The 72,089-nt window shown below is 36.1% G+C and overlaps 5 protein-coding genes across 9 annotated transcripts in view; 2 read left to right on the forward strand and 3 right to left on the reverse strand.

The window, feature by feature from the left end:
• Positions 1 to 2,148: 2,148 nt before the first annotated feature.
• LOC112047826 (uncharacterized) lies at positions 2,149 to 5,248 on the forward strand. Its single transcript, XM_024085088.2, has 2 exons — positions 2,149 to 2,376; positions 2,742 to 5,248. The coding sequence occupies exons 1-2, from the start codon at positions 2,244 to 2,246 to the stop codon at positions 3,152 to 3,154; spliced, it is 546 nt and encodes a 181-aa protein (XP_023940856.1). The 5' UTR covers positions 2,149 to 2,243; the 3' UTR covers positions 3,155 to 5,248.
• Positions 5,249 to 5,761: 513 nt separating this feature from the next.
• On the reverse strand, positions 5,762 to 16,998 carry LOC112047815 (gamma-soluble NSF attachment protein). Its single transcript, XM_024085077.2, has 8 exons — positions 16,806 to 16,998; positions 13,833 to 13,900; positions 13,126 to 13,280; positions 12,272 to 12,427; positions 12,103 to 12,173; positions 11,837 to 11,984; positions 10,850 to 11,098; positions 5,762 to 10,148 (listed from the first exon to the last, which is right to left on the reverse strand). The coding sequence occupies exons 1-8, from the start codon at positions 16,856 to 16,858 to the stop codon at positions 10,020 to 10,022; spliced, it is 1,029 nt and encodes a 342-aa protein (XP_023940845.1). The 5' UTR covers positions 16,859 to 16,998; the 3' UTR covers positions 5,762 to 10,019.
• Positions 16,999 to 18,230: 1,232 nt separating this feature from the next.
• On the reverse strand, positions 18,231 to 29,161 carry LOC112047809 (DNA (cytosine-5)-methyltransferase 1). Of its 3 annotated transcripts, none has more exons than XM_024085065.2 (8): positions 28,837 to 29,161; positions 28,255 to 28,360; positions 27,192 to 27,399; positions 25,189 to 25,390; positions 22,023 to 25,107; positions 21,452 to 21,632; positions 20,787 to 20,968; positions 18,231 to 20,465 (listed from the first exon to the last, which is right to left on the reverse strand). In XM_024085065.2, exons 1-8 carry the CDS (start codon positions 28,935 to 28,937, stop codon positions 20,367 to 20,369), a joined length of 4,164 nt encoding a protein of 1,387 aa, XP_023940833.1. In that variant the 5' UTR covers positions 28,938 to 29,161; the 3' UTR covers positions 18,231 to 20,366. The 3 variants fall into 3 exon arrangements, with proteins under 3 accessions (XP_023940833.1, XP_052746460.1, XP_052746461.1); XM_052890500.1 differs by lacking the exon at positions 28,837 to 29,161 and adding an exon at positions 28,442 to 28,755; XM_052890501.1 differs by lacking the exons at positions 27,192 to 27,399; positions 28,837 to 29,161 and adding an exon at positions 28,442 to 28,754.
• A 3,827-nt stretch (positions 29,162 to 32,988) lies between these two features.
• LOC112048416 (zinc finger protein ZFP2) lies at positions 32,989 to 44,485 on the reverse strand. 2 transcript variants are annotated; one of them, XM_024085939.2, is made up of 2 exons: positions 44,339 to 44,485; positions 32,989 to 36,103 (listed from the first exon to the last, which is right to left on the reverse strand). In XM_024085939.2, exons 1-2 carry the CDS (start codon positions 44,394 to 44,396, stop codon positions 35,448 to 35,450), a joined length of 714 nt encoding a protein of 237 aa, XP_023941707.1. In that variant the 5' UTR covers positions 44,397 to 44,485; the 3' UTR covers positions 32,989 to 35,447. The 2 variants fall into 2 exon arrangements, 1 of the variants encoding a protein (XP_023941707.1); XR_008252295.1 differs by lacking the exon at positions 44,339 to 44,485 and adding an exon at positions 39,728 to 40,064 and having other exon boundaries at positions 35,963 to 36,103.
• A 13,966-nt stretch (positions 44,486 to 58,451) lies between these two features.
• LOC112047797 (transcriptional repressor CTCF) overlaps positions 58,452 to 72,089 on the forward strand; it is a 25,078-nt gene continuing 11,440 nt past the window's right edge. The window contains exons 1-9 of one of the 2 annotated variants that reach the window (XM_024085043.2): positions 58,452 to 58,610; positions 64,363 to 64,473; positions 64,746 to 64,882; positions 66,870 to 67,007; positions 67,410 to 67,487; positions 67,583 to 67,662; positions 68,133 to 68,302; positions 70,516 to 70,652; positions 71,872 to 72,022. In XM_024085043.2, the coding sequence (XP_023940811.1) occupies positions 64,365 to 64,473; positions 64,746 to 64,882; positions 66,870 to 67,007; positions 67,410 to 67,487; positions 67,583 to 67,662; positions 68,133 to 68,302; positions 70,516 to 70,652; positions 71,872 to 72,022 (1,000 nt within the window). In that variant the 5' untranslated portion in view covers positions 58,452 to 58,610; positions 64,363 to 64,364. The remainder of the gene's footprint in view (positions 58,611 to 64,362; positions 64,474 to 64,745; positions 64,883 to 66,869; positions 67,008 to 67,409; positions 67,488 to 67,582; positions 67,663 to 68,132; positions 68,303 to 70,515; positions 70,653 to 71,871; positions 72,023 to 72,089) is intronic. The other variant, XM_052890534.1, reaches the window with a different exon arrangement.

A 72,089-nucleotide genomic window follows, 5' to 3' on the forward strand; every position in this document is an offset into this window, starting at 1 on the left:
ATTTAACAATCACCCTTAATAATGCCCTTTATGCTTTAAAGATTTTAAAATAATCCGCTAGGCGTAGGAACAAATCGTCATATTATGACCGTTAAATGATGTATTCCCCTAGATTTTTATAAAACCTTTAAAGCTCAGTTACACTCGCGCCTCATCATTGTCTCGTACCTCGCCTCGCATCTCGCGAAAATGACTTACTTTCATGTTCATGCTGGATTTCGATCGAAGTTTTAACCATTTTGCTTATAAGTTTTAAAATAAAGTCATAATTAAACAATGATGAAGTGTTCAGTTATTGGTTGCACTGTTGAAAGCATCATAAAACAACCAGGGAAATTCATTTCATATGTAAGTAATAAAATCTTCAATATTTTTCAATTGTTTTCAGGAAGTGCTCAGAAACAGCTTCGATTTTGATGATTTTTTTTAAAGTCATGTTTTTTTATTTTATTTAAAATCAGAAATGTTTTGGTGCGGTAACGAAATTATTTATATTGTTAAAAATATCTATGCTATTTATATAAAAAAATAATTTTAAAATACTATATATAGGTACTATAGATAGGCGACGGCGTCGCCGGTTGCAGTCAGCGACGTCTCGGCGGCAGCCAACGCCAGTCGGTAGCAGCTGCCGCTTGAGTAAATGAACACTTAATTTAAAAAAGTGTCAACTAGCCAAACAAATGACTACAATCAGAGCGCGGTCAGTAATTTCGCAACAATACCAACGTGCGATGCGCACAAGTTGACATTTGTCCGCGTTGTCGCAACACATCACTACTAAGAATATAAATTGATAAAGTACCGGAAAAAAAACTGTTTCGTATTCGCATTCACCACGTAGTCAGTGAGTTACGCACGATCGCGGAATCTACACGTCGGTTTTAAAACTTTGTTAATTTGGCCTGCTTTTTGACCGAATTGCGCAAACTGATCTATTTAAATTTTTGTCACGCATCTTGGTGCACTAAACATAAGTACCTACCAATCCTATATTTAGATAGATCTAATTAAGCGCATTCCAGCTTAGAACGCACTACTGCTTTCACTCTTGCCTTATTGTAGTCAAGCGCATAGCTATGAAAAAATGCCATTTTTCGTGTAAAATATTCCATTTTTCGTGTAAAATATTCCATTTTTCGTGTAAAATTTAAAGTCAAACGAATACATCAGACCCCTAATGACAGTCAAAACCCATCTTGGTACAAAATTCTCAGCAATACAAATTAATCAAGCCCAAGCACAAGGTAGCTACCGTAAACCGTTAAGGGGTTCCCTTAATTGACCTTGGTCTTCATCATCAGACCCCTAATAACAGACACAACTCATCTAGGTAGAAAGTTCTCAGCAATACAAATTAATCAAGGCCAAACACAAAGTAGTTACTGTAAACTGTTAAGGAGTTCCTTTAATTGTCCTTAGGTCCAGGCGTCTTAGAGTAATCGGTGTACATACATAAAAAAAAATACCGTCCGAATTGAGAACCTCCTGCTTTTTGAAGTCGGTTAAAAATACAACATGGATTGGGACCGCCAAACGTTTTTTATAAAAAAAAATATTTTTCTATTTTCAATGTTAGCATACCTACTGAGTGTAAAAAAAAATCGGTCAAGTGCGAGTTGAACTCGCGTGAACAGGGTTCCGAACGATGTTTTACTATCATGTTTTTTTTTTGGAATCCAACATAAAACCTGTAGGTAATATAAAATATTTGGGTTTACTATTCGTTAAATATTTATATATGTGTCATTGCATACAATACCCAAGAGTAAGTAACGCATATAGCAACAAAAAACTAGGCAATTGTAATTGATTATATTTGTCCCATTCACACGACCTGTCAGAAATGCAATCTCTGAGCGGCTGGACTTTAAACAGTGACATCTGTGTACCACTTTTGGTTAACAAACAGACCAATAAATTTTATAAAGTAGTATAGATGGCGCTAAACCACATCTCGTGATAATAATAACTTCAAAGTGAATTATTAACAATAATTTATTAGATTTAAATTTTGAATAATATTTAAAATATTTAAAATGTTTAATAAAATTACGTCGTTATTGCTGAAAATCTGAAAAAAACTAAAACTTTTTATGTCTGTATCAACTGATATTGACAATGACAAATTTGACGTTTGTGATGACAAATTTATTCGCCGTCTGTACCTTACAAAATCACAATACAAATTACAAAAGTCGGCCATTTAAATTTTAAAAACAGAACCACTTTGCCGAAACACAATGCCGAAAAATATAACAAATGAAGTACGTGACATAATATTAAAAGTCAAAGAATTCATGGACGAAGAGAAGCGAATGCAAGTACCAATAATACCGCTTAGTAAAGTATACGTAAGAGTATCCGCCGCCACAGGTTCGTGTCACAACTTTTTAACATAAACATACAAATTTAATTATTGTTATTACTTACGTGTTGGTAGAGCAACAATTCATCATCATATCAGCCGATGAATGTCCACTGCAGGTTGCTGGATATAGATAGGGCTTTTGTAGTGACTCCCAAACATCACGATCCTGAGCCGCCTGTATCCAGAAAATATCTGCAACTTTCTAGTGCGGGGTCGCCATTCCAGCACCTTGGGACAGCAACATCCATTAGCTCTAATAATGGTTATAATCGGCAAATTATAACCATTACTGTTTATGAATAAAAATACACAAATTCCATTACTGTTTGAGTTGTAGTGTGTTTATTTCCATTACTTTCATTTATTACAGGTGTATCTGAACGAACTGTGCTTAACATAGTAAAAGAAGCCAGGCTTGTGGAACAAGGATTATTAGATCCAGACACACTAAAGAGGGCTCCAAAAAAAAGAGTTCGAACAAAAGGAAAGATTGAAGTAGATGAATATGACTTGCAGGTTATAAGGCGAAAAATTCATGAGTTTTATGCATTCAAAAAAGAAGTACCTACTATAAACAAACTCTTACAAATATTGAAAGATGAAATCAACTTTAAAGGCTCACGTGAGACACTGAGGAAAATTCTCCGTAAAAATGGTTTTCAATTCAGAAAAACAAAGAATAATAAAGAAAAGGAACATGTGGCGGAATCCACCTCATCTGTCCCACAAATGGTTACACCATATATTCACACCATGTTCAATCATAAAAATATTCAGTCGTAAGCAAAAGATTAGTGTTTAATCTTCTGGATCCTTTGTCAATTTATTCTATGATTATATGGATGGTAGCTGTCACATTTATATTTTAAGGACTTTCTAAAATATCAGCAGGGTCTGAAGCTAACTCAAAAAAAGTCTTTTGAAGAATAAAGTCAACTGAGCAAGTTTTACATTTCATTATGTAACAAAAAGAAATTGTAGCAGTCTTGTATGTAAAACTACTAAATTTCAAATGATTGACTTTGAATTGACTCAAATATTATCAGGTGAGTCTAAAACCCTTGATTTGTGGATCCCTTGCATTGAGATAGTTCACATTTTCCCTAAATTTGGGAGAAAACTTTCACATTTAGACTTGTAATGAAAAAGAAAGTTGTTTAATTAGATTATATAGTATTCAAAAAGTCCATTTGGCTTTGAATGTACTGGTATGATGACAGAACAAGTGTGTTTGTTTGTATAAACTAAAGAATGTTCCTTCAGTATTACACCAATGTCTGACAAACAATTGCCTGTACACCTTACCACTATTTAAATCTGAATCTAAACTCATTCACAAATTAGGAAAACTATACTTAATTATAACAGTTAAAAATTAACTATAATATACCTAGATGTAAGTTTCTTTAGTGATTTTAAGGTCTAAACATCTAAAAGCAATAATAATAAATATCTATAAAATTATAATACATATTTGTAAATAATATTAAGGAAGGTAAAATATATCATATTGGCATAGTATAGTTCCACCTAAAAGATAATTAAAATTTATATAAGACTAGCGGACGCCCGCAACTTTGTCCGCCGAACTCCGAAACTCGAACTAAACTTACAACTACCCCTACCCTTTTTTTATTTTTTTCTGTCATAAGAACCTCTTGACAATAACAACCACATCAAAAAAATAGTGAAAGCTTTAACCATTAAGGCTGCACACGTGACGCAAGCTTTAAAAATGGAGTAACTTCTCCTGTTTTCCCAACATTTCCCTTCACTGCTCTGCTGCTATTGACTGTAGCATGATGAAAAGTATACTATAACCTGCCCAGGAGTTTGAAGAATAATTGCACATTTTTGTTATAATCCGTCAAGTAGTTTTTATTTCTATAATGAACATACAGACAGAAAGAAGTTAACTGATTGCATTTTTGGCATCAGTATCGATCACTAATCACCCCCTGATAGTTATTTTGGAAATATATTTCATATACAGAATTGACCTCTCTACAGATTTATTATAAGTAAAGAAGATGGTAAAATGATCAGAGATGCATACAATGATCCTAAATGTATAATTTTGGCTTACCTATGTGCAGTTGATGATTATGTTACGATAATCGTGTATACGGGCTATGTAGGTCTCCAAACATTCCTTGTACCACTTTAATTGTTTACATTCTATTGTGATTGGCACATAGTATACTTCCTCTCCAACACTGGTTAACAATTTTTTTGAGACTGAATTGTCAAGAATAGAGTCTCCATGGCTAAAGGCAACCTATGTACAATTAGTCAAGGTCAATATTATCGGTCATTTATTTTTAATCACAATTAAATAACAGATGAGGGTATATATTTCTAATAACAGATCTCGTACCATTTAGCAATTTCTTTTTTGGGTATGTTATACCTCATTAAGTGACAGGTGAAAGTTGCAAAAATTACTTACACTGTATTTCATAGTTCCCATTTTTAAATTTGCTCATTAGAAATTTGTACCTCAATGTTTTCATAAAAGTTCTCTACTGTTAGACTTATATTTTCAAAGATTTGTGTAACTGTTTTCGTTTATAAGAATTTGACCTTTAAATACATAATATGTTTAAAAACTGTAATACATAGATCTCTATAGATATTATTATTGTATGTAATGTCTTTATAAATAATATTGTATTGTTAAGAGGTGTAAAAAAAAAGTAAGGCAGATACTGCTCATCTTATATCTTGCCCTCATGTTTTTATTGCACCAATTACTTGTAACTTCATCTAATGTATATGATATCTCTTAAAACTCAAGTATTGTATTAGAGCATTTCTATAACAAAATAATAAAACATTATTTTGAGTAAGTGGCCTAAATAAAGGTATTTAGTTTAATGTTTTTTTTTTTAATATAAACCCACAAAAATAGCAATGACCACGGCCAAGTTTGTCATGCCTTTTTATAGTTGGGAAAAAACACAACATTCACCTGAATGAGAATTGGTATCCTTTTAATGAATAGCATTAGTCCCGATTAGTTCCAGTTCCTTTTTTTATTGTAGGAGATCCTCCTGATGATGGACAGCATGTAACCTGTATGATGATATTCGACTTCATTAATGACTATATGATACTCAGCTCCCTATGGATTAAAACCTACATTCACTGACCTCCCGGTACCAATATGACCATTATTTTGTGAAGGGGTTCTTTTTAGGAATGGATCGCTGTTTGCCGCTCTTATTCATCCTACACTTCCTGTGGATAAGGGCATAAATATAGCTTTGACACTCACATATAATGTGGCTTGCTATTGGTACTTTCATCTACAGTACTGTAGATCCAGAGATCTCTACAGCCTATATTATTTTATATTAGATATAGACAGGTAGAAAAAGAAAACAAGTATTATTATTTGATTATTTTATTTCAAAGAAGACAAACGCAACTAATAACAATCAGCTATCTTCTCATTTCTTACAAGTAGTTTTATATATTTCATTCCTCTATGCCTTACATCGTTCCCGAAAAGCTCTTAAATTCAAAATATTTAATAAGTTTAATAGCATGCAAACTTTATGACGTTTTGGTACATCGTGTGTTAAACTGCGCACTACAAGAATTTAGTTATCAGCGGTAAAGTAGGAGCGCGGCAGGATTTCACCCAGCGCGCCCCCTTTCTACTCAGTCTCCTCACGCGTCTTATTTTACGTATGATGTGCGCGAAGCGACGACCGCAGATGATTTCGGAGACGTCATAAAGTTTGCATCCGACTATACACAAGTAATTTCATGAAATCGATGACATTTCTTAAAGATGGAAATAAATGTTGTCTAATTAATTGTAGATTCAGAAGAGTGTCTTGTGCGATAAGAGACGAGAATACTACATTTTTGCATATGTCGGCGATTTAATGATTTAGGCTATATCATAATCATCTCTAGGATCTGCAGTGAATGAATATACAAATTAGAACAGATTAGAAACTCCGCTGTCACGACTGGCTACTTGGCCGACAGTAACAAAATGCTAATATATAAAGCATTGCGAAAGCTAGTTTGGACATACGGCATACAGCTGTGGGAAACAGCCATCAATTCTAACATTGGAATCCTTAACTTGAAACAGTGACGTAGCGTGCCTTGGAGGGGCCAAGTATTTTGGAGCCAAAGTTAAAGAGGGATTATCTAAAAGACGAGCGACCAAATTATCCGAGGCTGTATTTCTCCTAAAAATGGTCGTACTGGAATTTTAATAATAATTGCAGTTTTTTATATTGTGTTTTTTTTTTCGGGAAACACCAGATTAAGTGAGATTGTGGATTACATTTTACTAACTTTTGTTTTCACTTTTGTAAGGCCCCTGTAGTCCGGGGGCTCGGTATAATTGATACGACGATAGCTACGCCCCTGACTTGAAAGTTCATCCCGCGTTATATCAACAATAAGTACATGTACCTCTAATCGACATACAAACTGATCATGAAGAAATAACCCAGGGCAGCCTGAGCTATATGTATAATTATAATTAGAACCTCTTCAAACTTAATCTAATTATTGTATATTATAATACAATCAATAGCAATAGTCAAAATATCTTACACTTATGTAATATTATTATTTATGTAATAATCAAAATATACTCTATAAACAAATAACAAATGCCTATGTAATTTAGAATATGAATATTGCTATTTGTTTTAATTTGGGATATGCATAATTTTGCTTATTCTCAAACACGTTTAAAATAAAAATCATCGTACATTATTAGAAAGACTAGTGCCACAAACTTTTCTGACCCGGTCACATGTCACATATTATTTCATAGGCCTCCATAAGAAATTAACTCCCACTTTATTTATTTATCTAACCTTATACATAGAATAATTGAAAATCAGACATTCACAAGGTCTAATACAAAATTGTGCCTATTTTAGAAAAAGTGACATTTATATTTATGATTTATCTAAACCCGAGCCGATACATAAAATATATGTTTGTAAAACTGATTGTATAATTAATTTTACAAAATTCTAATAGCACAAACACAAAATTTACACAATTAACGCCAAAAGCGTAAACAAACAACTAAAATTGAAGCCAAATGCAAGCTTAAATGTATGGTTAACATATATTTTGATACATTATCAGCATTTCTAATCAATTTCATTGTAACATGTACCTACATAACATTTATATTTAACCGCTAAATTCACCAAATAATAATTTTATTAATAATGTTTGTGAAAAAAGTCCAATACCATAAATTTCCTTGAATTAAATAATAATAATGGAATTTAGGGCTATATAAGCTTCAAAAATGTATGCAGACAGTTTCAAATATCTGTATATGACAAATCGTTAATAATAACCAACAGTTCCCTTTTTGATATAATTATGCTCTTTATATTAAGACAACCTCTAATGATACAATATTACTTTTAAACATCAATTAATTAATTTAAACAAATTATATAACTACATATTAGTTATTAGTTACACATTTAATTGGTGTAATATAAATTTAGAATATTTGATATTGCTAGAGTTGTATATTTCAATCAATTATCTAAAATACGATCAACTTAAAAACCTATTTTGGTTTATCACTTAAGACTATAAATGAAAATAACTTCATTATATACATATAATGTTTAACCTAACATAAATATTGAAATACAACTCTCGATTTCGTTATTGAAAAATAACACAGACGAAATACAACAACTTTAATTAATAATCAATATATATATATATATATATATATATATAAATGACTTGCTGTTCGTTAGTCTCGCTAAAACTCGAGAACGGCTGAACGGATTCATCTTATCTTGGTCTTGAAATGTTCGTGGAAGTATAGGGAAAGAAAATTAGAATAATAGAGGGGAATACCATAAAAACCCTTTTCTATTTCCCATACAAACGTTCAAGGGGTAGGGGTAGAGTAGCGTAGAGCAAAGATAGGGAAGAAGTGCACATAAGTCAAAGCGAACTTTGACTGGGTCCGCTAGTATAATATACTCAGAGGCTCAATTATCCGCCCTCTTTAATATGACGCGAGTATATTACGCACTGTTCGAACAGTGCGTGTTGCCAGTGATTACCTATGGATCCGAGACTTGGTCGCTAACTATGGGCCTCATAAGAAGGCTCAGAGTCACACAGCGGGCGATGGAACGAGCTATGTTAGGAGTATCTCTGCGTGATCGAATCAGAAATGAGAAGATCCGAATCCGGAGAAGAATAAAAGTCACCGACATAGCTCAACGAGTTGCGAAGCTGAAGTTGCAATGGGTGGGGCACATAGTTCGAAGAGCTGATGGACGTTAGGGTCCCAAGGTGATGGAATGGCGACCCCGCACTAGTAAGCGCAGTGTTTGTCGCCCCCCCACCAGGTTGACTGACGACTTCAAGCGAGTCGTAGGGATTCGCTGGATGCAGGCGGCTCAGTATCGTGATGTTTGGAAGTCCCTACAAAAGGCCTATGTCCTGCAGTGGACGTCCATCGGCTGATATGATGATGAGTATATTAAAGTGGGTGGATAATTATGCCTCGGCGGATAATAATTTGATTAACTCTCTCCCAAAAAATTAGTATCGATTTTAAGTTAAAGTATTACTCAAAGAAATGAGATCTTTTCCTAGTAAGAGACCTGATTATAGGTATTGTATTGAATTAGGTAAGTGTATTGGAATTACAGATTACAAGCATGTATGTCATAGATTAACAGTTAAACCTTTAGGAAAAATCAACAAGCTCTATATTAAAAATATAGCTTTATCTACAAACTATCAGCAATTAATGTATCCGGTTGCACAATATGTATGTATGGCGTTTGTTTTCAATGTTATTTGCAACAAATTTGACATTCGTTGTGTACATGTACTTGGATATCTGAGTGTAAAATTCGTAATTATTTAATATGTATAGGTATGGGCAAACATCTTGAACAAAAACCGGCGTAGTGGGGAAAAGTTCGCGCAGGTACATTATAAGACAATGGACAAGGCGGACTGATTGACCAATAGCAGGTGGGCGCGCGCTCTGTATTCCCCCGCGTTCCCTTCGCCCCACCAAAGAGACCGAGAAATCGACTTCTGCGCATTTAAATGGATTGTTCAAGATGTTTGCCGAGAATTATACCTAATGTTTGTTTTTCACCAAAATTAAATTTAATTTTATATTCCATATAACCAGATCCAAGTACATTAGATATCTTTGTTGGCTGCTTAATTATGCAGTTGCAAAAAACATCAAAAAAACGTGAAATACATAATTAATACAGGTACACTGTAAAATCTTGTATGCGTCAAAAATATATTTTCTATCTATAAAAAAATAATTATAATATAATATTGTAGTTATCTATTGACTGTTTTCTTACGCATTGACATCAATCTAAACTATATCAACATAGTGTAGGAAATTATAAAATTAGCAGGTTATATAGCAGAAATTAATAACAACTAAAAACTAAGTACGATAGTTTTGCTAGTAACGATTTTCAGTTATTAGTGGATATTTTTAATATTTCTGGGCTAAATCTATGGGAAATATGAATTAAATTATACAATACCATGAGTAATAACACAAAAACAATAATTATCAATTGATGAACCAACAGACAATAAGCCGATTATGTCATTTGCTAGTGTTAGTTGTTTAGCACAATCCTCCCTCGTCAGCGCCTCCCTCATCTTGAGCTCCATCATCAGCCGGTTTATTCTTATTCTCTTCAGCTGCTTTATCGAAAGATTTCTGTATTCGTAGATTTTCTTCATTTTCCTTCTTCTAGAATGAGATAAAGTAACATGAATGAATGCCATCCCATAGAAAATCCAATAACATCTTTAGACTCAACATAAGGAATATTATATGTAGATGAAGAATTCATAGTTATTATTTTTTCATCGTTACATTATATTATCATCATCATTATCAACCCATATTCGGCTCACTGCTGAGTTTGAGTCTCCTCTCAGAATGAGAGGGGTTAGACCAATAGTCCACCACGCTGGCTCAAAGCAGATTGGCAGATTTCACACAAGCAGAGAATATAGAAAATTTGTAGGTTTACATTACATATATACTATATTATTATTTACAATAAGATTACCTCAAACGTTAAATACTGTTAGATGTGTTACTAAGTCATGAAAAATGAGGCGCTCAAAAGAGGAAATTTCCATATCACAATGTTTGTTGTGGTCAACAAAATATTATTTAAACAAAATATTTCCTAGATATCGTCTACAATGTCGAGTTGTGTGTTCAGGAAGTATATACATAAATAAATAATGTAATTTAAAGACAAAATTGTGCATGTGTGCACTCAGTTTTGTTTACCCAGTAGCCTATTGTTCGGATCACTTTTTGTGGTGATTTTGTATGTACGTAACCGATCTATAGTATAAAATTATCATTGATAATACCTACAATTTAAATGCTAATTATAAACATTGAAAAAATCATGGAAATAAAAGAAATCTCACCGCTATGCTGTTAGCACTGGCTGCAACATATGACAGTGCAGCATTCGGACGTACACCGCCTTTTGGAACCGGCTCCAGAGCTTCAGGCAGAGGAATGGTCGAAGCCAGGCGAGCGTACTCGACGTCCATGCTACGTATGAAAGGCGAAGCAAGCGCCCTCTGGGCTGATTCGCGGTCTTCCTCATCAAAGGCTTGCAGAAGTTGCTCGATGGTTTGCATTTCTGGTACCTCGCAGTTGTTACCCCATTCCTGGAATCATCATTATCAACATCATCATCATCATTATCATTTAATTTTTCTTTCAAAATCAAAATCAAAATTCATTTATTTCAAGTAGGCTCAATATACAAGCACTTTTGACACGTCAGTTGACTATTTGTAAAGATTCTACCACCGGTTCGGAAGGCAGGTTCTGCTGAGAAGATACCGGCAAGAAACTCAACAGTTGCTCTTTTGAAATGAAAAAGTCATACAGTATTACAATTTACAATTTCTTATAGTTTCACTTCCTGTGTGAAGGTGGAAGCTGATCCAATGGCCTCCAAGCACTTCATTTTTAAGGAACTCATCAATAGTGTAGTAACCTCGACTAAGTGAATGTTTTTTAACACATTGCTTAAAGTTGTGCATTGGCAAAGTCCTTTTTTATACTACACAAGTTAGCCCATGACTACGGTCTCACCTGATAAGTGATGATGCAATCTAAGATGGCGGCGGGCTAACTTGTTAGGAGGAGGTTGAAAAAACCACACCCCTTTTGGTGTCTACACGACGTCATACCGGAACGCTAAATCGCTTGGCGGTACGTCTTTGTCAGTAGGGTGGTAACCACACCCGATAGACATCGTGAAACCCTAATACTAATTCATTAACGGCGCTGCAAACTAATAAAGTAACAAACCGAGCTTGAAGAATTCGGGCAATTTGTTATTATAATAAACACTTAATATTTGTTTAGTTGTATTAGTAAACAGGAATTTAATTCACCTTGTAAGCTTTTTCAGCTGCCACAGCATCACCTCTAGCCAGCTGAACGAGCACAATAGCAACAGTCAGTCTTCCCACAGCCATAATGTTACCAGCTTCCTGGTGGAAACCAATTTCACGTCGAAGACTATCTAATGCTTCATCATATCTAAAAAAAATTACAAATAATTATATGGTAGGGGTAGGTTAGTGGTAGGGAAGAAGTGCACATAAATCAAAGCAAAGATTGACTGGATCCACTAGTATTCAATAACAATTGTTCAAACCTTTGAAGTTTCACCAAAATCCTTGATGACTTGCTAATGTACTCTGAGCCTTGGTGCTGACCACTTTCAGTCTAAAATAAAGAAATTTTCAATATTATTATCAGTTCATTTGAAATCTTAAAGGCACATTAAATGATGTATGTTATGAGAAAATTGAATAATTTAGTACCGAAGAAACATCAGCTGCCTGTTGAAAGAGCTTAACTGCCAATTCTGGGGCTTTCTCTTCAATGATCTTCGCCACTTTGTCCAGGACACTAGCACCTGAGTCTCCAGAGCCATGTTGCTGGTACAAGCTGCTCGACTCACAAGCAAGAGAGTACAGCTAAAACAATGTGACTAAATTAATTAAAGAAAATTAAAAAATAACACCATACCACCCATCCACTACCATCTTCATGCTATTTCAGAGATGTCATTTACCAACTCGCCAAGGTTTTAGTGTGTCCCGGTAACCTTGGGAAGATACTCTTAGGAAGTTGGTAAACGAAAAGGCTTAGTTATATATCTAGGGTTGATAGACATGCAGTACTTTCTAGAATGTGTTTCTTGCATTTCTAAGTATTGTTACTTTGTTTACAGGTAATGGTTTTCTCACGCTTATAATAACTATAACAGAACCTCGCTGCTTTACTCACATTCAAAGGGAATATAGGGATAAAAAATAAAGCCTATATTACTTGTTGATAACGTAGCTTTGTATTGGTGAAAGAATTTTTCAAGAAAGTCCTTTTTGAGATAATTTCTAACATGATCATCATCATCATATCAGCCGATGAACATCCAATGCAGAACATAGGCCTTTTGTAGGGACAAACATCACAATCTTAAGCTGCCAAATTTGTTACATACAAATATACAAATCTTTCCTCTTTATAATATATCTTCTAGGTAAGCGCGCTCCAACTTAAGACTGTATTAATGCTTACCGTCAAGCTTAGTTGTAGTCAAGCGCTGGCCTATATTGCATAAAAAAAGTAGTGTACATAAAAAGGGTAGACCATGTGCCTAATTACAAAGTACCTGATCAGGAGGTGTCATCTCTTTCCCAACTATAATAGCATTCTCAAGTGCTTTGGCAGCATGGAAAAACGCGCGATTCTTCTTGTAAAGCTCCGCAGCTTTAAAATAGCAATCCTTTGAAGTTTGCAAGTCACGTGCAATGCGGTAACATTGAGCTACAAAAAACACAAACATGTACAACAAACATACATAATCTTTTTTACATACATAGAAACATGTGCTATGTGAAAATATTCTTAACACACATATTCCACCATTGCACATATATTATTATGTCTACTGGAGGATAAGACTTCGCCCACGTGGAATTTTGTCCGCGTGAATCAAGGATTTTTAACCGACTTCTAAAAATGAGGAGGTTCTACGTTCGGCTGTATGTATGGTTTTTTTTATGTATGTCCAGCGATAATTCCGTCATTTATGGACCGATTTTGAAAACTCTTTTATAACAGTCTACTCTTAAGTAAAAGTCCCATACCCCAGACAGAAAAAAATTTCAAAAAAGGTTGATTGTGTTTTAGTATTCTGTAAATAGACACTTGAAAACCACAGACAGACACTTATTTTATTTTTATGTATGACATAATAAGATATACTATATTTGAATATTATCATAGCTTATTATTTTTTATAAACTGTTTAAGTTTGAATGGCTCAACTGGTAAACATTCTTTACACAGTAAGATTTGAGAAACTGCAAGGATTACCTGCTTGGCCGTATTCATCAGCAGCAGAATCATAGTCAGGCTTCCACTTCAGGAATCCTGTCTTTAAACTGCAACAAACGTTATCAACACATATAAATGAGAACAAATTTAATGTTTCCCACACAAACAAAGAGATAAATATATTTAATTAAGTACTATTTTTTAAGGACATTATAGAATATTTTAAAGAATATAAATAAATTCTGCACTTTAATATTTAAATAAATACTGTAAAGTATTTTAATAAAACCTTGGCAAATGGTTTTTAGTGTAGGTACCTATGTAGCCCTATATGTAGGTACCCATATATTTTTAGATTTAGGGCTCCATTTATGAAATATTAAGGTTTAAAGTTCTAATTTATGTTATATGTGCCAGCTCAACACACACCCGTCGATTAAATTATGGTGGTGTAATGTAATAGTACAAAATGATATAAGTGTGGTAAATTGAAAATTACAGCCAAGGCGATATTGCAGTAAGGAAGCAGAGGCTGTAACTATCAAAGCATGTATATCATACAACATTTTATAACACACCTGTGTTTTATAACACGTATAAGACGTTTTATAACACACTTTGAACACACTAGAATGAATGAATGATCTTTGCCTGGTTTCCATATTATGACATTTTATACGCTTGTCATTTTTGCACAGACAGCATAGTATATTAATATTAATATAATTACTAATAAAGTATATTAATATTTTTGTGTTTCTGATACAGATAAATGGTTGACATTATTGTCAAAATTATTAAAATGAATGAATGAAATGTTTTTATATGATATTTTATCTCACAAAGTTAATCATAAAAACTGTTTGCCAAGATTTAAAAAGGTACTGTTAATTTTTAGATGGATGATAAAGTAATGTAATATTTATTACATTATTTTACATTACGGCACATGTGCGTAATGAGATACATTCGTCGTCATCAACCTATATTCGGCTCACTGCTGAGCTCGAGTCTCCTCTCAGAATGAGAGGGGTAAGGCCAATAGTCCACCACGCTGGCCCAATGCGGATTGGCAAACTTCACACACGCAGAGTATTAAGATAATTCTCTGGTATGCAGGTTTCCTCACGATGTTTTCCTTCACCGATTGAGACACGTGATATTTAAATTCTTAAAATGCACACAACTGAAAAGTTGGAGATGCATGCCCCAGACCGGATTCGAACCCACACCCTCCGGAATCGGAGGCAGAGGTCATATCCACTGGGCTATCACGGCTCATTACACGGCTAGATACATTACAATATTCAAATTGGTGAAATAAGTGAAACTTTACAAGCAAATCAACATCAACATCAAAATCAATGTCCATTGGTTCTTCGAACTATGTGCCCCGCCTCTCAGACCAATTAACTTTGAACTTGTACCACACTCAAACTCCCCAACAAAATTGTCTGTTGTGTTTTGAGGGGGACGAGGTAAACTCACACATCGAAAATATTAAACGCCAATAAATATATCATGTGTACACTACACACAAATATAAATTTGATTCGCAATACACACACACATAATTTTTACTTAGACTAACAATCACATTGCTTACACTCATTACACAGAATATTTGATTACTTGACTGATATTATGCTGTTCCATCAAAAGGATCAATTCTTTTTAGATATTGTTTCTATTACAAAGGACATGTTCCAATTGTGTACGGAGGCTGGGCCTTTATTCCCAGTGTCAACTAAGCAGAACAAATTATGTTTATTTTAGAAGAACAAAAAATAAAAGGCTTGAAACCTAAAATAATTTTGATTTTTGTAACCCACATTTTTATATTAATTAAATAAATTGTATTTTTTTCATTATTTTAACTAAGAATATTTATCATGGTAACATGCTTGTAACTCACACCCTGACAGATTGTCAGTGATCTTCGCATAGTCGTTTTTGTTTTTTTAAGGTGTTTCTAAAGCAATTTATGGATATTTTTTGTTTCATGCTTCTCTGTCTATGATTTAATGTTTCTTTTTAACTTGTGACATATCGCATTTAACAATATTTATTATAAATTTGGTTCCAGTTACTTTCATTGGCTGTTTTGAATACTTTTACTGTACTGTCTTTGTTTAATTTGTAGACAGGAGCGAAACAAAAAAATATTCATTTTGTTAATGCTGGTTCCAAAAAATCTGAAAATTATTTTTTATGGAACAATTCGTGTCTTCAATTTGTAAAAAATACTATCATCCAGCTTGTAAATTATAAATAATAAAGGCCAATTTTGGGACATATTGTCCTTTGATATAATTAGGTTAGAAGTACTTATAAATTAAACATAACTTCATCTTTTAGTGAACTAGAAGTTGTTGAATGTTTTTCATGCCATTCAATTACACGAGGAAAACAATTACAACAATGAAACATTGATTTTATAGAAACAATTTTTATAAACATGTTAGATTGTTGATTCTTGATCTTTGACAGAGGGGTAACATCTCGCAAGGCAGGGCTTTCTATAATTGGTCTGAGATAATGAAATAGCTTGAGGTTTTTTAGTTTCTAATTAAATTACCTACCTCCTACAAAAACAACAAACTTTACCTCTATACAATGTTAGTTTAAACAACAAACAAGCAGTCTGCTTCAAACTTTAAAATCAATACTGGCCATTTTTTCATGAGAAAAATATATAATTCCATAAAATTTAAAATACATGGTACATGCCTGTTGAACTAATTATTATTGTTAACTACATATTATAGAATTTGCTTAAACTTCCATGGTCAAAGATATTGCATGAAAAATAAATCTAAACTGAAGTTGAACATTTTACCAGTGATGCCGTGTTCAACAATCAAATAAAGTTAATTAAAATAATAAAAACTACTAATTAAAATCAAGTACTCTATCGCAAAGCGGTCGCATATTTTTAATGCATTTTATGTTATGACGAAACAGCGCAAGCATCCAAAATTTCAACAATAAAATCAGCTGCTGGATACTTACAATTTCTCTGCGGCCTTGCAATGTTCTTGAGCTTCGTGAAGTTTAGCGGACATCTTAATAAACGGGTTTTGTGCTGTTAGAGATAATGATAGTACACGTAAAGAACATAAGTTCTATGTTTGTTAAAAATCAATACTTCTGTTCTGTCTTCAACATCTACAGCCAATTCCAAATACCCTCTGTCTGTGTCATTTGTCAGTGTCAAATGCAGGGCCCACAGATTAATAAGATACCGGCAGCTTATGTAATAACACAGACGTCGAATAAATCAATAAATCACATAAATTATGAAGGACCACAGACGTCAAATGAAAAAGGCTTTTTTTAAAGTCGTCGAATCAGCGTAAAAATTGATCGTACTCGACTAAAATACTAGTAGTCTGTACGGCTTCTTAGAGTTGGCGGAGTTGGCACTATGAGTTCGGACTACTTCAGTCGAGTACGAACATAGATAGGTGTCAAAGGAACATAGATTTAAGAGTCTATGAGTAGGCAAACTATTTTTGGGCGGATTTTTCCAAAATCGTTTGTACTCGACTAAAATACTAAAGTAGTCCGAACTAGGCAGGGACAACAACAAAGTACCTATATACGTGTTTTTTTTTGCTACAAGCTTGTTTGGCAGAAAGGTGGTTTGGTGTAAAGTTGGTATAAAATCGATACTAAAACCAAAAAAAAAATTAAAATTTTCATCGGTGTGCCTGTCTGCTAGTCTTTTTGTTGAATGCGCATCACGCTAAAACTACTGAATGAATTCAAATAACCTTGACACTTTTTCGTGAAAATAAAAACAGTAGGTGGTGAAATAGGGGTCTGTTTATAAAAAATGGTATGTATACTGCCAGAGAAATCCTAAAGATAATGCGACTTAAGTGTACTAGTGTTTAAAAGTGGTTTTAATGAATCTATTGATAACCAGATATATAACCAGAGCCGTGATACTTATACCATTATTAATGGTCTAAGCCGTGATAGCCCAGTGGATATGACCTCTGCCTCCGATTCCGGAGGGTGTGGGTTCGAATCCGGTCCGGGGCATACACCACCCAACTTTTCAGTTGTGTGCATTTTAAGAAATTAAATATCACGTGTCTCAATCGGTGAAGGAAAACATCTTAATTCTCTGCGTGTGTGAAGTCTGCCAATCCGCATTGGGTGGTGGTGCGTTATTGGCCTTATCCCTCTCATTCTGAGAGGAGACTCGAGCTCAGCAGTGAGCCGAATATGCGTTTATGACGATTGATAATATAAAACAAGGGAGTGAAATGGGGTAAATAACACATTTATAAAAATTGGTGTGTATAACCCGAAATTTTACTCCAATTTCTATTACCGGTTCTATTCGTCAGTCACTTGAAATTTCAGTTTTTTATGGTTCAATATGTAGGTAATTTAACAATCTTAGAATAGAACTCAAATAATAAATCGTATTTAAAATATATTTTCTAAAATAGTAAAAAACTGTTTTCATTATGATTCAGCAATGTATCATATGTATGGTTCAACTTAAAGGATTTTAACAATCTTAGAAGGCACACAACTTTAGTAATAAATCTATTTAAAATGTATTTTCTACAATGGTAAAAAAAAAAAATGCTTTCAGTATGATTCAGTAATGTTTCACAAGGTTCAACGTGTAGGCATTTCAACAATCTTAGAAGACACACAACTTGAGTAATAAATCGTATATAAAATGTATTTTCTAGAATAGTAAAAAAACTGCTTTCAGTACGATTCAGCAATGTTTCACAAGATTATACACGTAGGCATTTCAACAATCTTAGAAGACACACAACTTAATTAATAAATCGTATTTAAAATGTATTTTCTACAATGGTAAAAAAAAATGCTTTCAGTACGATTCAGCAATGTTTCACAAGATTAAACATGTAGGCATTTCAACAATCTTAGAAGACACACAACTTAAGTAATAAATCTATTTAAAATGTATTTTCTACAATGGTAAAAAAATGCTTTCAGTATGATTCAGCAATGTTTTACAAGATTAAACATGTAGGCATTTCAACAATCTTAGAAGACACACAACTTAAGTAATAAATCTATTTAAAATGTATTTTCTACAATGGTAAAAAATGCTTTCAGTATGATTCAGCAATGTTTTACAAGATTAAACATGTAGGCATTTCAACAATCTTAGAAGACACACAACTTAAGTAATAAATCTATTTAAAATGTATTTTCTACAATGGTAAAAAAATGCTTTTAGTATGATTCAGCAATGTTTTACAAGATTAAACATGTAGGCATTTCAACAATCTTAGAAGACACACAACTTAAGTAATAAATCTATTTAAAATGTATTTTCTACAATGGTAAAAAAATGCTTTCAGTATGATTCAGCAATGTTTTACAAGATTAAACATGTAGGCATTTCAACAATCTTAGAAGACACACAACTTAAGTAATAAATCTATTTAAAATGTATTTTCTAGTATGGCAATAAAACTGCTTTCAGTACGATTGAGCAATGTTTCACAAGATTAAACATGTAAGCATTTCAACAATCTTAGAAGACACACAACTTAAGTAATAAATCTATTTAAAATGTATTTTCTACAATGGTAAAAAAATGCTTTCAGTATGATTCAGCAATGTTTTACAAGATTAAACATGTAGGCATTTCAACAATCTTAGAAGACACACAACTTAAGTAATAAATCTATTTAAAATGTATTTTTTAGTATGGCAATAAAACTGCTTTGAGTGTGATTCAGCAATGTTTCACAAGATTAAACATGTAGGCATTTCAACAATCTTAGAAGACACACAACTTAAGTAATAAATCGTATTTAAAATGTATAAACTGCTCTCAGTACGATTCTTTAGGTTCAACATAAAGACATTTCGACAATCTTAAAAAGGCACACAACATAGGTAATTATTGAGTATAAAATGTATTTTCTAGAATGGTCCTGTAATGCACCTATTTAACTTTTACTATTTACTAAACTTGACTAAATTCCTTAGAAAGACATATGACATTTATTTTAAAATAACAATATTTTTAATTGATAACACGTACCTACCTATCTACTTTATTCAATGCGGCGCATTTTAATCTGCTTAAACTTAACCAAAATAATGTATATAAGGCTTTGAATATTTATTTCGAATAAGTATTTTCGATAAAAAAAATCAATGTTCTTAAACATTGATTCTTTTTATCGAAAATACTATCGCACGTTGACACTTTTATAAATATAAATAGAATATAGATAGAAGATACTAAGCAATTTAATAAGCCTCATAAAAAGCAACCTCTGGCTTATTAAGATATTGTTCAGCATCACTAAAATCAACTTTTTCCATGATGTAGGCAACAAAATGATCTATATTTTTTATCTAGGTATATTCTATCGATCTGTAGAGGTCTCATATTGCCACATCACTTTCGTAAAATTTTAAAATGTATGCCGGTCATAGGCCCATAGCAAAAGGAACATTAATAACGAAGGTCAACACAAGGGCTGGGCAGGGCTGGGTCAGTCACTGAGAGGCAGAAATCTTTCTTGATTTACCGACCTAGTGCAAAGATCATCACTAGGGGCGCGGCTGGGTCTCAGTCATTGAGTGGCAGAAAGCTTTCATGATTTCTAGACCCAATGCCACTGCCAGGGGCGGCGGCACGGCGTTTCCAATCTGAAAAAAAAATATATATTTATTTATCATTTAATAGGTACTCCATCCATACATAGCATAGGGTCCCTTCGCTTGATCCTGACTTCTTTCATGCTCATCAATCCTTTCAAATAAGTTCGTCAGTTAAACTTACTCCTGACCTGGCACTTAGTGGGAATGTCCTGTATTTGGTCCAGGAACGTTCGCCTTGACCTTTCCGTTCACACTATCTTTGAAACCTTTTTGTCAGTCTCCTTTCATTCTTCCTTTCTAAGTATCAAATTAAATCATACTTTTCTTGATTTTGGTCACAACTTTACATTTCACTCAACAAAAAGTCACCTGTCTGTGTTTGTCCTGCACGGAGCCGGCGAAGAGGAAGGTGTCGCGGAAGCCTTGCGAGCGCGCGCATTCGCGCACCGATACCACGCGGTGCTGGTCCGGGTGAAGCACGCGGCCTTGCTTGCCCATCGGCTCGGGGTCCGTCACCGTCGTGCTGAAGTAGCCCTCCCATTCCAGGCGCCCTGCACATTTTTTTCAAGTAAAACTTCTTTATGCTTGTCTCGAGGGGAAGCGAAAAATTCATTAAGATACCTACACTGTCTCAACTGGTTCTGTTTTCTGGAACAAAGAACTGATTTCTAAACCGTTAATTTATTTTTTGATGACACGGCAAAATTCACCAAGACTGGTTATTCCCTTACCAGAATTATGAATCACGCAGGTAGAGTCTTTCAGTTGCTGTGATTTGCCGCATATCCCTCTAAACGATTAATATCATCTACGATACAAACCTCGCTGAAAGACAGACACGCTGTCAGAAGGATAGGGTATTTATTGACTGTCTGTAACTTTTAGATATGAATAAATTTATCTTCTGAAACCTGATGTATTTCCGGCATTCATCATAAATGACAAAGCTAATCTGTAGTCTATTAAGAAAATCAGCAACTCGATCGAAGATGCAGGCGCATCAACAAAGAGACGTGCTCGCATAGATCAGTTACCGTAGAGGCCGGCCCAATTGCTGTGTCGGTTGGCTGTGTGCGGCAGGCACCACGGGATAAGAGTGTTCTCCTGCTTATCAGCACGCGAGCACGCGCGGCCCGCTGCGCACGCGCACACGCCGCGCATGGCGCCGCTGCTCGACCGACCGTGCTTCTTGTCGTCGTACCGATATTGCAGCACCTGCATAGTTTCCAATTTAAAGCATACGGGAGACCATAGTAGAAAGTTATTTGGTATTGGTAGTTATTTGGTATGGTAATTTAAAATAACAAACACTGTTCCACTATTCCTGTAGATGGCAGCACGCATCGCCCAATTAGAAATTTTCGTAAGGTTGCACACGGTGCATTGCGGCGGTGCGACGCCGGAGCAGTGTCGCTGCGTCGTCTTACATAGAAATATCTGTGGCGTGCACCGGACTTGCAACTTTGATAAGGTGAAATCTTTGCGTTGCGACGTCGCAACGCATTCACCAACTTACTCCTCAAGTCAAGCGTGCGTAATGAAGTTTTACTTCACAAACTTTCAAGACAATAATGATAAAAGTATGATCTTCCAGTAGGTACACACCTGAGACTTGGTTCCATCCGAGAGCGTGACAGTTATATTGGGAAGGTCCCGCCAGTCGGAACCGGGCGTCATGGGGATTCGAACGATACGCGCCTGTATCAGCGGCGCTGCGTTCTTGCAGATGTGGTCCCGCAGCTTGGCGCCGTCGTTGCCGCTGCGGACCGTGCGTTGGAAGTACGACTTAGGTGGTGAGGCATATTCTATCTCAAGTTCGTTGGCCCCGTTGTCTATCTGGGGCAGGTCGCTCATCGCATCCCTGATCGTGCAAGTACGCCGAGGGGCCGAAAAATCCCACATTAGGCCGTTCCAGAAGAGCTTCCCGTCAATGGTGGTTGTTAGCCGGCTGGCGGCGTGCAGGCTGAACGCGTGTGTCGGCTCCGGGAAGTGCGGCAGTCTGAGGCCGGGCGCCGCCGCAAGCACAAAGACCCGTCGCCGCGTCTGCGGCACCCCGTAGTTGCCCGCCTGCAGCACGCCAAACCTGCACTGGTACCCCATATCCAACAAAGCCCGCATCGTCAGCTTCAACACCATGCCCTTCTTGTACGTGACAAAGTTCCGCACGTTCTCAAGTATGACGTACTTCGGCCGGTAATAATCGCAGAAGGAGAGAAACGACACCACCAGTGAGTTCTTGAAGTTAGAGTACTCCCTCGAGTTGAATCGGTTCATCCCGGAGAAGCCCTGGCAGGGTGGGCCACCGCACAATAATTCGACTTCACCCTGCCGCGGAAGCCGCAGGCCACGCGCAGTGTGCGTATCGCCGGCCAAAACCGCCTCAAGCAACTTGTTGCAGTCCTCGACGAAAACGGTGCAGTTCTCATTGTTCAGAGAGTAGGCGTGTGCGGCAGCCTCCCAGTTCTCGACAGCCCACTTGCACTCGGCTAAACCGGAGCGGTGCAGCCCGTCCGACAGCCCGCCGCAGCCCGCGAACAAGTCCAGAGTCATCAAAGGTCTCACTTTGACATCTTGACTTTCGGCGTCGCTCTGTTCTACAGTTCTGCTCGACTTCCCTTTCCCCTTCCCCTTGCCTTTTCCTCCGTTTTTGCGACCTATGTCCAGCGCGTGTTGAGGTACATTCCGGAATCGACCCGAAACCTCGTCGAAGCTTCGTCTGAAATACACTCTGCTGGGATCCTTCTCCGACCATTCGTGTATCTTGTCCTGCTGTGGAATGTTGTCTACGTAGACCAAGTTGCAGAGTCCCACAACGGCCAAGAAGGGAATTTCTATTATCTTATCGCTCCAGTACACTACATTGAGATCCTCCTGATGCGGGAACTTACTTGTTGTGTTCTCGGGTCTATACAGCATGTTGACCCGCAGATAGATTTTGTGTGGCGGCACGAGCGGTCCGTAGCCCGCCGCGGTCACGGCGTCGATGTAACCTACACAAAAGGGCTTGCGTGTATTGATGTTGGAGCCCCGTAAGTAATTATCGCTCTTCCTGTAATACTCAGGGTACATTTCCTCATCGACCTTTATCTTCTTCATTTTCAAATTCTTATTCCCTTTACTCTTGTTTTGCCTTTTATACTTCTTTTGCCATTTACTCTTGTATTGCATTTTATACTTTTTTTGTCCTATACTCTTGTCTGGACTGATGGAACAATTTTTAAACTTAAACGTCCCTGGTCTTAGAAAAACTCCACATCCTTTCTTATAATCGTTGTCACGCCATTTAACATAGGTCCATTTGGTTCTGATAATTCCATTAACTATTTCCGGCTTCCCTGCAATTTCTCCGAACACCTGGGGAATGGCTTTAATCTGGCGTCTCATCGTACGCTCGCATGATGGGCAAAATCTATATTTCCTATAGACGTTTGGACATTCTGGGTCGTCTGGAAGATCTTCGAAACGTGCAGTAAACATTTCGTAATATTTTTGATAAAAATATGTTTTACCATCATCTTCAATCGATTCTTCATCTACTTCTTTTCCTCCAAATTTAAACCAATTTTTCGGTGTTTCTCGTTTTTCGACATATGCTTTTCTTAAAATAGATGAAATTGGGAGACCGTGATAACATCTATCCCCCAGAAATACTTCCCGCGCATTGCCGACTTCACCTAGTACAGTTTCAGATGCTCTAATGAAAATTTGACCATGAAAATATTCTTTATTATTAAGTCTTACATCTTTCCACATGTAAGTCACTCTGGCAACTAATGAAGGAACATTTGGTTGTGCAGTTTCTACCGTTACAAATTCTCCCACGGTGAATTCTCTACCATCAACTTTAACTCTTTCATAGTAGACTTTTGTAGCATCAACCTGGATGGGTTCCCCTATCCACTTAATATTTTTGTTGCTGAATTTTCTCCGCTTTGGTTCAATAAACTGTATCACGTCGAGTATTCGCTGTCGTTTACGATCTGCTGCAATATGTTTTGAGTAATTTGCAGAAATTTTCTGCTTTACCGTCAAGTTAGGACAGAGTCTTTTAACACAGGCATTCTTAGTGAGGCCGTTGCCACCGAACTTGGGCATCGCCCGACACGTTTTACACCGTCCACAATCTGGTAGTTGACATGCTTCACACACGCCACATCTTTTACTTTTAGAGATACGTTTACCATTTGTCTTATCTAATTGATCAGTAAATAAACTTTCGAAAGTTTTTTGTACAAGAGGAGTAGTAGTCGCTTTAGTCGCCTTTTTATCGACTTTTTTGTATGAAATTTTAGTGCAGGATTCTGTCTTATCAAATTTATTTCCAATTAGTTTAACGAGTTCTCTCATACAGGGCAATGTTATCCAGGGTTCTACGTCTTTTTTTGGCTTCAGACTTGCGACTTGATCACAAACAAACTGAGCATGTTTATGGAGCATTTCTTCGGTAATTTTTTTGTTATCTAAATAGGGAATTGTATGTCCTCTGAGTATTTTCAATAAATCTTTATAGTTTGGGTATAGATAAAAATATTCTTGTATGTAATCTACTACAACTTTAGTGAGCCATATTCTTTCATACATGTTATTCATGAGAGGTGTGTATTCTGGACTCGGCTTAATTAGATTAAATTCGCCAGATTTAGTAGATAAGGTGATGCAGTTCTTGTTTCCATCAAAACTGCGAATACACCTGTTACCCAAAAAATATTAAAATTGATAAGTTTACAGTACATCTTACATTATGATTATGAAATAGAAACAAATATTTTACCATTGTAAGATTGGCCCAACATCTTTAACTGGAAGTGATTCTTCATCAATTTCAGAAGAGTCAGAGCAAATGGACTTAAGATATCCAGACATAAGAATTTGAACATCACTTTGTACTAGCCCTGCATCAATTGGACATAGGTGGCCATGCTCATCATATATTGAAAATCCAGTGATATTTGTTTGTGGTTTCTCCCTTTTATCTATATTTATATAAAAAAAAGTCGTGTTAGTGACACTATTTATAACTCAAGAATGGCAGAACCGAGTTGGCTGGAAATTGGTGGAGAAGTAGCTTAGAACCAGGAATTGGCTTTATGATACTTACGGTAGGGTAGAGGTTGGGTAAGGGTAGGGTAGAGGTAACAGGGTAGAGGTTGCAGGGTAGAGGTGGTAGGGTAGGGAAAGGGTAGAGGTGGTAGGGTAGTGTTAGAGTAGGGTAGGGTAGAACAAAATCTAAAATACTTTTAGTTTGTTTGTTGTTCTATGATCTGACACGCACAGTGTAGGGTTCCGTTGATTAAATGAGCAGTTTAATCCTTTTTATTATGTACAGAAATACCGATAACAATACCCCACACCATTGAATAGACGAGAAAAAGACCACATTTTTTTTTTTTTATTTTCTTTTTTACACTTTATAGACGTAATTAGTAAACCAAATTTCATCTTACTGACAACTTTATTTTTTTAATTAACAACATAATTAGTATATGCAATTTTCGATTTCCTATTACGTTTTTTAAGGTGGTTGACTCTTTGCGTAGCAATTACTACTTAACTGTTATAGTTTCCTTGCATTTTAATTATATATCCTATTCTTGTGATTTTTTTTGCGTATCCATAAACAACCGTTTAGCCGGTAGAGGGTGGGGACAATTGACAAAAATGATCTCTTAAAAGCTTAATATTTTTCAAGCGGATCCCTAAATTGAAAATGTTGGTAGAAGACTCCTCAAATATTTCAAATACCTGGTATCCAACGATACCCACTATAAAATACGCGAATAAAAAAAAATTACATGTAGAGAAGGTACACTAAAAAAAACTTTTGAAGATTTTATTTTACGACTTTGTAGGTGTGCTAACTTACAGATTTCTAGTAGTAATAGTCTCTGCGCTAAACCGCGGTTGGACTCACAGACAAGACGGAAATGGCAAAACTATAAGGGGAACCCTTGTGGACTACGGAACCGAACAAAACAGCGAAAATTTGATTTAACCCGATAATTATGCTTAGGTATTTATTAGCGAATGTAAACAACTTCTGTAGGCACGCAAGATTGTCGAACAATTATGAACCTTACATCCCTAAGAATAAGAGACAGTAAAAGTATTTTATTTTAATTAAATTTAACAAGCTGAAATAAGTTTTTAGAAGAATCTTAAACAAGTAAATAGATTTACTTGCAATCAGCCCTAGCTTAGCACAGGTGTTGATACTAATATTATGAATAGTCTATCCAACAGAATATCCTTATGGCACACCCTGTGCCCTACGACCGCTTCCAACCGTGACAAAACGTACGGCCCACCAGCCTTTACGCCTCTGCTTTTTAAATATCTGATATATTTCTATACTATAATTATGTATACCTTTACCTATTAACCTTTCTATTGAATCATTTTATTTATTGCTGAAATGAAAACCTTATTAAAATCTGTAACATAGTATGAAAGATCTTTGCAAACGTCCAGTAGAAAATACTTCATTCTAATCTATGTAAAATGATAATGATGATATTTCTAGCGACGCCTGCGTCTTTGTCTGCGTCAAACTCAAGCCAGAAAAAAAATTTAATAAAGCATTTTGTGTTTTGGTATAATATAAATAACTATAGGCATTTGAGAAAATACAGACAAACATTTTTTTTTAGTTCAATTCTTATAAATTGTTTGATTTAACTTAATGGATTAGGTCAGGTTGTGTTTAAAAAATTATGAGAATATCAATGAAAGTACTTGTATACAATAAAATGCACATTGTTTGATAGTACTGCTTACCAGAAGCTAAAATAAAATTTTCATTAGTCAATGCTATAGACTCTTCTACTGCATTCTGAGGATGGCCTTGATAGTAAATAATATCTGAATTGTCTAAATATTGAGTACACATTGTACATTCTTTAATGATTTTCTTAGGAAGATTATTATTTTTTTTCACATTTTTCTTTATAGTTGAGTGGGAAACTTTGACAATTTTTGTTTTTTTCTGAAATCAAAATTAATAAGGAAGATCTGGAATTATCAAATATATTAGAACATAAGGTATTTAGCAGGGCCTCTATTTTTCACAAATCCTGTAATAATTATGAATTTTTCAGCAATAAACAGTATTTTTAATATTCATTTTGAAACTTCATCCAAATCAGTTCAGCACTAGCACACAAGATTTGGCCTTTATAATATTAGTGTAAAGTATTTGAACCAAATTTTGTAATGATTTTTTAAAATAATAATGGTTTAAAAAAATTTTTTCAAATCGGTCCAAGTGTTTGAGTAATTGTTGTAACATACACAGAATAAAAAACACCTCCTTCTTTTTTTTGGTTGGTTAATAAGTTAAACTGTCTTTTAAAATTACAATGTATGCCGGCAGCTGGTACCCAAATTAATCCAATTTACAGGTATCAAACTCCAGTTCACTCTTTCCAGTTCCAGAATGTTGGAAGTATACCGTCATCAACTATCCAATTTGTACACTGCCATTATAATGTAAATAAACTTTTATTAATAATGATCAATAATAACAGAGTGTCATCAACCAGCAAGCTAATTCACTATCTTTGACTTACTAGTTGACATAACCGAAATTGATATTCTTTGTACCAAATGTCATCCGGTGCCTACTGGTGGATATCTTAGAGTAGATAGATGACATTTCTCAATTGATTTGATGTTTATTTTAAAAGGTTCATAATAAAGACCAAAATAGAATGAATAGGCTGGTTCATAATAAAGACCAAAATAGAATGAATAGGCTGGTTGACAGCTGGACAGGCTTATTACTAAAATACTTGGATTTTCAGAACTGTAAAAATGTAAAACATGAATAATAATAACTTACATTATTTTTATTTTCACCTTTATACCCTAGGATCCTGCGCCGTTTTACAGGAAACTTGCTGGTAATTTTTAATGGAATACTTTTTCTTTTAAAGACACACTGTGTTCTGAAAAAAATCCCACAATTATTCATCATCAGGCCATCAGAGCCTCACTTCTTTCAGGAAGGAAAAGGAGCTTAGACCCACCATGTTGCTCCAATTTCGTTTGGCATCAGTTAGTTATTATCTATTAAAACAAACTATAGCTGTTGTTTTTGGAAGTCCATGCAAGAGGTATATATCCAGCAGTGGAAGTCTATTCACGTTGATAACGATAACGATAATGATAGCCATTAGGCACTAGCGGACGCCCGTGACTTTATTCCAGTGAAAGTCCCATTAAAATCCATACAGCCGAAACAAGGATTTACCCGAACAAACATACTTACAGACAGTCTAAAGTTTAAAAAAGCTTGTTTGTATTATGTTACAGTTTAAATTAGTTATTTACACTGAAACATGCTTATTTTGAAATCACAGAAAGGCACTTCAATTATACCTATTCAGTAGTTCAGTGAAGTATTGATTATTTATAATCTTACTTGCGAAGTGTTGTTGTTGCCGAATCTACGTCGGTAGTAACTTTCTTCTCCCCAGAACTTCCATTGCTAGAGAAACTATCGTTTTTCAAAATAGCAGACATTTTTGTACATTAACCCAAAGGCCTTTTAGCTTTATGAAAACTATAAATCCACCATATTTATTTACTTGGTGACGAAAAAGAAATATAAATTACAAGGTATTCAACTTTGATATGAGTTAAAGAATAAGTTGGACTGTAGAGACGAGAAAGTTCGAAATTGGAATTTGAAAATTGACAAAAAACGTGACCTCAGTTAATTCGCGCATTTACAGCTTCAGCTTTGCCAAATTTCCCTAAAATCTAAGCTAAATTCCCCGAATTCGGTATAGGCAAAATCCGCACATGATACTAATATTCAAATTGTAAAATTCATGGGACTTTTTTAATGAAATAGAATAAAATAACTATGTTACAAGTTCAAAAACCTCGGACACTCCTAGTCCTTTGTTCACCGATATTTTACAACATAAATAGGCACTTTAATAAAGCAGTAAAAAAAATCACGTAGGCATCTTCTTTACTTTAAATTGAATTTTGAAGTTCAACTCTTATATCCATATTATGCGATTTAAGAGTTGCACTTCAAAATAAGTACTACTAGTAATTTAGGTACCTACCTACTAAATAAGTACCATAGGTCATAGGTACATTTTGATTATTATTTATTGTGATTGTGAGTCTGTCTTTATAACTTACTGTTGGATGCTGTTTTTTTATCCAAATAAATAATAAATGCATTCAGAAACATAAGCTTATTTGACCTAATGGCTATACAAATTAGGTATGCTTATTGCTTACGCGGAATGGTTCAAGAACGCAAGAACGCATTTCCACATTCGACAGGCAAGCCAGGCTTTGCGTACTAAGAGAGCCAGCCTTTTTGTCATAATTTGAGGCAACTTCCCGCGGTAAAATATTTAAGATAAATAGTCCCGAGATCTCCACGAAGATGGGCTAGCACGAAGAACGAACGAAATGTCATAAAATCGAATACCTACAATAATTATGATGATTCAGATAACCCAATCGGGCGTCCGCTAGTATTTAAATAGCAGACAACCGCGGTTTCACCTACGTAGTTCCCGTTTCCGTGGAAATACGGGGACAATATATAAACTTAAAGCACCGAGAGATAGTGTAACTTCATAACAGTGAAATGATAATAAAAAAATAAATATATTTTTTTTCAAATCGGTTATGTAGTTTCAGAGCCTATTCAATGCTAACAAACATCCAATCAAATATTTCCGCTACAAAATATGAATATAGATTTAGTGCAATTATGATAAGCGTTCTAAAGCTATCTATCGTCCTTGTAGCAGTTTACGTCTTTTATTAAAGTAATAAGCCGTAATTGGGATGATAGTTTAAATATTATATTTTAATAAAATGCTCACATGGTTCGAAAAGTAATTATCCAAAAACGCAGTTATTTATAAAAAAATTGCTTTACCATTAGCTTATTCGTAGATTTGTACATTTAAAACAAACAGTCGTCACACCTATTGCGTAAATCATCTGCTATTATTGTCTAAATTCGTAGTTTCATAGAAAAATAAAATGCCTAAAACATAATTAACCGATTAATTCAGAAGCAGATTTTGAAATTCCTAACGTTTTCCCCGCATAAAAGCATTCCCAAACTGGGTTGAAATTCCCTGCAATTAGGGGAATTTTTCACAAGGTGGCAACGTTGAATTCCCGTAAATCCCAGTGCCATAGAGCTTGGGCAATTATTTATTCTAACCTCAGACGAAAGCTAATTTCACTATTATTCTAACAGGCTTTGAGGTCTAGCTTTTTTGAGTCGAAGTTTCGCCAAGCGACAGAACTTCGACAATCTAAATTACTATTTACTCCTCAACTCAGACTAATTAGACCTCTATGCCTGCAGCCGTGCAGCATCTACATGACCGAGGATAAGGTGAAAACGTCGATGATGATTCGCAAAAACGACCCATCTCAAGCAGTGGGTTGCCTTGGGCGTTACTTAAAATAAAACTGTAACAGGTCGAATTCTGTACGAAGATATTTTGAATTTTTTTGTTGGAGAGTACTTTATAATCGATACCGAAGCCAAAAGTATAGGTATTATTTTACTGTTGCTTGGCATGGCTTTTTTTTTACTGTTGCTTAATTAATAGTTATACAACTTAACAGCCACAATGTCCTACAAATTGCGTGGTGCATTATTTCGTTTTTACACTCAGAAATGTTTATTTCCTGATATCTCAGTTAGCTACCAGAATCAAGATTTTTTGTAAATAAAAAAGTTGATCGTCTTATCGAGATGAAGCTACTCACGAAAAATTAACTTGATAGTAGGTAATCAGTTGTAAAAAATGTTCTACGGATCCCTGTATAAAAAAATATGTATACTGTAGGTAATTTAGATAGAAGGGAATGAAATAGATGTTACAAGTTAGCATTGATTTTCACGCGGACGGAGTCGCGGGCGTCCGCTTGTACACAATAAAGATATTCGAACCTATATGTGCCTTCTTAGGTAGGTAGGTACATACCTAATTTTAGATCAAAATAATTGTCTGGCGAAGTTCTTAGTGTCCCGATGTACATTAATAGATTCTCTGGAAGTGGTTTAAATTGGAATTACAGAGAGTTCCTTTATGTGGCACATCGTCTGATTGAAAGTTATATTGCAAGGAGAGTTAGGTATATTAAAATCGTTAAGCATCTTACTGCTTATCAATAGTAATCTAAAATTAAAAAAAGAACCACAAATCACTGAATTGATATCTTAGAGTTCCGTACCCTACGGGTAAGCCGGGCAATGATATTTATATTAAAATATCGTTGGACCCTATTACTATTAGGTATCTACTAATGCCAGCCACTCACCATTCAATAAGTTCACGTGCCTGCAGCGCAAACGGCAGGACATCCGATAAAACTGATCGTGTGTTGAAGTAATGGCCGTTGGTTGCATTTCATGATGTCATAATTATGTGTCATGCAGATCGCGACCAACGACCATTTCTCAGATTACTTTTTGATTTATGTTAGTTTATGTTAGACCTACTTACCTACTGATTTAAGTATACTAATGCAATTTCTATTTTGATTTCTCGAAACTTGACGAGTTCTCAACGCGCGCGTTGCGAAGTTGAAATGGCAATGGACGAGGCTCATAATTCGAAAAGCCGATAGACGTTGGATCTGAAGATGCTGGAATAGCTTGCCTAACTTATGATGTAGGTTTGATTTATTAAAACCGGCACAGCCATTATCGCCACTCGACCAAGCGATGTCAAATAATGTAGGGAAAAATCAGTGTTCGGAGATTAGGTACTATGATGGAAAAAGAAAAATAAATTTTATAATTGGTGAACTTGTGTTAATAAAAACTTATAATAAACCTGTCAGTGTCTGGGCTAAAAGCATTATACTTATTGAGAAAAGGGTGTGGGTTCGAATCCGGTCCGTGGCATGCATCTCCAACTTTTCAGTTGTATTCATTTTAAGAAATTAAATATCACGTGTCTCGAACGGTGAAGGAAACCATCGCGAGGAAACCTGCATACCTGAGAATTTTTTTAATTCTTTGTGTATGTGAAGTCTGGCAATCCGCATTGGGCAGATTATGACACATTGAGTTATTCTTTCTTGCAAAAAACTCTCAGTAGCTGCCGGTTAGTCCACCACGCTGGCCCAATGCGGATTGGAAGACTTCACACACGTAGAGAATTAAGAAAATTCTCAGGTATGCAGGTTTCCTTACGATATTTTTCCTTCACCGTTTGAGACACGTGATATTTAATTTCTTGAAATGCACGTAACTGTAAAGTTGGATGTGCATGCCTCGGACCGGATTCGAACCCGAATAGAAGGTCATGTCTCTCGAAGTCGTCGTCTTGGAAGTTTAGAGTTTGTTATTGCCTCATTGCCAATGAGTCTTCTAGCACGTTTATCATGAATCCAAAGCAGCAAGCTGGTATTTGCGCAACCATCACAAATGCGAGCAATACTCCATACACGATCGAACCTGTGCTTGTTATAAGTATAGAAGCTGTTCTGGTGTGAAGTACTGTTTCACTCTACTATGGATGCCGAGTTCACTTCTTATAAATGGGTTATTAAAAAATAAACTAGCTGCCAATGAAGATGATTTTATTTTACAAATAAAAATCAAAACAATATATTCGCGGGTGAAACATCCAATGCAACAATATTAGCCGTTGCCGGTTAGCTGATATCTTATTTTATAAATTTTCAACATTATAATGATAGAATTATCTACCTAAGAGAGCTATGGTACAAAATGTAGACAATTGAAACCAATTATTGAAAATTCCGCAATTATACTCATCTACTAATTAATTGATTAATACCTAAAAATCAATATAGTTTTATGTTCAGACAAGATTCACACAGGAACTAATATCGAGGATAATTGCTCTAGACATACCTATCTAAATCTTTGCGAAGCTGTCATTACCTCGAGTTAACCTTATTTTAAAAAACTATTATTGACAAATTATAGAAATATTCCCTGCTAAATTAAAAGGTATGTAGTATTACTTATTCAACGTCCTGCGCTTTATATAATCATTTATTTATTTTGCTATCATCCGCGAAAAGTCGACGAACCCATGCGACGACGTCACCCAGGTCTGACAAAATACTCAGGAGGTGTTGACTCTACAACGTGCAATTGCGTTGTAGAGTCAACATCTCCTGAGGATGCTCCGGTTTCAGGGTGAAACGTACGTAGAGAGTATTTTGTCGGACCTGGGTGACTTTGTCGCATGGGTTCGTCGACTTTACGCGGATGATAGCAAAATAAATAAATCATTATATAATCATGATGAACTTCCGCAAAGTAACGTCTGCTTCTATCCAATCTTGCGCTTTGCCGCCTTTTATAAGGCGCGCAAAACGTTTAACAATTTATAGGCTAGGTACCTTCATGAACGCCTGCGCAAACTGGCAAACGACTGGGGAGAGCATCGAAGATTCAGTCATCCGCTCAAGAAGAAAATCCTTTGTTTTACCGCGAAAGTCAGCGTATACCCCACAGCATGCGTCGGTATGCAGCGGCTTTCGATATGCAGGCGAAGGTATAATGGCGCATATCAGGATTCCGCCATAATATTCTCTAGCGTCCTCTTCGATTCCCGACAAAAATCAAAACAGTGTTGCGATACCACGAGTTCGATCAAGTGCATCGTGAGTATTTCGCTACACGCTGATCGATCATAATTCAATGAGACCAGAATTTAAAAGATGCATTTAAAATCCCCAATCTGTATTTAAACACCGCACAAGGTAAATTATAACTTTTCAGTGAAAACAGTTTAACCAACTAATGCTTTGAGTGTCAATGGCATATTACCAAGAAAAATGTTCAAAGATTTAAAATCTACCTAGGTTGTTAAGCGATCTCAACTAGAGGCCGATGCCCGGGGCGAATGCACTGCTCGCTTTCCCCTATGGGCACCACGGGAGCACCCGAAGGTTAATTTCATATCCCACCCCGACAGCTATATTTACCCAGCGGGGAAAATAGAATAATTTGCTCACATAATAGCAGATAACGAACCAACATCCTGGATTGAAAATAATGGTCTGATTGAATTTAACAAATATAGTAAGTATCATATATAATACCTAAACAAATATAATTATGTCCTATATAAATAATACACAAAATTAACACATAATGTTTAACAATGAGGTAAAACAATTTATGAAAACTTAAAAGTTAAAAAGTTAAGCACAACATAAGATACATCGCATAGACAAAGTGTACAAATTACATTTTTATCAATAAATAAATTCGCACTTATGCAAAAACAATCGCACATAGAATATTATGTATTAGTTAAGCAGGACAATGGTCTCTTATAAGGTAGGTACACACTCGTTGCATTCCTTGAAACAAAAACATTAAACAAATCTGAATTAGCAAGATTAATGTAAACAGGATATGATATTATCGTTATTTGCTATGGTAGGTAGGTAATTAGACGAGTATATATAGTAATATACCTAGTGTCTCGCTCGCGCTCTTTAAACGAGACTTATCCTATTAAACAAGAACACAAATATACACCTAAGAATATATATACACGTACACTCATACCTACTATTTATTGTCTCTTCAGGGCTATGTGTACCTTAGTTGTCACAAATAAAAAATCGATTTAAAAAAATAATTTAATATAATTATATAAAATGGCAATAGAATTATTTTCACTAGTTTTACTAGTGTATATTTAATATAAGTATTTCACCATTGTAGTAGCCTCAATAGTTCAACCTTTTAGGGGTTGATTATATTCACGAACTGAAAAACTGAACAGGTACAAAATACTTAATGCTTCGTTACAATAAAATACCTAACACAGTAAGCGAATCATATAATTACAATTAGATAATAATTAAGTAAACAAAAACCTCTTAATAATACATAACTAAATATCTAACTACTTAACTAATAAAAACTAATAAAACACAGTCAATGTCAACTATAACAGTATAACCAAATAACGAAACAAACTGTCAATTAATTTTCATCTGCACCTCATTCTCGATCGTGTCAGTTACGGCTTAAATCTCAGTAGGTGTCGGGCGCCGCGTATGGGTCCGCATGTGTCGGGTGATCATGTCGCGACGACACGCCGCGTACGGACACGCCGGACACCGGTACGGCTTCTCACCTGTGTGCGTGCGCTGGTGCGTTGCCAGGTGGTCCGAGCGGGAGAACACCTGACCGCAAGCAGAGCAAGAGTACGGCTTTACGCCGCTGTGCAAGCGCGCGTGCCGCGTCAGCATGTCGGAGCGAGCGAAACGTCGGCTGCATATCTCGCACTCGTAAGCACGCACCACGTCCGCCGCCTTATCCCTGTGTCGAGAAGCGAAATGTTTGGCCAGACGATCGTAGACGGAGAATGTTTGGCCGCAAGTATTGCAAATGTGCCCGGGCGCCTCCTTGGTAACTTTCTGTGTTTCCGACTTCAAAGACAGATCGAGAGGTGCATCGTCTGGCGTATCCGTCTTGTAAGAGTTCAACGTGAGCCAGTGTGGTGGCGGGTAATGGTTGTTGTTTCGTATTTGCACGGCAAGTTTATCAAGCAGTTGAGAGAGCCTTCTTCGTTTACACATATATTTCGGACTTTGCGGTATAGAGGCGGTTTCCGCCATGCTAGACGCAAAGCTGCTGCTTCCTTCTCCGAGCCCTGGCGGCACGAGAGATGGGTGCCAACCTGTGAACAATACAAAATAAAATTCATCATTATCAACCCATATTCGGCTCACTGTTGAGCTCTGCAGCAGAATGAGAGGGGTTAGGCCAATAGTCCACCTCAACACCACGCTGGCCCAATGTGGATTGGCAGACTTCACACACGCAGAGAATTAAGAAAATTCTCTGGTATGCAGGTTTCCTCACGATGTTTTTTAATCACCGTTTGAGACACGTGATATGACACAACTGAAAAGTTGGAGGTGCATGCCCCGGACCGGATTCGAACCCACACCCTCTTGAGGCATATCCACTAGGCTATCACGTCACAAAAAAATCCAAGCCAAGGGAAATAATGTATCAAATTATTTCCCTTACCTTTAATAAGCTACTTTTCATCCTGAAAAAAAAAACCATGGTTCCCGCGGATTTGTGAAAAAATTAATTCCACGCGGAAGAAGACGCGGGTGTCCGCTAGTAAGTACATATTCTCAAGGCAGGTGTCAATTTTTTTATTTATTTATCCAGTGAGATGACAAAACCACAAACAGCGATAGAATTCATTGCACCTTGAGCGCATCTGTTCGCCGTGGCTAATGGGCGCGACCCTTATCCTTAGAACCCCATTGGTAAAACGAAAATATTTGTTAACCAATAAGACGTCTTCGCGGCAACACAAAAGGGATCCCCTAAAGTTTGCGAAATAGATTTGAATACTGGTTCAAACTTTTTCATTCAAAGGCGTAACTAAGGCTGTTGTATGAAAGTGGGTTGGCTTTTGCGAGGGTAACGTATTCAGTTACTTAGTTGTCTATACATACGTTGTTTCTATAACTAAAGCAACTATAAACCTGTAAGTATACTTATATAAACAAATAAAAGTCACTCATATAAACAAATAATTCTAATAACTAGCAAACTGCTGCGGTAGTTTTCATGGTATTAAATCTAATAGTGGAGGGTCGAGACAAATATTATAGGAGAGAGAAACGTAAGTATATTATAACATTAAAAAATCTTCAATTATTATTATTCACGTTACTATAAAACTGCTAAACCTTAGTTCATTTAGGTACTGTCAGCCCCCACGAATATTCTTGGGGTTTTTATTAAGTTTATATATGAAAATGTTATTGACATCTATATCTTCGAGATGCGTGGGGAAGTGAGTGCTATGTAAACCGATACACCATTGTTTAACTATATGACCCTGACCTATATGATATTTAATAAGTCTCGAGACATCAACTCATATAAAAAACTTTTATCACACATTTTCACCATTTTCAATATCGTAATGTACCTATCATTCATCATTACGCACATGTGTCGTAATGTAATATAAGACCTTTGTCATCCGTCTAAACACGAACGGTACTTTTTAAATCTTGGCAGAGTTTTATTGTCAGAAAAGTGCTTAAAATTTTATGAATAAAATTAACTTTGTGAGATAAAATATAATAAAAAGCCATTGAATTCTTTAATTTTAATAATTTTGATAATAAATGTCAACCATTTATCTGTATCAGAAACACAAAAATATTAATTTACTTTATTACTAATAGTAACAGTTTTTGGTGCATTTGTCTAAAAAATACAAACGCTGGTGTACGCACTTCGTGATCTGTGCAAAAATGGCAAGCGTATCATTTTTATTTAGTTTCATTAGATTTATAGTATTTAGAAGATAACAATTAGGATAGTCTGGTGATAGAAGGGCTGATTCATTTAATAAGCAAAGGATCAACCTGGCTGTCTAGCGCGGAAATGCAGCCAGTATTCTTTCCACGTGGGCATGATTTGTATAGTTATTAGAATAGAACTAGTTAGCTTAAGTTCCATAATATAATAGGATTACCTACTACTTATTAATGGAAACTGAAAGTGGCGCTAAAACACCGGTTTTATCGCGTAGGATGCGAGCCACTGTGTACAATGCACGCCATTGACGATCAATTATTCTCACGTTTATGCGGCACCCACGACTATAACTGATCGTGTATTGACTGCGTGCATGACGGCTCGACTTATGAAACGTCTTCGCTGCCGTTTGCGCTGCAGAAACGTGAGAATAATTGACCGTCAATGGCTGACTCAAGACGCAAGCATGCGAATAGTGTTGCCAGGTGTGAGGATAAAGCTGGACATAGTAAGCTTTTCTAATCCGTGTCCGGCCGAAATAAACATTGTCCGGATTGTCTGGCGTTTGTTAGGCTTTAGATTTCGCAAACGAGTGAACGACTAGTGTGCGTGGGAACATAATTTTACTTAAAAAAATCTTCGTACCTACTAATACTAATGTACACAAAATCCGCAATAATGTAGGTTGTCCGGCTTTTAATTTCAGCGACCTGGTAACCCTACATGCAAGCATGGATAAAAATATCAGTTGAATAATTAAATATAGTTGAAAACCACGTGGTTTTATTTTCATTCTTTAGAAGTTAGCCTTTGACTACAATCTCACCTGATGGTTGCAATCAAAGATGGAAGCGGGCTAACTTGTTAGGAGGAGGATGAAAATCCACACCCCTTTCGGTTTCTACACGATATCGGTACGTCTTTGTCAGTAGGGTGGTAATTAGCCACGGCGGAAGCCTCCAACCAGCCAAATGTTAATGAAAATAACAGGGACAGCTAAATGTGCTTTCTGAGTCAAGTCACACCACTATCTTCCCAACTCTGGACTGAGAATTTAAATTGAAAATTTCTTAGAACTAGGAAACCTCAGATGTCTTATAGTCCGACCTTGGATGGACCCAAGACCTCGTGATCCGAAACCACATAGCTAACTACTGAAAAAAACGAGGCAGATAAAACAAAAATGCGAAGATGCAAGAGGTCTTGCGGTGAGAACAATAACTAATTAACAATAACTAAACAGTGAAGCCTCTATTAAATCTCGCTTTCCTCGCTCTACCTCAGTAGAAACAAGAGTCTGATTGTAAAAAGATACCTTACTACGCGAGAAGATGAAATAGTTCCGAAAAAATCCATAGTTCCCACGGAATTTGTGAAAAAGCACGACGACGTAAAATAATAAATGGTATGTTTATAATGTATAAACTCCCTCTTGAGGTTCAAAAAACAGTCACAATGATCCAAGTTCACTCAAATATATATTTATGGCTGTTTAAGAGTTTTTGAAATAATTAAATTTTTCCACACGGTAACGTCAATTTAAGAATAAAATACAAGAAGATATGTTCCTACTCGTAGGTATGGATCTTCCACTGCAACGCCGTTACTATTGGATCTACTAAGAGGCAGAGTAAGAGGTGTCATATTTAAGTTTTTGCTTAGTAGGTTAGGTAGTATGGTACTCACATCAAAACATAGTGGGTGAATAGGCGTTTTCATGATAATTTTCTACCTCAACCTTGCAAATAGTCATCATTTTGCTTCATCAGACATTATTATTATCTAATATACGAGGTCAAACGCACGACGTGCAATTTAAAAAAAAAATGTTAAAAGTATGATCCTTAGTATAACAATTTTCCCTCTTTCTATTTAAGATGAAAATTGTAAACAAATCTATCTGTAGCAGGTACTTAAGTTTGTTTACATTTTTCATCTTAAATGCCCTAAATAAAAGCTTGTTTAGAAGCTGTTAGGTAGGAACTACAGTTGCAAAATAACATACATGTCTCACATGATCCAGTCAAGCATAGATGTTAGGCATCCTATCTAACATGAAGTTCCCATATTTTAGTACGGCAGTTGTGTCTCTTGCTTGCATTCTTGATCGGGAGATGTACTTAGACACACAAGAACTGTGTTGCGTAGGTACAGAGAACGGTACGTAAGGTCGGCGGGTCGGGCGTGCGACCGTCGACCGGTCCTGCTGCCCCCGCGCCGTATACATTGGACATTCACACACTGAACATCGATGGCTTTATACACACGTTCATCGCACAATACGCATCGCGGCCGACTGAATTCGAATGCCATATGCCGATGCCGAGCCGACTGTGGCCTGCGGGCTGGGCATGAGTCTTGGCAGAACAGGCGGAGCAGCGCCCGCGCCGCCTTCCCCACGTTTACCCGTCGCATGCATGTCTATTTGCAAAATTTATCATGCATGTCTACTTATTTAAAAAAAAGTCGGTTGTCTGTAAATTCGGTTAGTTGAACGTGACTACGTCATAAGAAATTACTTGGAATGGTTTCATTTTTCAAAAGATAATGTGTGTTTTTGTAAAATATTGTTTAATAATCTTCATAGACCAGAATATGCTTTATATCTTGTAAAAAAAGTTGTAGAGCGAGATATACTTTATTTCTTGTAAAAAAAGATGCAGCCCTAGAGCGAGGGAACGACGCATGACGTCATCTTGTTTCGAGTTTGCGTCTGGGTTCATCAAAATATAAGACGTCACGTCAAAAAAAAAAAGATTCCGACGAACTAATAACCCCCTCCTTTTTTTGAAGTCGTTAAAAAAACGAAAAGGAGACTTAAACCCACGTCTTACTAGATACGGGCATAAGTTAGTTATATCTGCTTAACGTCTCCAAAGAGTAAAAAAAACTTTTGCAGGTTTATTTTTTCTTAAAAATATTTGTGATATCCTATTTTTTAATGACCAATATTCCATTCCCCCCCAACTAGTCGCCAAAGACTGTGGTTAGGAGTGGGTACGACAATCGGCTAACGGGGCGGGGATCGAATCACCACCCCTCGGTGATGAGTCCAAATGCTCTATAGACAGTTCATAGGAAGTAAAACTATAAGAAATTGTAATGTTACTATCCACAGAACAGACAACGCTAAAAGTCTAGCGACTACTTGCTTAAAGTACTTAAAGTGACTACTTTTTTTGTATTCTTGACAGCAAACCCTTTCATTTGATATCCATATCATGGGGGTGGATTTCAAACAGCTAGTCCGCCATCTTTGTTTATTAGCTAGTCATGTATTGTCACTAGAACTCAGAGCTTGTGCGAAATTTCATCCTACACGAAGACCGGGAAGTGGGTCAAATTAAGATTCCAAGATTTGTCTTTGCTACATAGTTAAAGTGATTGGGGAGGCCGCCATATTGGATTTGTAATGACGTTTTTAGCTAGTCATGTACTGTCATCAGCGCTCAGAGCGTGTGCAAAATTTCATCCTACACGAAGACCGGGAAGTGGATCAAATTAAGATTCCAAGATTTTCTTACACACATAGTGAGTGAAGCTAAAGCGTGTAAAATATAAATGATTTTTGATATTGCTTTTTGGATTCTGAAAATATTCTGCGCCTATTCGCAAGTACGCAAATCACACGAGAATACCTTCTGCGTGATTTTATAGCAATCACACCTGCATCATTACAAGTGATTTCATTTTCATCAATACATATACTCGTAAATAATATTGAAGTGTCTGTTTGTGATTTCAAAATAACTGTCTTGTCCCAAATGCTTATTAGTTCACACGATACTAAAACACATACAAAAATTTATTAAATTATTGAAAAGAAAGTTCATGGTTCACTAACTACAATATCTCGCACAAAAGCTTATGCACAATATAAATTAATATAATTGATTAATATTACAATTCCCTATGTAGGTAGTAACTTACCTCTCTGTGTCTTTTCATAACAATCCATTAAACAAATTATAAAATTGTGATGCAGAAATATACGTAGGGTTGCCCACAACTAAAACAAATCAATTTTGCAATGGTCATCCGTATACTTGTATCAAATTCATCTCAGCCTTCATCAAGTATCGTAAATCGCAAATGGCTCAATTTTCGAAAAACATATTTAAAAAATTACGTAAGCATATTTAGTTTGAACCTACACTGATCTTATTTTCATGAATATTTTTATACAAAAGTAAATTAATTTTTGAAATTTGCACGAAAACAGCCGGTCACGTGACAGGTTAGCTGTGACGTCACATTTTAATAACCAAAAAAAAAACTATGGGTCCTGAGGTGCTGGAATGACAACCCCGCACTAGAAAGCTCTATGTTTGCCGACCCCTCACCAGGTGAACTGACGACATCAAGCGGGTTGCAGGGATTCGCTGGATGCTTGCGGCTTAGGCTCGTGATATTTGGAAATATCTACCCCTAAAGAGTTAATTTAAAAAGGGTTGAAGCTTTTTTGAAATAAATCGTTCATGTTTTGAGTTATATTTTTGAAAAATGATTAGTGGATTATTTTTTATACATGTATATAAATAAATAAAGTAAAGTAAGTACATATAAATAAATAAAGTAAAGTAAGTACCGGCAAAAACGTACCGCCAAGCGATTTAGCGTTCCGGTACGATGCCGTGTAGAAACCGAAAAGGGTGTGGATTTTCATCCTCCTCCTAACAAGTTAGCCCGCTTCCATCTTAGACTGCATTATCACTTACCATCAGGTGAGATTGTAGTCAAGGGCTAACTTGTAAAGAATAAATAATAATAATAATAAATACATAAAGTACTAGTAGATACCGCGCGGTTTCACCCGCATGATTTTCATTTCCGTAGGATTACCAGGGATAAAATATAGCCTATAGCACTCAGGGATACCTACCCACCAGTGAAATAATTTTTCAGTATAGTTTCAGAGCCTATTGCGTTCGCGTTGATGCTGTCCATAGAAATAGTTTCATGCTTAATAACCCTTGATACTCATTTAACTTAATCCGCTATCGGATTTGCAAATATAGTTTATCATAAATCTGTGCATCAAGACAAAAATAGAAAATTGTCTTAACTCCGGACTAGAATAATGCCTGGGAAAAGTCATTTAATTATCCCAGTTAGCACGTAATTTTTAAATTGTATTATTCACGAGTATTTCTATTATAAATGATAGTACTTCCCTACTCGTAAAAGAAAGGGATTTAGAAATCAATTAGCTAATTGGCGCTATTACCTGCCAGCTAGAATACATTTCATCTTCGTTTGATATTATCTGATACATCGTCGTTTGATATTATGTACTTTTTATCTGATACTAGCTGACGCCACGCGGTTTCACCCGCGTGTTTCCCGTTCCCGTAAGAATACGGGGAAAATTTATCCTCGATAAATGGGCTATCTAATACTGGAAGAGTTTTAGAAATCGGACCAGTAGTTCCTGAGATTAGTGCGTTCAAACAAACAAAGTCTTCGGTTTTTATATTATTGGACTTACATTGAGTTATCGATTTGTTACACCGGGTTTTCATTATTTTATAACCATAATAAATTTAATTTAGGTACTTCAAATAAAGTAGGCATAGTTACAGGTAACATTTAAAGTTACAAGTTAAGGGTTAAGGTTAAAGTACAGTTTTGAAACGACAGGTTTGACTATTTGTTAAAACTACCACCGAAATCCCAGGTTCAAGTCATTAATCCATCGTCATCAATTCTAGAAACTAAGGTTTTGAAATAATCTATAAAGAAAATTCTTAGTAAAATTAAAGTATTTTGAATAAGTATGTATATTCAATCATCATAACCACCAACTAACTGGATATAGAGAGCCGTGATAGCCCAGTGGATACGACCTCTGCCTCCGATTCCGGAGGGTGTGGGTTCGAATCCTGTCCGGGACATGCACCTCCAACTTATCAATTGTGTGCATTTTAAGAAATTAAATATCACGTGTCTCTAACGGTGAAGGAAAAACATCGTGAGGAAACCTGCATACCAAAGAAAAAAAGTCTGCCAATCCGCATTAAGCCAGCGTGAGTCTCCTCTCATTCTGAGAAGAGACTCGAGCTCAGCAGTGAGCCGATTATGGGTTGATCAAATAAAAATAAAAAAATAACTGAATATTTGCAAAATAAATAAGATAATAAATAAAAACTTTTATTGAAAAATGTCACATTTAAGATAATTAAATGTGACATTTTTCAATAAAAGAACTATAAACATAAACTTACAAATAACGAAGATATTAGTAGTTTTGTTTTACCGCCCTTACAAATCTAACGAACATTATGGACCTACGACGTCATTAAATATTACCACTTTGTATGAGTGTTTTTCAGAGATCCGCGGCAGCGCCGCAAATCTGACCCTTTAAATCCCTGATGCGCCGAAAGTAATGATCACAGATACCCTGTTATTTTTACAAAATAGCTTTACTTACTTGCATACTCCTAATTTAAATACAATTAAAAAAAAACTGTCATCATCCCTATTGTTGTCAACGATCTATAGCTACAGTATAAAATTTTCATGAAATTTCTTCACTAGTTTTTTATTTCATTATTATTATGAGAATTACTAACAGGAGACAAAATGTTTACGAAGAAATAAAAAAAAAACTTACCTGACATGTTTAAATTTCCAATTTTAGGTTTCTGATTACCACCAATAAAAGCTTGCATTTTAACGAAACGTACAAACTATTTGAAAACAAACTGATGAAAACACACTTCAAACACGAATATGTACTTATTTTTATGTATACGAGTGAAAAAATTAAAATTCTAACTGTGATGTAGCACGCGCGATGTCCTCTCAACGAATGAGTCCCGTTATAAGAAATCAGCGCTAGGGTGGAAAAATAATAAGGCCAAGTTATATTGTTGTGTAATGAACTCTAAGAAGGGTCCGAACTCTAAGCAGATGGAGGGTTTGCGTGAGAATCGGGGGCGGCCAGCGACTCTAGCAGCTGTCTTGGCTCTTACGAGTAGGTAATAGGTATCTTAAAGTAGGACTTTGCTACTTTGTTAAGCCTCTTGGCGTAGGTACCTTCGACACTTCGTCCAATAGGTTTATTTATAAAATATTATTACGTAACTACCGTTAAATTTTCTTCTTGTTGTGATCGTTGATCCTAGAAAAGCTTTATAAGCTTTTAATTAAGAAGGCAAATAATTATATAATTTGAAAGCGATGTTTCTTTTTGGCGTTAACAAAGTTATTATATTATTGTAATTTTGTCCCTTGCAGATTTTTATAGTAGGTAATTAGAGAGTGGTGTGGGGTTTAAATACGATTAGCTAATTGTGTTCCTATATTATGTGGATTAGTCGCCTAGTCAGTTACACTGAAGAATCGATATTATTCAATATGTTTATTAGCCCTGCCCTTCCATACTGAAGCAGCATGGCGGATCTGAGCTCTATTAGATCTTGGTATTAGATTAGACACTTCCTTGTTGGTCTAGTGGTTAGAATCACGAGGTCCTGGGTTCGAGTCCTGGATCGGGTTATGAAAAAATTAGCTCTTCTTCCTAGAAATTTTCAGTGCAAAGTTGTCACCTGGAGTTGAGAATTTGATGGTACCTATTACATCTTCGTACCTTGGATAGTACGTTATTATCATTAACATCTGACAGTGATCGTAAAATAAGTAGGTATTTTAAATCAATTATCTCACTAAGCCCGCCAACCCGCGTTAGAGCAACGAGGTGGGTTTAAGCTCCACATACCCTCTTCTATAAAAGAAGGGCGGCCTGCCCCTGCTGTGGGCCGTTAAAAGGCGAGTATGAGTGATTAGATTACACATTGATTTTGGGATAGATTAATTTTTCTTTTTTATATTCTTTACAAGTTAGCCCTTGACTACAATCTCACCTAATGGTAAGTGATAATGCGATCTAAGACGTAAGCGGACTAACTTGTTAGGCGTAGGCGAATGACTTCAAAAAAGGGTTGTGGACGAATGCAAATTCAAAATACATTTATTTCAAGTAGGCTTAGTTTACAAGCACTTTTAAAACGTTAAGGTTCACTATTAGTAAAGACTCTACCACTGGTTCGGAACGCAAGTCGGTTTGGAAGCGTTCGCATAGTCACTCTCCATAGTTAAACCACTTGTTGAGCTTTAGTCGGTATGCGTACAAAGTACAAAGTACAATCTCCTCTACCGTAGTGTGTATTTATTAGTGTGTATTTGAGCCGTGATAGCCCAGTGGATATGACCGATTCCGGAGGGTGTGGGTTCGAATCCGGTCGGGGCATGCACCTCCAACTTTTCAGTTGTGTGCATTTTAAGAAATTAAATATTACGTGTCTCAAACGGTGAAGGAAAAACATCGTGACGAAACCTGCATACAAAGTGAAGTCTGCAAATCCGCATTGGGCCAGCGTGGTGGACTATTGGCCTCACCCCTCTCGTTCTGAGAAGAGATTTGGGCTCAGTAGTGAGCCTAATATGGGTTGAAGGCTGGCGACGGACGGCTGGTAGCAATACAAGGCGTTGCTACAAAACTACTGTCATTTTAATTTTGCCTCGCCTTTGGTACAAAACATGAACCAAGAGCCCTGCGGTAGCCAGACATGCCTCATTTTATGAAGGCTGTTAGTTTGTTAGCCCAAACATGTTATACTATTACATATGTCACTAGCGCGTCGAAGCTGAGTCGAAAAAGGCCAGTTAACTATCTTCATATCCATCGTAACAAATAAACGTAAAAATGGAATCTTACCTCTTTGTAATGTTACTAGCTGTCGCCATGTGGTTTCTCCCGCGTAGTTTCACGCGAATAGGGGGACAAAATATAGTCTATGTTCTTTAGGGATAACGTAGGTACACTTACAGAATGGTGAAAAAATTTGAAATCCGTCCGAATCCGAAAAATTAGTCCGTCCTATTCAATACAAACAATTGAATCTTTTCTCTTTTATAATATTAGTATAGACTATTATTGTCATTAAAAATACTTTGAGTACATAACTATTTATACATTATTCATTGTATTATAAAATAATATAAAATTAGCTTACTATTTTCGTTTATGCTAAAATCTACAATTGCCATTTTTTATCGTAAGCGAAATTGCAAACACCTAAACGTTATAAAATTAAAACAAATTTTTGTTTTGGTCAGTTACCATAGTCTAGCGATTAGCGGTCGATTGATTGCTTTGAAGCCCTCCATTGACTACAATGTCAAACGTATGAAAACATATCTTATAATAAAGTTATAATAGAACTACTTCGACGAAAAATGCAAGAAATTGCAGAATGCAAATGCAGGTACTAAAAACAAAATGTTACTATGGTGAAATAAAAAAATAAAAAAAATCAACACACTTGCTGCCCCGAATGGATTTTTTCAATACCTAGATGACAATGGCACATTCACTTTCTACAAACGCTAACGCTTTCAATAGATGGGAATGACGTATCCGGTTGACAGGTTGATCACGTGACCTATTGAAAATGGATGCAATCCTCATCCATTTTTAGGGTTCCGTAGTCCACAAGGAACCCTTATATATACGTCTGTCCGGTTTAGCGCAGAAACTATTACTACTAGAAAGTCAATAATTAGCACGGCTAAGTACCTACATCAAAAATGTGAACAAAGTCATAGAACAAAATATTGAAAAAAAAATTTTTTTAGGGTACCTCCTCTACATGTTTATGTCATACTTCATACTCATAGTACTTTACTCGTTTATATCATAGAGTGAGTTATCGTCGGATAGGTCTTTGAAAGATGTAAGGGATCTACTGGCAATATTTTTCGATTTATGAATCCGTTTGTAAAATATTAAGATTTTAAGAGCAATTTTTTAGAGCTCTACTGGTTAACGGTTATTTATGTAAACTTGAAAAAATCACGAGATAAGTATTTAAGATGAAATTACAAGGGAAACTATTATAGCTAAGTAGCTATTTAAAGAGTTATAGTCGACCAACATAAAAAACGTAATTGGAAATCGAAAATTGCGTAATAATTCCGTTGTTAATTTAAAAGATAAAGTTGTCAGCAAGATAACTCAGAGTTTGTTAAAACTAGAAAGCTGAAATATGTTACAGATATGTATATTAAGTACGCCTTTAAAGTGGTAGAAAGAAAATTTAAAAAAAAATTGGGTTCCCTTCATGCAAAGTGAGGATGAATTTTTTATCGTCTATCCCATGGGGCATTGTAATTGGTATTTTTGTGCATTACTTATAGGGTCAAAGTGCAAATCAATCTACGGAACACTACGCTGCGTGTGGCCCACACACTTGGCCGGTTTTTTAGTTTTATAGCGTTAGCGTTTGTAGATAGAGAACTTATGTGTAACTTAAATATGTAAAGTGTATACAGACCATTTTCCGACAAACGCGCGCGACTCGACCGCTCTCTTCTCTTCGGCTTTCTTTCGTTACCTCAAATGGGTTAAACTCGGCTAGTAGATACCTAATTAGTAATTAATGTTAATTTCTATAACTGATTGAGATTGTTAGTCACAATATTTTTTTTGAGGCTCAATCCTATTATATCAAATCTATGAATCACATTATAGATTCATTTTACATAAGTTTTACATTCATTAATTTTATATCGGTCCAGCCGTTCTTGACTTATAAGTAGTGTAAATAACTAACAGCCTGCTCTCAGCATCCATAGGTTCAAACTTCGATTTCCACAACTGAAAAATGTTTGTGTGATGAGTATGAGTATTTTCTTACATTACATTAAGTGTTTTAAGATAAAATCTTAGTACCCTTAAGATATCTGATTTAAGCAGGATTTATGCGTACCTGCTTTAGGGCATTACATGTGTAATAAATTGTGAAGAAGCTGTACGTACGCAAACCGTATGAGTTACCTACATAATATAATTATTTATCCGGATATACCTAATGTTTGAAAATTATTTATCGTGCAAATTAAAATAAATGAATTCGTACGGTTTACGGGTAAATAGTGACTTCCTATATATTGTATCTATCATATGTAGTTTAAGTGAGTGGTATAATCTGAATCTCAGCAACAGTACCAACGGTTTTCATGAAAAATACGCATTTCGGGAGCCATAAATTAATCTTTTTTGTTATCTACAAGCCCTTGAGTATACAATCTCGCCTGATGGTAAGTAATGATACTATTTAAGATGGAATCGGTCTAACTTGTTAAAAGCAGGATGAAAATCCTACCCTTTCCGATTTCTACACGACATCGTACCGAAACTCTAAATCACTTGGCGGTACGAATTTGCCGGTAAGGAGGTAACTAGCCACGGCCAAAGCCTCCCACCAGCCTAACCTGGACCAATTAAGAAAACCTCAATAAGCCCAGCCGGGGATCGAACCCAGGACCTCCTACTTGTAAATCCACTGCGCACACCACTGCGCCACGAGGGCCGTCAGAAATCTAGCTAGTTTCATTTATATAAAACGTAGTTATAGAAATTAAAGCTAGGTTATCCAGATATTTTATTTAAAACTAGCGGACTTCGTTCGAAAAATTTAGTTTTTCCGTGAAGAAAAGTAGCCTATGTGTTAATCCAGATTAAAATCTATATCCATCCCAAAGTTTCAGTAGTTGCGGCGTTAAAGAGTATCAAACATCCATACAAACATTCTCGTTTATAATATTAGTAGGACTAATATGAATGCATGAAAATCCGTTTTTCACAAATCCCGTGGGATATTTTTTGACGACTCGGCTAAATACCAGTTGGCTGCTTTGGATGTTGTGTATAGCCGAGCAAGGAGACTCGTAGATTTTTTGTACATCGACAGAAAATTGACAGTTTGACTTATACGAGACTAGCTGACGCCGCGCGGTTTTACCCGCGTGGTTTCCGTTCCCGTAGGAATATGGGGATAGTATGTAACCTATAGCCTTCCTCGAGAAATGGGCTATCTAACACTGAAATAATATTTCAAATCGGACCAGTAGTTCCTGGGATTAGCGCGTTCAATCAAACAAACAATCTCTTCAGCTTTATAATATTAGTATAGACTGGCGGACGCCCGCGACTTCGTCCGCGTGAAAGTCGTTGTAAACTTTCAACTACCCCTATCCTACCCTACCCTAACCTACCTCTACCCTACCCCTACCCTACCCTACCCTATCCCAACCCTACCCCTACCCTACCACTACCCTACCCCTACCCTACCCCTACCCTACCCTACCCCTGCCCTACACCTACCCTACACTACCCCTACCTTACCCTTACCCTACCCTACCCTACCCTACTTCTACCCTACTCATTAAGGCTGCACTTCTTTATTTATTCCTCCCACCGCGAGTCGCGACGAGCGCGGCAACCGTTACACAAAAATAATCCTTAAAGCATGAATTAGTATTCACGCGCGATGGCTTAGCGTATTTCATGTATAACTTTGGTGTTTCTTTACTGATTTTTATGATTCTTTTTTTATTGAATAGGTAATAATGTTAACTTTCTTATTAGGAATAAGTGATGAGTGTTATAAACATAAGAGTAGACAAATATAATTAGAAAGCTCCGAACTGCTAAGCTATCGGGAGTTACACGTGTTATTGTGAGTCAACCATAAATGATAGACATGTATATGCTGTTGTGTTTTTATAGATAATTTTAAGGAGAACATTTCCGTCATACATGATTTCTATGTAGCTATTTCATTTCCATTAAGGCTGTACACGCGACGGAAGCTTAAAAAATTGAGTAACTTCTGCTGCTATTGATCGTAGCGTAATGAAAAGTATACTTTAACCTGCTCAGGAGTATGTAGAATAATTGTACCAAGTTTCGTTTAAATCCGTCCAGTAGTTTTTGTTTCTATAAAGAACATACAGACAGACAGACAGACACAAATTTTACTGATTGCATTTTTGGCATCAGTATCGATCACTAATCACCCCTTGATAGTTATTTTGGAAATATATTTCATGTACAGAATTGACCTCTCTACAGATTTATTATAAGTATAGATATCACATGTTTTATACAAACCACACATAAGCCCATTTATCGAGGAAGGCTATAGGCTATATATTATCCCCGTAATCTTTCGAGAACGGAACCACGCGGGTGAAAACGCGCGGCGTTAGCTAGTAAAACATATTAAATATATCTAATTGTTCTAAGCTTATTAATCAAATTTATCTTCATTTATTTAAGAACAAGTTAATAATAATTATTATTAGGTGTGAAATGACTAGTGATTTATACCCTCATTTTAATTTGTTTGTTGGTAAACAACTCTCATCAAGAGAGGCTGTAGTATCCAGGTGTTCTAGGCAAGCGTGTCCCATCTTAGACTCTACCTACTTACACTTACCATTAGGTAAGACTAGGTACAGTAACCTTGTGAAACGCGGGCTTATTTGCATAATATTAAAAAAAAAACATGTAATACCTCAAACAGATTGAGAGACAATCAGACAGACGAGAATATTAAAAAAAAGCTTGATTATGTTCAGTGTAAATTGTTACAAAAAGCACAGTTATTTTGAAATCACAGACGTACACCTCAATTTTATTTACATTGACTGATGCGGGCAGAACCAAGGACAAAAGTCGGTGCTGTATACAGTTGTCCCCTCACCTTGAATTATCTTGACTGCGCAGTTCTCACGAGCGGCACCTGGCCCCGTGGCTGGTAAGGGTGTACAAGCGGACAGAGGGCGATGCGGCGGGGTTGCCAACTCGTTCCAAATACGCCATTCTTCACAAATCTTACTACGTAATGTACATGATCGTCACACTGTTCATGGCAATAACATTAAAGTTAAAAGATAACAAATAGCAGGTATTATACAGGGTGTCCCGTAATTAATAGATAAAACGAAAATGGTATATACACCACCTAATTATCTAAAACTAATTTCAATAGTTTTCCCAAAATCTCTAGGATGACCAAGTTATATTAGTTTTTAAGATTTTTAAATTTTTTCTATCTTGAATCAGTTTTTCCAATGCTGTAGCTGTTGTAACTAAGATTTTAAAGGTCTGATTTTTGTTATACATTAAGAAATAAATTACCAACGTATTACAACACTATTTTTATAAATAATGTTCTATTTGTTTTGTAGAAGAAGCTTTGAGTGCAATAATTCTTCTTCTTTCATTAATTACCATCATTTTAAAAACTTGAACACTAATCGAAGTTTGTAAATTGGTATAAAACTTGTGTTTATTCTTTGTAGTTACAAAGTGGCTGGTAAAAATGTATGGGAGGTGCTGAATTTTCAATACAAGAAAAAAAATTTAAAGTGTGCACATTCCAACTTTTTTTCTTCCAACTGAATTAAAATATCTGCCTACTTGCCTAAATTAACAATTCAATCAGCAGTCAGTTGTATTGACTTGTTATTGAAATAAATTCCCGTTCGTTAATCTCGCTAAAACTCGAGAACGGCTGGACGGATTTATCTTATCTTGGTCTTGAAATGTTCGTGGAGGTATAGGGAAGGTTTTAAGATGAGAAAAATTTGAATAATTGCCGGGAAAACCATAAAAACAACTATTTTCTATTTCCCATACAAATGTTTAAGGGGTAGGGGAAGAGTAGAGTAGAGTAGGAATAAAGAAGAAGTGCACTTAAGTCAAAGCGAAGCTTAACCGGGTCCGCTAGTAAAGTATAAATAAAACTTCAGCGCCTGTGTCAAAGTTTACTGCAATTATCCCTAAGCTATCATTTGATGCAATCTAAATTGGACAACATTGGACATTAAACGAGCATCTAGTAAAAAAAATGAATTATCTTTTTTTTCTTTTTTCAAGTACGACTTATAAGGTATATTTGGAGCTTGTTGCAATATTTTATTAATTAAACATTTGTATACCTATTAATGGTGAAACATTGTTACATAAGAACATCTTTGTATAACTAAACGTAATGTTTCTTTCAAATAAATGATTCTGATTATAAAAAAATTGTTAAGTAATGAACGCCAGAGGATTGATTCATAAGTGTAATTTTTAAATGTACTAGCAAACGCCTGTGAATTCTTTCGTGTAAAAAGTTTTTCTCAAATCACACGGAAACGATAGATTTTGCGGTATAAAAAGTAGCTAATATGTTGCTCAATAACCTTCTATATCTTCCAGTGAAAGTCCCATCACAATGACTTTGGTCATTCTAGAAAATAAACCTGACAAAGAGACAGTACTTAGGCAAAAATTTACTGTGATTTTATTTATAAGTAGGTAGGTAATCGGTATTGATGATGTATGAGACGTGATAGCCCAATGGATATAACCTGTGCCTTCGATTCGGAGTGCTTAGGTTCGTATCCGCTTCGGGGCATTTACTTCCAACTTTTCAGTTACGTGCATTTTAAGAAATTAAATATCAATCAACGGTGAAGGCAAAAACATCGTGAGGAGACCTGTACACCTAAGAATTTTCTTAATTCTCTACATATTTAAAGTCTGTTAAGCCGCATTGGACCAGCGTGGAGGACTAAGGCCTAAACCCTTTCATTCTGAGAGGAGACTCGTGCTCGATAGTGAGTTGTTAATGATGATGATTGATGATACCTATTGATGTATTGTTTACAAAAAACTACTTTATGGGGTGATACAGAATACACAAAAGCACAACTTTAATAAAACAAGACGGCGGATTTACTATGCTTAAGTTGGAAAATAACTCAACAGGTTGATATTTTCAATGGTGGAATTTCACAAGAGCCAATTATAAGCCATTACCCTTTCAAGTATCAATATCTATTTACGTATTTATTATTACTTTACTGTGTAGACGACTTAATAGTATCTATGTTATTACAGTATACATGGGAAGCGGTTTTATATCAAACAAGTTCCCGTTCCTGTAAGAATACGGGGATAAAATATAGCCTATAGCACTGAGGTATAGTGTAGCTTCCCAAACAGTGAAAAAAAATCAAAATCGGTTCAGTAGTTTCAAAGCAAAAAACAAACAGACAATCAAATCTTTCCTCTTTATAACATTACTAGTATAGATGACCGGGCACGTTGATTGCTTTATAAATTATTTCATTATAAGTCAAAAAAACAACCCTTATTTGTAAGTGGCGTTATAAATATTAAAACACATATTCTCAGACCTACTGAATATCATATAAAACTTCATCAAAAACGGTCAAGGCGTTTCAGAGATATATAGCAACTAACACTGTGATACGAGATTTTCATATTTATTATAGATAGATATATTATGTGTATGTTTAATAATATGTCATAGGACGAATGGAGAAGATTGACATAATATCTTGCTGAATCCAATAATATATGATAACATCAAGTACGTAATACTGTAATAATAATGAAATTATTTCTTTTTTTATATTTTTATAATAATAAGTTAAATAATAGGTAGCCAATTTAAGTAGATTTAAATATTATTTTAAACTAGGTACCTGTACTACCAATATATAATGTATCATCTATGTATACTACAGCCTTTTTTGATGAGTACTGTTTACCAACAAACAAATTAAAAATCAGGGTAAAACTAGTCATTTCACAACTAATAATAATTATAATTAATTTTTCCTTAAATTAATGAAAATAAATTAGATTAAGCTTAGAACAATTAGATATGGCTAATATATTTTAAAAATCATTTTATAAGCAAATCATACATAATTTAAAATAAATAAGTTATGAAATGACATGCGTTTTCTATCTTCATTTCTAATTTCTTTGTTGGTAAACAGTATTCATCAAGAAAGGCTGGAGTATAACTACCAATTTCATTTAGCTACAAATTGTATCTACTGTAAAAGTTGATAAAATCAGAGAACAACACAAGTATAGAGTATGTTTACGACGGATAATGTATCTTGATTATTGAGGGTACGATTCCGTGGGAATGGTACCCCTATTTTGCGAATCGCCCTCCAGAAGCTAAAAGCAAATCCTAGAATGAATGGAAAGATTTCTCACGGCTCACGGCTCGCACCTGCATGGCGCGGCGGTGGCGCGGCGCCCTCCGCCTTGCGACATAAAGATGCATATACACATGCCATGCATACAATGGCATGCTTTTATTATTCTAGCGAACGCCCGCGACTTCATCCATGTGAAACTCGATGTAAACTTTCAACCCCCCCCCCCCCCCCTCGATCCCTTCTATTGTTTTCGCATGTTTTATCTATACTAACATTATAAAACTGAAGAGTTTGTTTGTTTGAACGCACTAATCTCAAGAACTACTGGTCCGATTTGAAAAATTGTTTCAGTGTTAGATAGCCTATTTATCGAGGAAGGCTATAGGGTATATATTATCCCCATATTTATTTATTTATAATAAATAGTCGACTAATCATTTTAACAAAAATATCTGAATATATGAAAAAAACTTCAACACCTTTTTAATCCATTAGGGGTTGAATTTTGAAATTTATTCTGGTAAATAACGTTATTTTTAATATTATTCTGGTAGAACACACAATTTTATTACAAATGAGATGGATACAGAGATAAAATATAGCCTATACTTGGAATTATTCAGATAATTAATGTAAGAATTGTACAAATCAGCTCAGTAGTTTCGGAGCCTATCAGGTGAGATTGTAGTCAAGGGCTAACTTGTAAAGAATAAAAAAAATACAAAAAAATTTGCCGCCCCGTATCCATGAAGATTTTCCACGTTAAAAAACAAACAAAGGTACCTACTGTGTTGTGATTGAACATCTCGTATACAAATCATTGTCAAATTCGAATATTATTTGACGGATAACTGCACGCTTTCAAAAGATATTCGGCATTATAATAGCGACTTTCGTGGTAGTAATGAGCATGTGTATATGCACCTTAACAATACGTTTCCATCGTAACTACTTATCCATTGAGTATTATTCGACTGGTCAATTTACTTATACAGTATTTGTATAACGAAAATAGGGGTGTTAAAAACGTAGGTAATGGGTATAATAACAATGAACGGGGCTGTGTTTATAAAAGACATGAATATGAGTACCTACCTACTAGGTACCTTAACTAAAAATTGTAATGTTACTTATGCTATTGCATAGCTTTTACCGCGAACGAGTGCGGCGACCGAATCAAGAAATTCCGTAACGGAAATAAACCTAATAACCAAGCCGTGCATCGAGAATTCAAGACACATTTCGACGTTGTTATATCAACTCAACTGGACAAGACGTTGTGTGTAACTAATGGGAAAAACTTATTAAACCAGAGTTCAATTCAAACTCAACGTACAGACATTGTTTAAATATTTTTTTTTATTTCTTATTCTTTTTTTTATGTTTTTTTCTCAAGAAACATAGGTACTTTTAATAAACCATTATTTAAGCATTACCTATAAACATATACACATTAAATTATCATCTCCATATACTTTTATATATTTTGTTTTGGCTGGTGGGCACTCCCCTTTGGTAGATTTGGTCATCATCATCATCCTTTTATCAGCTGATGGACGTCCACTGCAGGTCAAGGGCCTTTTGCAGGGGCTTCCAAACATCACGATCCTGAACCGTCTGCATCCATCGAATCCCTGCGACCGCTTGATTTCGTCAGTCCACCTGGTGGGGGGTCGAGCTATGTCGATAACTTTGGTTCTTCTACGAATTCCCTCGATTCTGATTCGATCACGCAGAGATACTACGAGCATAGCACATTACATCGCCAGTTGCTGTGGCCCGTTGTGTGACTCTGAGCCTGAAGAGAAATGTTCACTATTTTTAAATGTTAACTTTCTGTAGTTTCCGTTGATTAAAAAAATACTCTTGAAAGAATTATTTCGATACGTTAATTAATTCTCAAGATGAATTTTAAAGCTGCGTCACAGAAAACATAAAGCCGCGTTCAATGTGCGTGACGTCATCGTACGAAAAAAGGCTACTTGCCCCTTTTTTAAATAGCGTTTATACTGAATTATTGAAGTATTTTATTTTGTCCCGTCAATAATAACCAGTAAAAATTATGATATAAATGAAAAAAAAATTGCCACCGAAACAGTAAACACAACAACAAAAGAGTACGTGACGTCATTCATAAAGGCTATGTTACACTTAGGGATTTTTGCTACAGAAAATTGTATTAGTTATGTATATTTATTTTGGCTACTAAAGGTAGAAACTGAAATCGACCGGAAAATTTAAAACAAAATAGAAGTTGTCCCAAAATAAGAGTGCAAATATTTAAATAAAGTTTGATAACTGCAATTATTTAATTAATGTTTTCATATAAATACGTTTTTTAATTTATTAGTAGATATTCTTTTGAATTTGCCGGGCATTTTTAGTCTCTACTTTCATTAGTCAAACTCTACTTATGCATATTAATTTTCGTAGTCTGATGATTAAAAAATTTGTTTAAAATCCGATGTGTTTTTTACAGTTTTAAGGTGGCTTTACACTTTTCGCTTTAAATAAAAAGTAGCATTTTCAAACGCTTGATCGTAAGGCCTTAATATCGCGTTATTTGTGTTATACTTCGTGCGATTCGTGAATAACGATGTAGTGACTAATAACTTGAATGGTGCACCCAGTTACATATTAACCTGGCTGACTCCTTAAAAAATCTTGTACAGCAGCGATTACTTAGTCATCATCATCTTTCTGACCTCTGAGAACAGTTAGATCATGATCATATAGTTTTTAACCTCTAGCGAGGCACGGTCTTATAAGAGGTGATTGGTCTGAGGTGATATTATTACCCGTGCGTCTCAGAATAATTAAGTAACTTCTGTAGGACCTGCCTCGCTAGAGGTTCCCACTCTGAGAGATGGTCAAAACTATGTAAGATCGTGATCTTAGTCAAAGATTACAGTGTATTATTGGAGATAGACAGGCCACTCTAACTTTTTTCGGAACGCCTGTGATAGCGCCATCTAGTTACTAGCTATGGTAGTTTTAGTATAGTATCAATATGATAAAAAAATAATAATGCTTATTTTTTGTTAAGGATAGAAATTTTTAATTTTATAATAGTTGTAGAAACCAATAAAAAAAAACAAAAAAATGTTTTCCAAGAATACTGGCTGCATTTCCGCGCTGGACAGCCAGGCTGATCCTTTGCGCAAAAAATGAGCCAGTCCTTCTGTCACCAGTTGAGGCAACTAGCTGCGGTGAAATGATTCGGTAAATTTTTTTGGCCCTGCGACTCCATGGCCCAAGGGTCTTAAGTTGAAATTAATATGCATTTACTGTCTTTCTTTAAAAATTCCTTTGCTTACCCTCCCTTTAAAAAACACATTAAAACACATTCTTCCTATTACGAGTCAATATTAAATAAAAGGATAAACAATTCTTTTATTTAGAGATTTTTTTCCGTATTTACACGTATTAAATCTCTAAAAACATTAAAATACATGCACACTTACTATCCTGGAATCTTAAATCTGCGATGTAGATGGCGCTGCTTCTTAAAGATTTCACGTTCTTTTAAGTGTCATGGGCATGATCTTACTTGTTCATACAAACTGCGTCTTTAAATCGATATTTCATCGTATCACAGAAAACATATGTACAAGATTGTAATAAAATTACACGTGCGTGTATTACGATTTAAAATAGTTAGTAGTTGTGTGTAGTGTAAGGGAGGGACACAGAATATATTTATTGGTGTGAAATATTTTCGATGTCTGAGTTTACCTCGTCCTCCATACTTTTTCTTAGTCGTCCTCCTCAAAAAATAGACAGACAATTTTATTGGTGAATTTGAGTGCGATACAAGTCCAATAGGTGATAATTGGTCTGCGCCGGGAGTTTAAAGCATGTTTGAAGTTGTCTCGTCTATGGTGTTATATTGACGCGGTTGACGCATGACGTCAGTTCTCGCGTCCGCCATTACATCAGTCGGCGTTTTAAGTACTCTGTGGTCCGCGACGGCGTCGTGATGTGGTGGTGATAGCGAAATAGAATTGATTGAAACGCCCTCGTTGTGAAAAATTAGAAGCTCATCGAAATATCTACAGGTAGAATTTATGTTCCCTTTTATTATTGTACAAATTAAAATTCGGTGATAGCTTAATCATTAATGGGTCTTTAATGTTAACGTGGCATTGCCTAATAAATCCTAGAAAATTTTTCGTTTATGTATAACTGATGACAGCGCCGTCTGTATTCTTTTTCATTCCTTTCTGGAGTGGCGGTTTGATAAACCGATGAGATATTTGTAAATCATTGTTTTGAAAAACTGGTGTGTCGATGTTTTAAGCAGGTTTTTGCATCCCGTAATAAATTGTGGAAAACTTATTGACGTTAATAAAATGGCGGCCAGGACTGGTATTATTTTGAAGAAAATGACTTAGTTTCATATGTATTAGCCTTAGCTTTTCAACAAGATTTACTGGATAAATTAATATAATTTGCCATCATTATCTTTAAATATTTTATAATAGTAACAAAGTCAATTCTCTACATTAAATGTATTTTGAAAAGTAAATGTAAGTGTAGTATACTTTTATACTAATAAATACAATACAATATTTAACACTTTAGAGTGTAGTAATTGTTAGGTGTGTATTATTAAACATCTCCAAACAGTGTTTTAAAATGATTTTTTTTGTAATATTAATAAAATAATGGTATAAGTATTAGGTTGTAAAGAAAGTTAATATAGTTTTATCAAAAAACGATAAATTAATCAATGATGCATTCCCCGTTGTTTTGTTCCTCCTCTTAACATCTCTCAACCAACTTGTTGATGCCATTCTGTCAAAAATCGCCTGGTCTGGTGTTGAAGTAGTCGTAGAGCCATTATTTGAGGCCCTTTTAGTTGTCAAAGGTAACACTCCTAATTCAACATGGAGCACAAAAGGTGATAATCGGTTAGTGCAAGGTTCAGAAACTAACGGCAGGCACTGAAAAACTTCCCACTAATTTGGTTCAACATGAAGAAGATAATAATCGGTTGGTGCAAGGTAAAGACACTACTGCAGATGTTAAAAAACTTCCCATTCAAGCTCTTGGAGAGCGGTTTTGATGTTTTGTACAACAGGTGGCCTGGGAGTGTGATAGAGTAGAATGACTTAGCCTAGTTGATCAGGTCCTTTTAGTCGAAGAGCCTCATTCACGTGATGCAGCTGCACAATGTAGTGCTTCTTGTTGACCTTGGCTTTCCTTTCGAGCAAACACAGAGCCTTTTTTGGATGGAGATCCTGCTTGACTCTCGGCTTTGGCATATCTCCTGAAGCCACCCACTTCTTTGTTTGCTACATATTGACATACAAGTACCATTACTCACTACTGGTGGATGATTCAATACAAAAAGCCCTGCTTGTGTCCATGTGTTGCATGGCAGGCAAGATGTTGAGCCACAGTTTTAAGGCAAATTACTTTTTTTTGTGAGTAAGCTCGTGGGGTACCGAAGCTCTTTGTCTAAAACCGAGTTTTTATGATTGATGGATGGATATCGTTATTGGACTGCAGTCCATGTTATTGACTAATTGACGGTTTGTTTTGTGACCATTTTCATTCAAAAGTGTCATCATTGTAGAATTCTAAAGGTTGTCTAAAAAAGATATAACACACTTTTGTAGAGATAAGTGTACCGAGACCACCTAAGTAGGATTAGGTACAGTTTTTTAGACCAGAAATAGCTCTAACAAATGAAAATATGTATACACTTTGCCAAAGAGGTAACATATTGTTGTGAAATACATGAAAATATGAAAACTCTACAAATTTTCTTTACAACCTGATACTGGTACTTTATACTAACTAATCATCTTTTGAAAAAAATTGTAATAATTAAATCTTAAAATAAACTTTTACATGAAAAAACCACCTAATATACAATCATTAGAAAAATTACTTATAGCAATATCATTTATATTGCCATATACAGATGTATGTGTATAATATGTCCTTCTAGATTGCTATGATTACATCTAAAATATAATCTACTAGTGGACGCCCGTGTCGAAAATTGATGTCAACTTTCAACCCCTATTTCACATTCTATTTTGCAAGTTTTATAACTTATACCTATTAGATAGTCCAATAATAATTTTACATTTACTAATGCACCTATAAAAATTAAGGACTTTCCGTACAAACTTTCTACCCCTACTTCACCCATTTCTGATTTTATTTTCGCGACAAAAAGTATCCTATTATATGTCTATATATAGTATTATGGTCTCAAATCGTCTGAAGTATCATTTGAATTCATTCTGTAGTTTCAGCGTGATGCCCGGTCAAAAAAAAGGCAGTCAGACAGACAAAACTAGAAAATAGGCTTCAGTTTCGATCCCCTACCTCTACCCTACTCCTACCATACCCGTACCCTACCTGTATCCTACCCCTACTCTACCCGTAATCTTCCCTTTCCCTACCCCTTGGATAGTGCTATACCTCCCCTACCTTACCCCTACCCTTACTAAAATCGGTCCAGCCCTATGAGCGTGGTGCGATGACAAAGGGAAATAGAGACTTCTATGCTAAAATGATAATGAGGTTAAGTTTGTGTAGTTGTCGGAGGTAATCTTTGGATATACTGGACCTATTTGAAAAATTGTTTTACCAATAGAAAGCTACGTTATTTGCGAGTGTCATAGGCTATGTTTGATCCCCATATTCACACGGGAAAGGGAACTACGTAATTGAAAGCGCGGGGCGACATGTAGCGGAATTTCTGCGCCTTTTAGAAATTTTGTATTATATCCGAAACTATTTAACTAATTAACATACTATAAAGGGCAAATCTTATCTCCATAATATCCTTGTGATTATTAAATAATTTATTTTGATAAGGATTTAAGTTAAATAGCATAAATAATGACGCAAAACTAAGTATATAAAATTAATATTTTTTAAAACACAAAAGGTACTATATCTTCTAATATATAGAAGATAGATATATGGTGTCGCGGACTTTTTTGTAGAACTTTTAAAGATACAAAAAGCCTCTATACATTAATTTCAATTTTACACAATGGTTAAGGCAGCGCATGCGAATAAGTGCTTAAGAGGATTTTCGGTCCGACCTGTATGACAAAAACTGTGTTAACTCGGCTAACATATATAATACCAATATAAAATATAGCCTATAGCACTCCCCGATAATGTAGCATTCTACTGGTGAAAGAATTTTTGAAATTGGACCAGTAGTTCCGAAGATTACCCCATTTAAAGAATGTTACAAACTTACAAACTTTACCTCTTTATAATATTAGTATAGACTAGCAGAACCCAACTGTATCAGCTATATAGTTTCCATCCCATGGGCATAAAATGTAGCTTGATACTGCCTGATAATTTAGCTTTTCATTTGTGAAACAATTTTTTAACTTGGTTCAGTAGCTTTAGAGCCAATACAAACAAATAATCAAAATCAAAATGTTTAGTAAGTTTGGAAAGTAATGAAAACAGAAAACAAGTATATTATGCTTCAATGACTTACATGGGGAGAGACAAATATTTTAGCAATCCATGGATTAACTGTGCGGCTGCCAGATCCATCGTGTGGCAGAGATAAAATCTCTGAGTAGACTAGTGACCAATGGATGTAGTGTTAAGGAATTCCTTGACAATCGATTAACACTCCCCTTCTCTACTAGTGTTGTTCTCCCTGCCTAGCCCAATTTGGCAAGATCCCATTAGAGCAGCATTTGATACACATTCTAATATAGAACTAGATGCACTTCTAGAGAGGCCAAGGTCTTTAAGCAAGTTATAGAGAGATTATTCTGGTAATCCTCTCGCACCTACTTCTACAGCATAGACTGAAACTAAACCAAAAGATGGCATCTCCATCCTGTGATCTGAGACCAGTTGTTATAATAAAGTGATTTAATTTAATTAAAATAGCAAAATTTTAAGAAATGTATTTATTATTAATAAATAATTTATAAAATATGTAGTGCGATATGGGTGGTGAGGCAATAGAAACAGCAAGGCATTTGGTTGAATGCAAGGTGCTTCTAGATAGGGGTTTCTCGCGTAGTCAGAAATGTATATCTTAGCATTCCATGGATTCACTGTTCGGGTGCCGGGTCCATCGCGTGGTAGAGAAAAAACTCTGAGAAAAACCTCCTGAACTTGTGACTACAGGATGTACTGTTAAGGAATTCCTTGACAATCAATCAACACTCCCTGTTCTCTGCTCGTGTTGTTCTCCCTGCCTAGCCAAATTTGGTAAGGTCCTATTAGAGCAGCTTTGGATACTCATTCTAATATAGAACTAGCTGCACTTCTAGAGAGGCCAAGGTCTTTAAGCAAGTTATAGAGAGATTTTGCTGGTAATCCTCTCGCACCTAATTCTACGGCGTACAGACTAACTACATAGCCATTTTTAGTTAGTTCATATAATTTATTCACTTTTATACTGTGGTCCTTCAGAATGTTAGTCTCCCACGGCACAGTAAGCTCTATAAGTAATATTCGCTTAGTTTGTTAGGACAAAAGGAAAATGTCTGGTCTAGATCTCGAATTAGCGACATCAATTAGGATTTTATAATGATTCTCATACGTATCCATTAATAAATTCCAATCAGGTGCAGAACCTAGCATTGAGTAAGGCTTACTAGATGATTTTATTACTGAACCTGCTTTGACGAAGTTAATTTGTCTTTTATTTGTAGTCAATCCTATTTGAGCTCTAGCTACTGAAAGGCTTATAGCTTCACGTATAATATAAGTACTCTATCATGACGATGTCAGTAAAGACACCTATCCAGGAGCACCTTGCATCCAACCAACAAGTGCCTTGCTGTTCCTATTGCCTCACCACAAGTATAGCAAGATTTTTCAGTGGCTTTCTCCCATTGTAGAGTATCCATATCCATAGAGTACTTCAAATTATATGTGAAGCTGTAAGCCTTTCGGTAGCTAGAGCTCAAAAAGGATTGACTACATGTAAAAGACAAATTAACTTTGTCAAAACAGGTTCAATAACAAAATTATCTAGTAAGCCTTACTCAATGCTAGGTTCTGCACCTGATTGGACTTTATTAATGGATATTTATGAGAAGCATTATAAAATTCCAATGGATGTCGCTATTCCGAGATCTAGACCAGACATTTTCTACCTATACCCTACTCAATTCTAGGTTCTGCATTGATTATTAATGGATATGTATGAGAAACATTTTAAAATATCTGCAGATGTTGCTATTTCGAGATCTAGACCAGACATTTTTCTTTTGTCCAAACAAACTAAGCGAATAGTACTTGTAGAGCTTACTGTGCCGTGGGAGACTAACATTCTGAAGGACCACAGTATAAAATTTAATAAATATACCTAACAAATTAACTAACTAAAAATAGCTATGTCGTAGTAGTAGTAGGTGCGAGAGGATTACCAGCAAAATCTCTCTTATAACTTGCTTAAAGACCTTGGCCTCTCTAGAACTGCAGCTAGTTCTTAGAACCGGTATCAAAAGCTGCTACGTAACCAAAGCAAATTTGGTTACGTAGGGAGAACAACACGAGCAGAGGAGGGGAGTGTTAATCAATTATCAAGGAATTCCTTAACCCTATATCCAGTGCTCACAAGTCCTGGACTTGGCTCAGAGTTTTTCTACCACGCGATGGACCCGGCACCCGCACGGTGAATTCATGGATTGCTAAGATATTCGGCCCCATTTTGCATGTTTTTTAAGTACTTCGTAAAATTCAATCCAGTCTAAGAGCGGACGAAGTTGCGGGCTAGTATATAATAGAACTATCAGTCTTTACAATAATATTATTAAAAAATCTAACTATGTATTTATTATTATATAGCGATGCCACCTCCCGAGAAGAAGAGTTCTGTGTTGCACAAAACCATTCTGCAAACATATTTAGATTCCTTTGAGCAGCATGATGAGGATTCTACTACTACTGTTATTGCCGGTAAGTGGAAAATAAACTTTAGGCAAATAGGCAACAATAAATATTTATAGGTAGTGGTAGAGCTTTTTGAAACAAAACTTGTGTAGGGAACTGCCATCTGTTCCTTTCTGAAGTATCTTCAATATTGCTTTAAGTTTTAGTATTTTTTCAACATTTAATTGATTGTTACTACACACATATAAGTTATATCCCCCTAGGGCATACTTATAAGACTTTGCCGAGGGATGTTCTTGTTGGATTCTAAATTAAATAAAATTTTGTTTGATTTCAAGTCAATGGCAGCGGCGATGAAGCAGATACTGGAGTTACGTACTTCATGGATGAAGAAGGCCGGTATTATTACCAGCCATCGGCAGATAGCCAAAATCTTGTATCACTTCCCGTTGAACAAGATGAAGACAGTACAGAGGTATCATTCTAGAAAACACCTATTAATAATGTAATTTGGTGTGCGAAAAAAAATTGGTTATAATTTCACTACTATAACAAATTGTGTAACTGTTGCTTATATTTTAAATTAGACCTAAAACCCAGGTATTTAATTGCCGCGCGAACTTCAATTTTCTCCATTTTCGCGAACACGTTACGAAACGAAGCAAACAAATAATGACTACACTTCAAAAAAAACAAAACAGAATCAAAACCTTTTTGCTTTATTAGTATTACAGATTACAGATAACTGAACTATGCCTGCCAGTATTTATATATTTTTTCTTACCAAGAAGTGTATATATATCATTCTCACTACTTATGGAATACCCCTCGCACTGTGTGCAGTCTTTATCATACAATAATAGTTATATGTGTCGTAGGTTAGGGACAACTTATTTCCATGAATAATGTTTGTTTCATAAGGTAACATGAATTTTTCATTACCACATGTCTGTATTATTTGAAATAGGATAGGTTTATTTAGCTACTACTGGAAGCTGAGACTTTTGATGTGGGTTATTTCTTTTTTGCATAAAAATTCTTATGCCGGTTGATGTCATGCTTATTTTTGTCGCAAGGCTGCATATGTTCATGATTGACCCTGTCTTCTGTATTTTAACGATGTGGGTTCCATTTCCACAACTGGAAACTGTTTATGTGCATAACCCTTTTGCATCTTAAGTACAAGTACTTGCCCTGTTATGAATATTAACAGAACTGACACAATAATAATAATAAATAAATAAATATAGTTAAACAATACACACATCACTATCTAACCCTAAAGTTAGTGCAAATTGCCTGTGTTATGGGTACTAACACTCAGAGTCACACATACATTTATATACTACATATAAATCCTTACATAATACCTCACGGCCGGCTTAGAGGGAGATAAATAAGCCCTAGCCAAATACACCAACAAACATGTCTTGAACAAACATGTTATATGCCATAAAGAACAGTAAGCAAGAAATCATGTTGCCAGCAAAAATCTAGACTCATGAGTTTAGGAAGGTTAATCTGCCAGTGTGTACAATTTTTATCTATAATAATATAACATTAATCTATAGATAATTCAAAAATAATGGTTTTAATCACATTTTAATATTTATATATTTGGGCCACCAAGAAAGAAATGGGCGTTAACCAATGCAAAAAATGAGAAAACAGCCATTTTGGGGACATATGCAACAAATGTCTAAGCTTCTACACTGACATAAACTAATAAATAATGTCTTGACTTCAAAGTCCTAATAGATATAATATAGTCCAGCAATTAATATATCTGTGGCCCCAGTCAATAGGAACACTTAGGATATAAATAATAAATATGAATTCCCAAGCAAACCCACTAAGAACATTGTATGTTTTAATATTTGTCCGGGGTAACAGTTCTGTTCCGCGTTTAGATACCAACACGTATGCATGTCAGCAGATTCAAGCATAACTTAATTCTCATATTTACATATAAGTATTAATTTTATATAGAACTAGCGGACCCGGTTCTAGTACTTCCCTATTCCTACCCTAAACTACTATGCCCTATCCACACCCTAACCCTACTCCTACCCCTACCCAATCCCTGCTCTACCCCTATCCTGCCTAAATGTTGTAAATATGTGCCATTATTAATAATCACTTCATCTTCAACCACGCAAGTTGGTCCCTGCTAAGGACCAACAGAATGTTATCCCTCAGCTGAAAATTATGGTGATGATGGTGATCCATCATCATCATTATCAGCCAATGGACGTCTACAGCTAGACATAGGCCTCTTGCATGTACCTCCAAGCATAACAGTCTCAAGCCGCCAGCCTAGCGGTTTCCTGAAATCTGCTTGATGTCCTCGCTCTACCTAGTGGGGGGTTGACCAACACTGCGCTTTCCGGTGCGGGGTTGACTATGGTGCATGGTGGATGGTGATCCAAATAAAGTAAATAATTTTTACAATTTTGTTTCAGCAGGAGACACAGATACTGGTAGATGGGGAAGGCTACCAAACTATGACATTTGTGCCATCAGAAGGCAATGGCACTGAAATGAGCTATGTTTTAGTTGTCCAAGAGGAAACTAAGCCGGTTATAAATATTGATATCAAGGTAGGTTTTTTTTTATTAAGAATATTTGCCATATTTTTTATAATATGACCAATATTCCCATTCCCCTCCAACTAGTCAGGAAAGACTGTGCTAGGAGTGGGTACAACAATAGACCAACGGGGTGAGGATTGAACCACCTCAGTGATGAGTCCAATCCAACCGCTCTTACTGTTGAGCTATTGAGGCTTTGAGGTTAAGTTGGGTTGAGGAGATATAGAGACAAAATACTACTATTTTTTGCTACATTGCTTTATTTTTCAAGAGCAAAAGTTTATAGAAATAGAAAATTCTTTAAACCTTAAACTAGAGCTTAAATGGAGTTTTATTGCAGTTAGTTTAACATTTAAATAAAATATTCAATTGTGTAAGTCTTTGTAAGTAACATGTGTCTGTTTAATTTAGGATGAAGAGGAAAAAACTTGTGATGTGTATGCCTTTGATGAAGAAGAGCTAGAAGATTCTGATGATGACGATACAGAGGTGAGGACAAACTAAATTTTTGAATAATTTAAGCCTACATTAGAAGTATAAGCTGGCTGGCTTATTTAAAAAAATAATATTTAATGTGTTCCCAGGCAATACCTACAAAGACAAAAAATAGGCAAAACCGGCCAGAATACACCTGCGGTGTTTGTAAATATTCCAGTCACAGACGGTGAGCATCTAAACTATGTCTATTTCATAATCATTTCGTATAACAGGAAAGATGTCAATGCAGAAGTTATCAACCTTCGTCTCGGTCTCCTTAATTATATTTTCTTCTAACGAAAGTTTTGTTCCATTAAATATAGCTGATGCTTTATCTTGTATCGCCTTTATAATATTAGTGCGATACCCGTGCGAAGCCGGAGCGGGCTGCTATGTTTTTATATACAACATTCACAGTTTTTCTGTAGTGTATTTAGTGTCAGCATTGCACCCGTGCGAAGCCGAGACGGGTCGCTAGTTATACATATAAACCTTCCTCTTCAATCACTCTATCTATTAAAAAAACTGCATCAAAATCCGTTGTGGAGTTTTAGAGATTTAAGCATACATAGGGATATAGGGACAGAGAAAGCAATTTTTTTATACTGTTTGTAAAATACAGCACAAGAAATGTATAGATATGCAATATGTGTCTAGGTATCTGCTGCTGCGTCATATGAAGACCCACTCGGACGAGCGTCCACATAAGTGCAACGTGTGCGAGCGAGGCTTCAAGACTGTTGCCGCATTGCAGAATCATGTGAACATGCACAATGGTATCAAACCACATGTGTGCAAATATTGCAAAAGTCCTTTTACTACATCAGGTGAGTTTTATCATTACCAGCCTTTTTAAAAATATTTCGGCCTGCCTTGAGTGAGTCTATCTCTATCAATGCAACAATGTTCGGGTCCCAAGGTGATGGAAGTGCGACCCTGCACCGAAAATCGCAGTATTGGTTGACCCTGAAGAAATCAAGTGGATTGCTAGAAGCTACTGGATGCTGGCGGCTCCAGACATGGTGTTTGGAAGTCCATCCAAGAGGCGTATCTCCAGCAGTTGGCGTTCATTGTCAATGATAAAAAATGTTTACTAGGGTTTTGTTGTTGAGTACCCTGATCCTGATACCCACATATTATTTAAAATTTTTAGTACCCAGGTAATATTTCATCGTCAAACTCCGATACCCAAGTACTTGTTTTGACCAAGAATTCATTAAAATTCTCGTAAAATTATCAGTAAGCAAGCAGATAAAATACAAATCTATATTTTTACAGATCGAAAACCGATCTATGCGCGAATAAGAAGTGCCGTTGACACCACCTTAATATGAATTTAAACAAAGTACTATACTAATAGCATTAACAACTGAGTCTTAGGGCCATAAATCATTTCTCTATATCTATCTCGCTTGCACTTATGGGTCTTATGGAGCCGTCTATACTAATAGCATTAACAACTGAGTCTTAGGGCCATAAATCATTTCTCTATATCTATCTCGCTTGCACTTATGGGTCTTATGGAGCCGTCTAGTGAAGGGTGTAACAATGAAAGACATATTATCGATAAGTAAAGTTTATTATCGTATCTTGTTCACAAAATTAAAAAAATTAACAATATTTGATTTAATATAATACATATTTCATATTATATAATTATTAACTAAATAAAATTAATCTTCATCTGAGTCTTCATCATCAGAATCTTCGTCTTCTGCCAAATTTATTATATATTAGTATCCATAGTGCGCAACGAGTAACACATGAATGTATTTATTTAATTGCAGTAAACACATTTATAGCAAAAAAAATACGCAATGCAATTACATTAGAAACCGACCAATCAGAATCGTCCAAATCATTATTGACTCATCATTAGCACGTGCGCAGGTAGCCGTTTATCGATAATTAGGGTGCGCAGGTAGGCGCGCTGCACATTCCTATCTTTTTTGACTTTTATGACCGGACGACTCAGATGATAATGCGCATACTATAGTATAAAGTAATAGTATAGGGTAAGTGATGATACAATCTAAGATGGAAGCGGGCTTGCTAGGAGGATGAAAATCCACACAACTTTCGGTTTCTACACGACATCGTATCGGAACGCTAAATTGCTTGGCGTTACGTCTACAGAGATCTTCAACCAGAAAACCCTAAGACTCTGCCCAGAAAGGGCGAATTCGCCGCGATTCTCTCGCGCGTATTACGTGCGACCGTTGCGTCCACAAGGCGCGTACCAACGCGCGAGCATTGGGGGAGGAATTCAGTACGAAACATGGAATTGAAAGTGCACTCGCTCTAGAGTTCGCGCGTTAACTGGACGCAACAAGGCGTCCCTAGTATCAAAATCAAAATCAAAAATCATTTATTTCAAGTAGGCTCAGTTTACAAGCACTTTTGACACGTCAGTTGACTATTTGTAAAGATTCTACCACCGGTTCGGAAGGCAGGTTCTGCTGAGAAGATACCGGCAAGAAACTCAACAGTTGCTCTTTTGAAAAAGTCATACAGTATTATAATTTACAATTGATAACAATTACAATTTCTTATAGTTTTATTTCCTGTGTGAAGGTGGAAGCTGATCCAATGGCCTCCAAGCGCTTTTATCTTTAAGGAACTCATCAATGTTGTAGTAACCTCGACTAAGTAAATGTTTTTTAACACATTGCTTAAAGCTATGCATTGGCAGGTCCATCACAGTCTTGGGGATCTTGTTATAGAAGAGTACACCCATCTCAGTCAGTATCTCGACTCACGCGCAATACGCGCGTATCACGCGCGAGTCGAGAGAGCGTCTGCTACACGCGATTTACGCGCGTATTTTGAATTCGCGCGATACTTGGGGACGCGATGTATTTATGTCTAGTACTTGTCTACAACGCGCGTATAATTCCCGCGATACGATTCGCGACGAATTCGCCCTTTCTGGACAAGGTCTAAGGCAGGTTTTAGAGCAGCCGACGGTCAGCGTCTTGCCGGCGTGACTCTAAAACCAGCCTAATGTGTATCAATGTAATACATGTTAGTGTGTTTGCAGGGGAGCTCGTGCGCCACGTGCGCTACCGCCACACGCACGAGAAGCCTCACAAGTGTACAGAGTGCGACTACGCGTCTGTCGAGCGCTCCAAGCTGAGGCGCCACGTCCGCTGTCACACGGGCGAGCGCCCCTACCAGGTAAGCTATCTGTTACTCAGAAGAATACGAAGAAGATATACTTTATTGATAATTTAAACTTAGCATGCAAAAGCGGCCTTATTACTTATAAGTAATCTGTACCAGTGCGTACTACACCGAACAGTGCGTGTTGCCAGTCGCTAACTATGGGCCTTATTAGAAGGCTCTAAAGTCACTCAGCGTGCGATGGAGCGAGCTATTTTTGGAGTTTCTCTGCGTGATCGAATCAAAAATGAGGAGATCCGCAGACGAACCAAAGTCACTGACATAGCTTAGAGAGTCGCGAAGCTGAAGTGGCAGTGGGCAGGCCACATAGTTCGAAGAGCCGATGGACGTTGGGGTCCCAAGATGCTGGAATGGCGACTCCGCACCGAAAAGCGCAGTGTTGGTCGCTATTGGTGAAATAAATAGTTAGACTGAGATTGAAGCCGCCGACACGAAGGTAGTAGGTATATAGGTATTAAACAAGCGAAGTTCTGAAACTAAGTCAAAGTTCAATAACTTCATACTTAGAAAACAGAATGAAACAGGATGTTTAAATTTTTCATTAATATTAATTTCTTTTTCGCTAGCGTGTGAATTTGTTTAAACTCATTTTTAATATAACTAAGCGATTCCCTATATTTACATGTCGCGTTGGCTTTAAGACGCTGCCACGGACACGGTGTATATCTGAGTCTCGTCAGGGTTTGCCTGGTGGAGATTCATTATCATCATCATAATCAGCCGATGGACGTCCACTGCTGGACATAGGCCTCTTGCAAGCACAACAGTCTCGAGCCGAAAGCATCCAACGGTTTCCTGCAATCCGCTTGATTTCCTCAGTCCACTTAGTGGGGGGTCGACCAACACTGCGCTTTTCGGTGCGAGGTCGCCATTCCAGCACCTTGGGACCCCAACGTCCATCAGCTCTTCGAACTATGTGCCCTGCCCATTGCCACTGATAGATAGAGGAGTTTATTTGACAACATATAGTCAAGGGAAGGTGGAGGGAACTAGGTCACGCGGAAGGTCATCCATGCGATGGACCGACCAGATTAAATCTGCTGTAGGCGGTCCCTTGCATGAATGTACACGTCTCACTACACAAAGGGGAAAGTGGCGAATGCTCGTGAGGCGTGTTACACCTGCCTCCAACACGTCCTGAGGACACGACCGCTCTTTCAAGTGCGCAGCGACAAAGAAGTCCGGTATGTTAAAGTGTGTGTACTGTTTCCAGTGCTCGCACTGCACGTACGCGTCGCAGGACACGTTCAAGTTGAAGCGCCACCTGCGCACGCACACCGGAGAGAAGCCCTACAAATGCGACAACTGCAACATGTGCTTCACGCAGTCCAACTCGCTCAAGGCGCACAAACTTATACACAACGGTACGATTTATTTAGTTCTTACTCATACTTTAGAGTTTTAGATGATGGACTGCCTTATTTATTTATA

Source organism: Bicyclus anynana, chromosome Z (assembly GCF_947172395.1).
Source record: "Bicyclus anynana chromosome Z, ilBicAnyn1.1, whole genome shotgun sequence".
Taxonomy (NCBI): Eukaryota; Metazoa; Arthropoda; class Insecta; order Lepidoptera; family Nymphalidae; genus Bicyclus; species Bicyclus anynana.

Excerpts from the sequence above, each read along its gene's own strand:
- LOC112047826 (XM_024085088.2), top strand. The coding sequence starts at position 2,244 with ATGCCGAAAAATATAACAAATGAAGTACGTGACATAATATTAAAAGTC. Across the intron at positions 2,377-2,741 it reads AAGAGTATCCGCCGCCACAG|GTGTATCTGAACGAACTGTG; the intron begins GTTCGTGTCACA and ends CATTTATTACAG.
- LOC112047815 (XM_024085077.2), bottom strand. The coding sequence starts at position 16,858 with ATGTCCGCTAAACTTCACGAAGCTCAAGAACATTGCAAGGCCGCAGAG. Across the intron at positions 11,985-12,102 it reads ATTTTGGTGAAACTTCAAAG|ATATGATGAAGCATTAGATA; the intron begins GTTTGAACAATT and ends AATTTTTTTTAG. Across the intron at positions 10,149-10,849 it reads CCAGTGCTAACAGCATAGCG|AAGAAGGAAAATGAAGAAAA; the intron begins GTGAGATTTCTT and ends ATCTCATTCTAG.
- LOC112047809 (XM_024085065.2), bottom strand. The coding sequence starts at position 28,937 with ATGTCTGCTATTTTGAAAAACGATAGTTTCTCTAGCAATGGAAGTTCT. Across the intron at positions 28,361-28,836 it reads GCAACAACAACACTTCGCAA|AACACAGTGTGTCTTTAAAA; the intron begins GTAAGATTATAA and ends GATTTTTTTCAG. Across the intron at positions 21,633-22,022 it reads CGGATGGAACCAAGTCTCAG|GTGCTGCAATATCGGTACGA; the intron begins GTGTGTACCTAC and ends GAAACTATGCAG.
- LOC112048416 (XM_024085939.2), bottom strand. The coding sequence starts at position 44,396 with ATGCAAGCTTTTATTGGTGGTAATCAGAAACCTAAAATTGGAAATTTA. Across the intron at positions 36,104-44,338 it reads TGGAAATTTAAACATGTCAG|GTTGGCACCCATCTCTCGTG; the intron begins GTAAGTTTTTTT and ends TATTGTTCACAG.